General features: G+C 40.3%; 1 protein-coding gene and 1 long non-coding RNA gene across 2 annotated transcripts; one reads left to right on the top strand and one right to left on the bottom strand.

Annotated features, from left to right (window-relative positions):
* Positions 1 to 30,757: 30,757 nt before the first annotated feature.
* On the bottom strand, positions 30,758 to 45,151 carry SERTM1 (serine rich and transmembrane domain containing 1). Its single transcript, XM_018908558.3, has 3 exons — positions 44,623 to 45,151; positions 38,034 to 38,135; positions 30,758 to 33,422 (listed from the first exon to the last, which is right to left on the bottom strand). Exon 3 carries the CDS (start codon positions 33,236 to 33,238, stop codon positions 32,915 to 32,917), a length of 324 nt encoding a protein of 107 aa, XP_018764103.1. The 5' UTR covers positions 33,239 to 33,422; positions 38,034 to 38,135; positions 44,623 to 45,151; the 3' UTR covers positions 30,758 to 32,914.
* A 10,992-nt stretch (positions 45,152 to 56,143) lies between these two features.
* Positions 56,144 to 61,181, top strand: LOC127060070 (uncharacterized). Its single transcript, XR_007778619.1, has 3 exons — positions 56,144 to 56,332; positions 57,400 to 57,490; positions 60,926 to 61,181. It is a non-coding gene; the product is annotated as an uncharacterized LOC127060070 (long non-coding RNA).
* The last annotated feature ends 10,908 nt before the right edge of the window (positions 61,182 to 72,089 follow it).

Below are 72,089 nucleotides of genomic sequence, written 5' to 3'. Positions count from 1 at the left end.
TGCAGAGAATCTAGATGTTATGTTCTGCCCTTTTTTCTCTTTTAAATAGGCGCTGCTGATTTGATTGTTTTCAAAACGGAATGAATAAAGTGAGTATATGTCTACATATACTTGTTCACTGCCTAGTGTGAGGAATGGCTAATTGCAAAATCCAGCTCTGATTTAAAGCCTTAACAGCCACACTGAAATCAGTAAGAGCAAAGCCAACCCTGACAATTCCCACACAATTGTACAAATACCACTCAAAGCAGAATTTGGACCTAAAGCCCTTTAATTGTTGACAATTCTTCTACACCTCAAGCCTTACTCTCAGGGAAATCACAATACCTTTAATTACTCAGGCAATGTCTGGAAGATCCATCTTTCTTGTGGGAAAAAAAAAAAGTATAAAACAAAAATAAGTCACCACTCCTGACTGCAGTGGGATCCCCACAGGCTGACAGCTCATCTCACTTTGTTTAGGCCTCCTAGTTTCCCCATGACCTGGATCTCTTGTTACAAGGGTAGGTGTGTCAGATGTTTGCAATTACATGACCAATTGCAACTGAGTTTGGCCTATTTCCACGGGCAAGTCAAGTATCAGACTTGAGCTTGCATATCCTTAATTTCTTGGTAGCTTGCTGACAGGCCAGACAGCCAGCATGTCTTCGTGTATATTAATGTAATCCACGAGAACTGCTCTTTAACCCACATGTAGCCTTGTTGGTCTTATCTGCTTCTTTACTCCCACATAATAAAGTGATTGTACTCTAAGTAATGGTCTTTCAGGCATGTCCTAGTCAGGCAAATCAACACTTTTGATCTTTTAACAGTTTATAACAAATACATCGTCCTATTACATTAAAGGCATAGAATAGCAAGGGAAGGTTTAGACTGCCAGTGCTAAGGCATTATTACACCTTCTAACAATTAGATTTAATTTACTTACATGCAGGATGCTAAGTGACAGATTATGATAAAGAAAAATTAATCACAGAGTAGAAAATCAGGGAGCCAGTAATCAAGACTAATTGCAGTCACTGTGGAAAAAAAATCACCATAAACAGTAATTATAAAAACATATGCTACTCATAAGGATGCACATCACGGATATAGGAGTTAACTTTAAAACAGAAAATAATTGAGCAAAATAGTTTAGGAAAAAAATCAAAAATAGTCGATTTAAAAGAAAATTTTATTAGATGGCTAAAAGAATTCCAATCTATCAGAAGGGACATTTTTGTCTTAGAGCCAATCTTGGCCTGATGCCTCGGGTTTTAGGGTTTATATTTTTCAGGTTCTGTGCTGCTTTAGTGTGTGGGTCTGGCCCTCATATTAAAGGATAGTAAGCTCTTTTCACAGAGTAGGTAGACAAAACAATTCCTTCTCCAGCTGGTGAGCCAAGGACAGCCAGTGCAGATCTCAGGCCCAAGAGCATAAACAGCAGTGGACTGAAGAGAGAAAGACAAGAAGGATGAGACTTCATGGACTATAGCTGTAACTGGACAATTAAATCCAATATGCTAAAGGACCAGAACTTATAAAAGGGAGAGACCCAGTGACCGGTCGCGCGTTTTGTGACCATTTTGGGTTCACCTAGGGTGTGGCCCTGGCTGGGCTCTTGTGCTGCCCAAGGAGTATCCATTGAGTCCTCCTAATAAAAACCTGCTTTATTCTTTAGCTCCATCTAGTTAGTCTCTGTTCTAGGCCAGCCTTCACAAGGCATCAAGCCCAGTAATGATGCCAGGTCAGGCCTTGTGAATATTAAATTATACGTAATGAAAAATGGGTAAGGAGGCATATATGAACGTGAAATATAGAAAAATGTTGGCATCACACAGAACTAATGAAAAGCTGAAGATTTTTAGAAAATGTGTTCTTCCTAGGCCTCCTGTTAAATGGAGATGATAACATTTTTATGAAGGAAAAAAATAGAGGCTTGATAAATATTTCTGTTAATTCATTGAAAATATACCATGCTTTTTTCTATCATAAGAGAAAATTAAAAGTGTTTTCCAGTTCTCTAGCAACTTAGGGCAATATTGAATATCTGCAAACAAAAAATTAAAAAAAATTTGAAGTTCACTCAAAAACCCCCCAAAGACCTGACATGCGATACAATATCAATATAAGTAGGTTTTTGAAGAGAAAGTAATAGTAAATGAATTAATTAAGTTGAATTAAATAGGGAAAACCTCTGGAGGAAAAAAAACAAAACAAAACAAAAACCAATCAACCAACCAAAAAAACCCCTACCATTTTCTGGAAACTAAAGTCATACAGATTCAAATAGGACATAAGGTGCAAATTTTTAAGAGTGAATGTGATTAATGGCTCGATTAAGCTAATAAAACAGTGGTAGATACTCCAGCTTTCTGTGTTTTGGATTCACACCTAGCTAAATTGCTGGAAAATGTGTTTAGTCAAACACAAGGTAGCACAATAAAAGGGGAGCTGTGTGATACATCTGTGAAATGGCCTGTGAAATACTGGAGATTCAAATCACATGATCAAATACTCGCTTCTCATGGTAAACTCTGTAAACCTCTTTCCGTCAGCTATAGGCACCATCAATTTTACTTTTGATAGTGATGAAGTTATTAATATCAAAAGATTATAGATCTTAGTCATACTAGCTAGAACAGGTTATAAAACTGCTATTTAAATATGTTGGTCAAACCAAATCTAGTGGGAAAATGTCCTGCAGAGATTTCTTTTCCTTTCACTCCATTCTTGGAAAGAAACATTCCTCTCTTACGTAAAGTCATGTTTCCAGCAAAGAAGAAACTTATCTTCTTTTCCAACTCTTCCCTTATATTGCCTCTGTAGTTGTTCCCTGTACTCACTCACAGGAATTCCCTGCAGCAGGACAATGGTCAGCACCTCTACCTGTGCTGTGCTTGTTTCTAGAACATTGAGGGAAGCAGAGATGGGATGTTGACAGCTGGGTATTTCCTCAGCTGTAGAGACAGGCTCAGTGGCTTTGTGGCAGTCATTCTCTTCTGTACAACTACTGGGGCTTTCCACAAGGTTTTTAAATTTCTTAACATTGGACAGCAGTTTGGGAATTTGTATCTGCTCTTTTATGAATTAGATGGAGCAAAGCATGGCTCATGCAAAACTTCAATTCAGATAATGGTTCTACTTCACATTTCAAAATAGGCCCAGCAAAGAAAGACCTGGTAGCTTTGCATACAACCAATTATATATCTGAAATGGTCCAACCTGAACGATCTTACAAAGAGGAACATTTTCTTACAGAGAAGTTGCTGCTGTAGTGGCTGTCCAGCAGGCTGAGATCACAGCAATACAGTCAGATGAGAGACAGGTTTTGCAGATTATGTGGGAACAATAGAAGAAACAGGCAAGAATTTCTGTCTCCGTCTTTCCAAAGATCCAGGCAACCCCATGATGATGCTAGCTCTGGCAGTCCTCACCATGAAAGGACAAAGCAACCTTACAGCAAAGATCCCTGTCTGAAGCTTTTTGTACTTTGAGTTCCATTCTCTCCTAAAACTGCCTTTCTTCTTGCTCTTTCCATGTGTATGCCAATAGACAAACTTCCCAGCAGAAAGGCTTGGCTGAGGGGTTTATAGCTGGCAGAAATCAGGAAGTGTAATGTACATTGACACAATTCTCTGTACCATGCAGAGTGTCATTTCTACTTTTCTAGAGCCATTCTGTGACTTCTGGCCCAGGGAAAAGAAATTGGACAAAATTCTACTTCTGAATTTTCTTGTCCTGGGTTTTCCCATTAAAGGTTTTGTATGATAGCTAATTATTTTCTAGTCCCACTGTCTGAAAACAGTCCATACTGATATCCATCTAAAGAAATTAATATGTTCCAAAATTAAAGATTAAAAGCTTCTAGCTTGAGGAAAACTGGTTTTGCAGTTTGATCTGTGAATGTTTGAGGTTATTTGCAGAAAAGACACCTGTACTTCACAGAGAAGAGAGAGGGAGGAGTGGAGAGGGATGAGGTATGATCCATCAAGAAAAAATTCTTGAAAAGAAAATGTGTTAGGTTCCTATTCTCATGTGGGTATGGTATGTTTTACCTACTGGATCCTGTTCTGTCTGGTACGTACCCAGAAATTGCTGTGACACAGAGACTGTCTCTGCCATTTGCCATGCTGCGCCTACCAAAAGTCCCAGAATCATCAACTGACACTGCCAAGAATCATCACAAGAAAATGGCATGAGCTAAAATTGTCTCTGTAAGCTAAAAGCCTGTTAAACAGTCTAAATAAGTTAATACAGGTGAAAACCCCTTTGTTAAATGCCTGAATGAAAAAAAAAATCTAAGAAATCAACCCTTCTCACCGGTCTCAAAACACAATAATAAAAGAATCAATTAGATAAATGAAAATGTGATAATAAGAAGGAACCAGTGCTCTCCTGCTGAGTAGAGTTTGCTTCTCTCAGAGATTGTGGTGTCAGGAAGCAAACTACAGTGCACTAAGGAAGGAGGCAATTTCCGTCCCCCCCTCATTCTTGCAAAGTCTAGAGAGCTGTTACTGAAATAGCAAAATCTAATCTTGACTAGAAATTAACTTATCTTATTTATTCAAAGCTAAGGGATTTAGATTTGTCTTCAGACAACTTCATGGGATTCTCCAGTGAATGAAAATGTTCCAAATTTCCCAAGAAAGAGATGACTGATATTGTGAGTGCCACATGATTCTGGTGGAGCTGTGATAGGTTAGTTTGGTCAGTCTAAATGTAGAATGGTATGTGAACAAATGAATGTACTTTTAAACTTCTACTTTTCCATTTTCTGCACAACAGGTCTGCTCCATAGATAAGGCTCAAGAACTAGGAGTGTCCCTTTAGCATCAGCATCTCTGAATGGCTTCAGTAAATCAAGCTGAACCTGGTACTGAAAATGTTATGGATCACCCATACCTAGTTTTTTATTTAGTCCTCTCTCCTTTAGCATCTTTATCCTATTTTGGTCATTCTCAAAACCATTCTTTTTTTCAAATGAAAAAACTTTTCCTGGTTTTCTATGAGTGCTATAAAAGTCTCTCTAAATCTCGGATAGCACAACCATGGCACTTCTGGTTTTGCTGTCATTTAGTTGATGCTGTCTCTTTTCTTTACATATTCATTTTCTTGTTTTCCTGATTAAAATTCTGCCTGTCATTACTCAAATTTCAAACCCTAATTACTTGTCAAAACCATGAGAATGCTAAGAAGCCTCTTCACAGTGCAGTTCTCCAAATAGTGCCCTGTGTTTGTGTTGACTCCAACCAAATCTGTATGGATAACACTGAACTAAAAGAATTACTTTAGTATTCAAAACCTTTTGCTGAATCAAAATTAAATCCATCTTGATCATTGTAATTATAAATTGTGGAAGCATTTCCTCCCAAATAAAAAGCTTGGAATGGCTGGAGGCTCCTCCTTCTGGGGTGGTAGCTAGCAGTGTCAGGGAGCAGTGGCCTCAGAAGCCAGGTCATTAAAGCTCCTTAAGGGACAGTCCTCTGTGAGAACTGTGGAGTCTTAATCTAAATCTCCTTTTGGTACAGTGAGTCTTGAAACACTGCTCAAATGCTGGCTCCCTGGAAATGTCATAGCCCTTCCAGAGAGCTGCAAATGCTGTCAAGGAGGTAATGAGGTAAATCAAAACTTTACTTCTAATAAAACCTCTCATTTAAGACAGTTCCTCAGAGGTTAGTAAGAGACATGAGTTATGAGCATATGTGTTACTTCTTTGCACCTCTAGCATCTTTGCTGCTCTTGCATTTGTTATCCCAGCATCAGTTCATTGGTGCAAGGATATAACCTAGGCTATTTTCTTATTATTTTTCTAATATTTTTCTATTGTTTTTTCTGTTTGCAAGCAAAAAGCAGCTAGTGTATCAAAAACTATTAGCACAGCAATGGCAATCAAAACAGAAAATAATATACACAGTTTGCCTCTTGGACATGTTCAGTACCGTTCTGGTTCTGTCTCAAGGGTGATGACAAAACTGGAAGAGGTACAGAGACAAGGGATAAAGACTGTCAAAGGTATGGAACTGCTATATAACAAATAGACAAGTTGAATAGACTGGCTGAGAGATAACTGTAGAAAAGTCTGTGAAAAGAAGTGGCTGGAAAAGACAACTACAAATTTTTGTTATAACCTGTTTCATCCAATACGAAAGCAAAAGACCTTCAAATAAAAGAAGCAGATGACTAGATAAAAGCAAACAAAAGAAGTGAATTTTTATACAATATTCAATCAAGCTCTGAAAAGTTTCCCTGCAGAAAGTTGTGGTGGCTACAAGTTTACATAATTCAAAGAGTGACTGGACAGTTTCATGAAAGAGAACTTCAGCCAAAATAAAATGCAAACCTGTAATGTGCAGTGGTACTGTACATAAAGGTATACAACATATGTTTAGGATATCCATTGTGTACACCACAATTGCATTAAACAATTGCATAATACAGTTCTAATAGACATAGTGACATTATCTCTGGCTCAGGAAGTCCTCAACTGATTATTTGCTGGATGATTGCCATTAGAACATTTGGAGGAAGCACTACTGTGAGTGTACTGTTCTTATTGCCTTCATCAAGTATGCTAACCGCTGTTTTCCTGGGGATTGTTGTTTTCTTCCTTTTCTTCCTCTTATTTTTCCCTCTCAAGAGAAACCTAGCCTTACTGAATTCAGTGCCACAATCTGCTCTATAAAATGTTTCACCAAATATCCCTTAACTAGGGATATTACCATCTGTTCCTGGCACCTTTGAAGTTTGGCTGCGGTGGCAGGCACAGTATTGACTAAAATGCTTCACTCCACTGGATGGTGCTTTTGTCAGTGAATGAGAGAAAAGGGAATAAAGAAGTGAGGTACTGGGGTCTGCCAGGGCCTTGTCTATCACTGCCCTTGTATTCAGAGTCTGTGATTTCCAGAAGCACCAGTCCTATTACCAGTGGTTGGATATTGGCAATTACTTATGATCCATGCTGCTGGGAAAAGGACAGTTTTTGCCAAGAGGAACAAAGCTACACTGAGGCTGAATGTGCCTCATGTGCTACCTGTGACAAACAATATAGTAATGCCTTTGTAAGGCAGAATCTTGGGCTAGTTGGATCCTCCTGACCCTTCTGGCCAATTTCATATTCTTAAATAACACGAGGAAAATATTTTTCTTGATCCTACTACAATTTCGTCTTAAGCTGACTCTTTCATAGTAACATTTCTAGGAGAATTTGTTCAGACTAATAGCTGAATATCCTAGTGAATATGAGGTTTATGAGACAAGTGTCTTGAAAAGTCTCTTGTGTTGATTTGGAAAGGGCATTGTGGTTATTGTAGACAGCAGCTTGCAGCCTGTCTGGCCATGATTCCATATCCATTTACAGCTGGATCAGCAAGGAATTGGCTTCAGACTTATGTCTGTGAACTAGACTTGAGTCCACAGCTCCAGATCCACAGCAGGAGACCTGATTGAATCCCAGGGGTCCTGCATTAGCCACAATCAGAGTAATCAATGGAGTTCACTACAGTTAAAAAAAATATAAGAGAATGTCAGAACTTTTTTTTTATTTTTTCCCAGAAGCTGGAGAGGAATCGGAATAACAAAACAACTAATGCACGAGCTGTTATGAAAGTGGTACTGGGAAATTGTGCTAAAATCGGCACTTTTGGCTTCCTAATACCTCCATCTGATACATAAAATCTTAAGAGGGAAAAACTTCCTTGCAATATTTTGCAGTTTTTTGAAGCACGCAACTAGAACGAAATTGTCACTATAATTTCTTCCATCTGCTCCCTTTGGCTACAGGTACATAACTGTCAATTCATCATACACAAAAATAAACCTGGGGCCAAATTCTCTGTTGGCATAACTCCACATAAGTCTTGGACTTGATCTTCCAATGAAGAACTGATTTGGAAAAAATCAGTGGAAAAACAAGAGAAAAATGGAAATAGCAGTACTTGACCATCTTTTCTCATAGAGCATAGAATCAGAGAGAAGATCTCAGGATACTGTTTGTAACAGATTTCTGAGACAAATACCTTCAAGAGCCAAACACCAACAAAGTACTGAAGCAGTAGGCCATTCCTGTTTTTATATGCAATAATAAATGCATGGCATCGCATCAGTAGCAGATGCTGGATGCATTGTCATGGAATTTTAATGCTTGGCCATCCCTTTTTGCAGATTGCTGTTCTTGCTATCAGAAACACATTTCATCTCTATCTATTAATCAGTCTGTGAAATGTTTTGGAATAAAAGATGGACAAGTGGACCTGATGGGGGTCGTAGTTTTTTGATGCCATATCTAATATTGATAGGTTTTAGAAGAGGAAAATGGGACCTCTGTTTTCTGATGGTCTTGAAGTCTATTGTGTTTGCCTACTGTATTATGAGAAGATTTTCTTCCACTAAAACAATTTGAAAAAGAGGTTATCATTGTTTTCAGAAAGTCTGCAGAGATCTCCAAAGCAAAGACATAAATGGAATTTGAGGTGGGACACCAATGTCACATTCCACATGGGTTACCTTAAGACCTGAAGGTCTTGAGTAAAGTCAGGTCCAACTGTGTCCACAGTAGGCAAAAGATTTTAATTTATGGTCGGTGTTGTCTCACCTGAAAAACCTAAAACATAATAGTCTGAGAGAGTTGTGCCTGTTTAGCCTGAAGAAAGCTCTGGGGAGACCTTAACACAGCCTTCCAGTACCTAATGGGAGCCTATAAAAATGTGACTTTTTACACAAGCAGATTGATAGGACAAGGGGGAACATTTTTAAAGTAAAAGAGGAGACATTTACATTAGATGTTAGGAAGAAATTCTTTACTGTGAGGATAGTGAGGCACTGGAACAGGTTGCTCAGGGAGGTTGTGGATGGCCCAGCCCTGGAAGTGTTCAAGATCAGGCCTTGAGCAGCCTGATTTAGTGAGTGGCTTCCCTGCCCATGGGGAGAGGGGTGGAACTAAGTGATGTTTAAAGTCCCTTCCAACACAAGCCATTCTATGTTTCTCTAGAACTACATGGCAAATAATACTGGCATCCAAAAGAGCATTTCTATACACACCCTCTCCTATATCATTGACCTGTTATTATCAGTTACAGCAAGTATTAGCAGTCTCTAAGAGCCATTTGCAAGAAAGAGCAGAACATACAAAATTTCTAGAATAACCATTCTGTGTCCAACTCCTGGTATTGGAATTACAAGTGTATACAGTAAACTGCAGATTCCTGTTTGGCTTATACCACCTGATTCTCCTGCATGATAATGTGGATATGTACATATTTCTGAATGGCCTATGCTGGTTAGGCTCTGCCATCAAGTGAAAGGATGAGAGAAAATGACCTTAAGTTGTACCAGAGGAGGTTCATACAAAATATTAGAATTTTTTTTTCCACTGAAAGAGTGGTTGGGGATTGGAATAAGTTGACCAGGGAGGTGGTAGAGTCACTGTCTCTGGAAGTATTGCAAATGTGTCTGGATGGGGCACTTGGGGATCTGGTTTAGGGGTTATTATGATGGTATTAGATTGACTGTTGGACTCAGATGATCTTGAAGGTCTCTTCCAATCTTGATGATTCTGTGATTTTGTGATCTGACTGTGTCAATTCAGAAAACATGAGATAGATTCCAAGAATTGTAATTACTCATAAGTCACTGCAACCCTAACAGGATCAGCATCTCTAAAACTGTAAGTTGGCAATTAATTGTGCACAGCATTTGTTTTGTTATGACTCATGATTGACTCATAATTCTCTTGCAGATGCAGCTGGCACCAGCCCCAGGAGAGGTGACTGAGGGGGGAAAGTAAGAGTCTCATCATGGGATCATAATATTGGTAATGTATTCAAAAGCTGGGGAACAGGGAGTTTGAAGAACCCTATGATACAGGTCTCAGTAGCAGTTATATCTGTCTTATATTTAGTTTTCTGGAAATTAGGAACCTAACTACTACAGGGAGTTTGGACTGAAGTTGATTAGTGCTGTGACTGAAGCTAATGAGATTTCTGGGTTTAAGTTAATTTGAGAAAGATCCACGAAACCTGCTGATATGCCTCCAAGACAGGTATTACAGTAAGAAGTAGACCTCTAGCCTCAGCAAAGGAGTCAGAACATGTAAATTAGGAGCCAAGGAAGGTGGTGTGAAGAGTTAAGACATGGAGTTCATGAAGCAATGCAGGAATCTGCTAACACCATTGTTAGAGTGATGTGGTGGAATGCAAATGCAGGAGAGCATCCAGCACTTCATTCTGTTTTCTGCATGAAGCATAGATATATTCTGGGTAATTTCCAAAGAGCAATCTACAAAACACAGGAGTTGGTGTATGAGGAAAGATTGGTTGAGATCCAGTCCTTTTCCACCATTAGAGATAGGAACCCAGATTAAGTGCCTCCATCAACTTGAGTGCTACATACAAGTACTTCACAGAGCAGAGTTCACCTGTTCCATGAGTCTAAATCATCCAGAAAGTGTGCAAATTATTTTGAACACCCTCCTTGATCTCAGAGGAGGCAAGTCATCTACCCTTCCTTCCACCAGTGTATTGGCCTTAGTGCTGTGCCTGTGAGAGGGTCAGGGTATCCACTGCATCTCCCTCCAGGTGAAGCCTCTAAGCAGCCAGGAAGGCAAGCACAGGGTGTTCAAGAGATGAATCCTTGAAGAAGGCCTCGGTTCCCTCCTCTGAAGTGATCACTAGCTTACAGGGTCCTTTGGTAAAACCAGAAGTTACCCTCTGAACAGGAACTCTGACCTTCAGTTCCCCATGTTCAAGTGCAGGGTGCTGTGGAATTGGTGGGATAACAGATGTAGGGAACTGTGGATGAGGTTGCTGCTGGAGTTGTGGCTTTTGGATGACTCTTGTGATAGGACAAGAGGGAATGACTTTAAAAAAAAAGAGGAGAGATTTAGATTAGATATTAGGAAGAAAATCTGTCCTATGATGGGGGAGAGGCACTGGAACAAGTTGCCCAGAGAAGCTGTGCACTTGGAGCAACCTGATCTAGTGGAAGATGTCCCTTCCCAAGGCAGGGGGGTTGGAGCTGGATAATCTTAAAGGCCACTTCCAACCCAAACCATTCTAGGATTCTGTGATAAATTGCAAAGTCATTCACCTTTAGATTCAAACACAAGCAAGCACACGATCCAAGATATTTTTAAAAGTGATGCCATGGAGAATTTAAAGGGTTTTTAGTGGTCTATGTGGAGATGGAATTGCCATAGCCCTAGACCTCTTTTCTTGCTGTGTGTACTAACTATTTGAACAAAGAAAATAATGGATTTATTAGGAGTCTTTCATTCTTTCTTGCAAACATAACTAGTTCTTCTAAATTACGAAGGAAGTAGCTCAAAAAAGAAGTCTGTGTAAATGTGCAGTCATTTTGTTGTATCATTAATGCCTGATGACCTAGCTACTTATATAAGACCACACTTTCTTATTAAGAGGCAGAATGATGGCCCAGGGAGATGGCCAAGATCATGGTAAAGATTAATTAGCTGCAAAGTAATAACAACAGTCCATTTCAGAGGCAAATGAAGATAAGGAAAAAGCAATAGTTATTGCACTCCCTGTTCTACAACAAATACATGGATGCAGAGAGTTTGTGCTCAGCTTTCTGCTTGTCTGCCATAGCCACACCACCATGTGCTGTCAAAGGATCACCAAGAGCTACTCAGTGAATGGAGCCATCAGGGTTGCTCCTGTAACAGAGCTGCTGGTGTGTTCCCTGGCGGGTCACACACTCACAGAGCAGCACAAAGCTGGCCCACATCCAGACCCAAATCGTGACAATGATGTCAGGCAACAGTGAAGAGAGAGAAACAATGTCATCAAGTTCCTCATCATCTGAATGGAACTGTCACAGCTTTGATTCATGCCAAGGGTTCTGCTTGTACAGCAGTTTTCTGTGCCACCTAATAATGCATGTTGGAGGGATTTTATTGGAACTCTCTTTTAGGACGTGCCAGCTGCGTGATCAAGCACTCTGAAAAGTTCAGTGATTACATTGCTGCAGGCTTTCAAGAAACCAAGCCATCAGGAACAATTTATGGCCCAGCTCTCTCTTTGCTGCCATGTTTTGCTCCTGATGAGATGCAGAATCCCTGAGGGCCTGGTCTTATATCATGTGAATGAGTAAAGCTTTGAAAAATTGATATTTTATAAATTCCATTTAACTGATAACACTACCCAGTCACCTTCCAAGCTTCCTTGACTGTCCCACATCTCTCATTCTGATTTGAAATGGATTTTGTTCTTCAGAAGCACACAGTAATTCCCAGTGGTGATTTTTACTGATAGCTTATACTAGAGCTCAGCTGTGCTGCTCCTAAATTTCTAATCAGCTTAGCAATGACAGAACTGCTGTTAGGTAATTGCACTACACCTATTTTATATTCAAAACTAGACAAGCAAAAAAAAAAAACCAAAAACCAAAACCAAACAAAACCAAAAACAAACAAAAAACCAAACAAAACCACCAATAAAAATATTTTTCTATACTTGATCACAAAAAATAGGATAAAATAAAAAGTGGTGTACACTTTTCACCCATGGGGCATCTTCTGCTAATCCCTGGAAGTTAGAAGAAGGAATGACTGGCTGCATGAACAAGTTACTGCAGGGCAAGTCTATACCACAGCTCCTATTCTGCTGTGAGAGCCTGTCAGAATGTTTTCAACCCACAGCCAACGGGAGGTAGCTTAGCCTGTACTCATGAAGGTACAAAACCACTTGACACTCGACCACAATTTAAAGAACAGTCATTGCAGTTGCAAATCCACAGTTTGTGTCGCCTGTCAGTTGTTTGTGTTGCTGCATTCAAAGTATCAGAGAGGTTATCACTGGAGTGGTCTCCTCAGGATGCTTAAATGCTGTAAACAGAAATCAGAGATGGTGTTTGGCTGTAGTTTTGGGTGCATATTTATCATATTCCTAGTTTCTTTTCTGCACAGACTGGTCAAAGACTTCCGGATGACCTTTAGCAAACCACTTTGGCTCCAATCCTCAGAGATAATTAGTCCCACACTTCCACTGAATTAATGATTAATCAGCTTTGGTGGTCTAGGATTAATCCTTCATTTCCTCAATTGAGGAATAATAGCAGGAGGCAGTAACATCCTTGTTATCCTTTTTGTCTATACAGCCTGTAGCATGTTTGGGAATGAACCACAATTACTGCAGTGACCACAATGTAGTGTAGATCTGCCTAAATTTGAAGTAGGTGTTTTTGTGTTTTGGGTTTGTTTGTTTTTTTCCTCAGAGTGAGAGCTCCATGGTGGAAGACCGTGCTATGAGGTTTCATAGAGACGAAAAGCATTTGTCTCCTCTGATGGCTGTCACTTTGAAACCAAACCATCTCATTTAAAATGTGTAAAAATTGCCAGCTACTGATTGTTACATTCAAATGTCTATTCCTCTGTTTGCCCAAGAAGGGATATATGCCACATTTGCTTAGCAGTCAGTGAGGAATGAAGCTCTCTGTGACACTTATTTTGGATTTTGATGACTAAAAAAACTTACATCTTGTGAAATGGATGTAAACCTACTCTGAAAGAATCTAACCTTTTTTTCATTCCTGGCACATTCACACCATGGATGCCTCAAGATCATTTAACATTTTTAAATCAGTGAGAAGTGCCTGAAATGGATGCACTTTTTGTCTGTAATCTCTGTAATGAGCAAAAACTGCATTTCAACAGGACAAATTGGTTTGATTCTCAATAATTGTGTGTAAGAGGACTGAGGCATCCTTCTTTCTTCATGTTTCTCTGGAAAGCATCAACCCGTTGTGAAAGAGCAGAGAATACTGTGCAGAGTATTAGAGGGGACAAGTTCCTTTCTACTCCTCTGCCCTCAGTGAGCCTGTGTCAAGTCACACATCAAGTTAGCCTAATCACATCAAGCTGCAGAATTGTGCAGGGATGTAGAGAACAACAACACTGCAAGAGAAATAAAGAATTCCTGGCGCACCAGCCTGTGCTGAAGGTATGAGGATGATTAATCTTCTATTAGTGCCAAATACCAAATTCAGAGTAGTGCTACTACTAGAACACATTGATGGTATGTCAGCATTGTATGTGCCTTCTATGTCTTTTTGTGTGAACTAGCAGAGGGTTAACAAGCTTAGGAAAGTAGTCTGGCAGAGTATGAACCTACAATCTGCCAAGCTGCTGAGCCATCCCCTTAGTTTTTCAACTGTCCAGCACTCTGGGTAGATGTCATTTTTGGTTCTCAGTGACACAACACAGGATTGACCTTCCTGTAGTTTCAGAAATAATTGTCCCTTAAGAAAAGCCCCATGGACTTCAAAGGCAAAATTTAGGTGCTCCTGGATTTAGAAAGAGATTTATTGATTCAAGAAGACAAAATGAACATTGTGTCTTTAATTGAAGGCATCCAACAAAAAGGAATATGCAATTTGGTTTATCCCCACATTTAAAATTACTAATGTGAGAAAAACATGCTTTCTCAGCAGACAACTCATTCTTGGGTTAAAAACTAGCTAGAATAAATGTTCTTAAGTCTCTGTGAAGGAGACAAAATGACTGTGCATTCTTTGTGACTACCATCACACTGAAAACAACAGCTGGCATTTAAAGAAACTGCTCACAGTAAACAAATCAGTTTAGCAGGTGTACACATATTGATTCTTTAAACAGAATAATTTGTCTCTTTCTATAAAAGATAGAAAGAGACAAATTATTCTGCCATCTTGTATTACAAAGGAGCTCTAGTAGTTAGTTTTATTCATTTTTTAAATTTATGATTCATTAGGTCCCAAATAATTTTTTACCAAAGCCTTTGTCTGTACTAGCAGGAGAATGGAAAAATTCCTTAATTCTATAATTCTATAGTTCTTAATTCTATAATTAACTAATCACTGAGGATTTAACAGCAAATGCTCTTGCTCTACCTGCCATTGCTATGGCTTCATTAATTTTACAGAATATATCAGAGTGCATTAGTCTGATGTATTGTCAAAAATAATTATTGTATAGTCATACTCTGGAAAGCAGATATGTAAAAATGCCATCTTCTTACACACAGATCATTCCTGTGAGCATACTGTCAGATCTGCCTATTTTGTGGTAGAAAAAGTCTTTTATGTGTTTCAGTTCTTCAAGCACCTTGTTTACATAATATCAATAACACTGAATGTGTTGAATCCCTCAAGGACATTCTCATCACAGTGATCACCGAACCTTGGGTCATGGAGTTGTGCACGAATTTTAGAAAAGCACAGCTTGAGGATCTTATTGCTGATGAATCTTGAATGAATTCACAGCTTGATTTTCCATAGGCATCAAAGCAGACATAATGAGAAGATAATCTAGTCTGAGTTTTAGAAGGCAGGCAGAATTTCCAGGGCTAGCAGAGTACATCTCTATTGATAGAAGCAATGTGTTTGATCTGAAAGTAATTAAACTATAACAAATGTGGAACCCCAGAATGCCATTTTGAATGTCTTCCATTTTCAAATAACACTGTAAAATTAACCTCTAACTGTCTGATGTAACATTTTATTGTGCAAGAGCCTTGTTTCAGTGAGGCTGCTCTTAATCATGTTGCTTCATTTCTTTATTAATTCACATAACATAATATTGTAGGTTGTCCATCTTTGCTCATTGTTGACTTCATCCTTACGACCCTAAGTAACTTAGTTTCATCAGAAATATCACACCAGCCTATCACCCACCTACTCTTCCAGCTCTTTCCCCTTTTATGTCAAATATCAAAATGATCTCCCATAGGTCCCTCCAGTCTGAAAATCAAACAATTGCTCCTGTTTAGTTTTCTATCTCTTTGCCATTTACTCATCCACAAACGCACTCCTTGCTCTGTGGTTGCTTAGTTCCCTAAATGATCTTTGGCAATGGGCTTAGTTGAGTCTTTTGGAAATCCAAGCAGTTGGAATGACCTTGATAATCTCCTTCTGAACTCTTGTTCAATCACTTAAAGACCTTGTTCATAAGGTCTTTTATTTCTCCTCATAAAAGCCTTGATTATTCTGCTCAATTAGATAATTTTTATTCAAGTGTCCACTAATTCTAATCTTCATTATACTTTCATTTAATTTGCCTAGCAGAAGCATCAGGATTACAGACCTAGAGTTCCTCAAATCTCCTCCAGAGTCTCTTTCAAAGTTGGCATCACACCAATTTGCCATCCTCCAGGTTTCTGGTATGAAAAGAATCCAGCACAACGACTTCCCAGACTACTGTGATTTCTTTATTCATAGAAATGTAACAAGCAGAGAGAAAAAGATTGAAACAAGCAGAGCCTTTATCCTTTTCCTTCCTTCCTTCCTTCCTTCCTTCCTTCCTTCCTTCCTTCCTTCCTCCTTCCTTCCTGCCTTCCTTCCTTCCTTCCTTCCTTCCTTCCTTCCTTCCTTCCTCCTTCCTTCCTTCCTTCCTTCCTTCCTTCCTTCCTTCCTTCCTTCCTTCCTTCCTTCCTTCCTTCCTTCCTTCCTTCCTTCCTTCCTTCCTTCCTTCCTTCCTTCCTTCCTTCCTTCCTTCCTTCCTTCCTTCTCTCATTTATTTTATTTTAAAATTTAGGTTCCTCAAGACTTACCCAAGCAAGTCATCATATAACTTATTTTGTCAGTATCTCTGCCAGTCTTCCTGCAACCAGTTGCTGACAAGTCACCTCTTTTGATTTCTTCAGGAAACTGTATAACTATTTAATAACCTAGGAGAGCAAACTTTCAGTCTTTGTTACATCGTTATTTAACTTGGTTTGGAGCTTTGATATTCCCATTTTGCAGACAAGAGCTAAGTGCTTTTTCTCAGTTCCTTTTTTTTCCCCTCCCTCTTGGACTGATTCTCATTCAGACTGCTGCCCTTCCTACCTGCAGCCATCTGGTTACCAAAGCAAGGCAGTATTTGCTCTACTGTGCCATGGCTATAATGTGTAAATACCTAGGAAAATATCCATAATATTGCCTGTGCACTCTCCTTAGGTTCAGACCTGTTCCACAATGGAGATCTGCAAATGAACTTCAGGTGGCTCGAGTAGTCTGTGCTGGTTTCCCAGCATGGACCATGAAGCCAACAGGACAGGACCAGGAGACAAAATCTGCACATGGTTCAGAAGCCAGCCAGCAAAAAGGAAAGCATCCTGCTCTTAGGTCATGTAGTGGTAAAAAGGAGCTCAAGGCCCGGCTTAGGAGGGCAGAGGATCATGAGGCAGCAGAGTACAATGATCCCATGACATGGGCTAGTTCTGGAGTCACAGGTTTCTGGTAGGAAGCGTGAAAACATAGGTTTAAAAAGGCCAAGTGCAGCTGATGGTTCCCTGAAGTTGGAACACAACCCTCCACTGCTGTAAATGACTGTTCAAGATGCTGAAGAGATTTCAGTGGAGTTTGACAACCTGCACTGTCTCTGTGCTTGATTTATGTTGGAAACAAGGGCAAGTGTGGAAGCAAAGGATTCCTCAGCTCCCCACTCTTTGTGCAGCCCACTGGGGTGCAGCCAAGCTGATGGAAGGTAATAGGCAGCCGTGCCTTATGTCTTGCAGTTTAGCACCTCGATATGCTGGGCTTGGCCACAGGTGTTTATCTTTGTATAATTAGCAGAAGTGACAATATCAACCTTTAATTCAGTGGCTGCCATTAATTTTCCCTAAATGAGAAACAAATGTGCAGGTGAGCGCGGAGTTTCAAGCATTCCCCAAGACACCAACTAAATGGTAAACTACATTAAACAATAAAAAATTACCAGGGAAGAGATTAGTATTCACAGCACTTTTCAAACTAACTGTGTAGGTGCTTGCACAGCCCATGCTTGGCAAATGGCCTGAATAACAATACCTGATAGCACAACTGTGTGTGTGTGTGTGTGTGTGTGTGTGTAGAATACACAAAACTGTCTGGAGGACATTTGTCCATGTTAACTGATCATGTTCAAGCTGAAGACAACCATAAGCCCCAGTCCAATGCTATTAAAGAGGAAGAGTGACAATCAATGGATTAAACAATAGCCAGAGGACTGTGAAGAGAGCTTTGAAACAAAGGAGTCTGCCTGAAAAGAAGTATAAAAGAAGCTGAAAATTGATTTGGGGTTGGGGAAAATACCTTGAAGGGTAACCATCAGTAATCAAACCTGGTTTGACACAGCCAGAATCTGCCCTGTCAGCATTGCTACCACCACTTACCTCAAACAGGTCATCATCCTTATGGAATTCCTCATGGAGCTGGTGCTCAACATGGCATGGCTGGATGAGGCACAAGTAGGGGCCCACACGCAAGGTGCATATAAGGGGGCTTGTGGAGGGACCTTTCTTAGCCTATAGGAGACATGGTTTATCTCTGGTTTATTTATACCAATAATGCTATTATTGTTATTGATCTGGAATTGTACTGCAGGTGAGTTATATGTCATTAACAAATCAATACATTGCTTTAATCCTTATTTGGCTTGAATTATGAGAGCTGGGCAGTTTTCCCTTGCTTCATTATTTGGACAGTGGATGATAACACTAGAAAAATCTTTCCATTTCTTCTTTGCTAAAGAAGCTTTTTAACTATCTAGTGGCTTACTTTGTATAAAGTGGGTTGAACTTGCTTCATCACACACTGATGGGGAAGCTGCACTGTGAAAAAAAACAAACCGTAAGAGAGTGTTTAAACAAAGGAGAGTGCTTTAAAAAAACCTTTTTTTTCCTCTGCACTCTTTGCAGCTGTTGCACAAAGAAAAAGAAAAGTCTTTGGTCCTGATTGGTAGGGCTTATTTGTGCAAAGTAGGGAGATGCAAAGCTACTACATCTGCTCTGTGATAGTTTTGCAAGCAAAGCCTTCAGAGAGCAGAGGTTTGTTGAAGTCACCTGCCCCAGGGTAAACCTCTGCAGTGGCAATCTGAGCTGGTCAGTCTGGACTCCCCGACTGCCAGTTTGTCTCATCTTCAGTAGGAGATGCTTACCCTTAACTAGCAGTTAGTGACAAAAAACCCCACAAGCCCAAACCCCAAAGCCAACCAAAGAAAAAGAACCCTACCCTGAGGTAGTGGAAGTGCTTGAAACTCATTTAGATGCACAGTTGCACAGCTTGAAAAGATAAATTTTTTCACATTTTATCAGGTGATGTGTAAAAGAGATGGCTACTTAGCACTGAGTGTATGTGGCTTTTGTTTGCTGTGGGGACAGCAGTTAGAGGGCCTCTAATCAGAGGCTTAGAGACACAAAGAACATCTGTGCTCTAAAAGAATTTTCAAAGGAGAGCAATCCTGGATTTAAGGTAATGAGGTCCAATCCGAGGTTTGCTATATACCTCCAGTATGACCTTGGAAAAGACATTTAACATCCCACTTGAACGACCTAATCAGTTATCTGCAAAGAAGAAAAATAGCTGTGGGAGGGTTTTTTTTTCCCCTCTCATTTTGTTTAGATTGAGCATACTTTGGGATTGCCCTATGCACTGTTGCAATTTCATTTGAGGCTGCAAGTATAATAAACAAGTCCAAAAGACTGTTTCAGGAGTAGTGCTGGTGAACAAAATCTGAGGTGAGGATGTCTCCACTGGAACACACTGCAAAGGTATCCTGGTCTAGTACATCCCACAGTGAGGTCTCACTGTGACACCCAAAGTCAGTGATTTCCAATGCCTAGCACCAGAACTCAGCAGGCAGCAAGGGGTGGCTGCACAGCCTGATTGCAGCAGGAAGGACCTTCAACGCTGTGAAAAATTGTTGCTTTCTGAAATGGATGAGCAGGAAACAGAGTGCAAAAGTAATGCTTTGGCAAAGGTTTTCAGTCCATGCAGTAAGCCCAACATTTCTGTAGTGTTCAATGACCTTCCCACATTTCTTTTCTATTTATGCAAATGTATTCGTGCCTCAGATTCAGATCCACACTGAGACCCAGGCTGGATTGCAAAATGTTCCAAAAATCCTTTCAAGAAGATTTTCCTTTTATTACTCTCTCATAGAATTTGCTTCAATTAAAAATTATCTATTACTTGAAGAGGTAGTTTTGCAAGTCATTGCAAAAGATACTGTACTTGATAACTGAGACAAGCCACAGATCTGAAAACAGCACCTTGAGTGGTTTAAATAAAACTGAAGTGTTTTTTCCACCTTGAATAATGCAGTCAGGCTTGAAAGATGGTATCTGATGCTCTATTAACTTTTCCTTTAGAAAGACAATCACTTTTTTAGGTAGTCTTCTGTCAAATTCTTTGTGTTTAAAACAAAGGAAAGTAGAACATAATACTGCTGTACTCTGGTCACCTCATAGGACATGACGCCTTGTGGTAAGACAAATGCCTCTGATATGACAAAAGACCTTGAAGTATTTATTGTCACTCCTGAATTTAGCGTAGCAAATAATTCTAACACCTTGGAAGGACTGAGATAAGTTGAGTTTGTGATTCTGCAGAGAACAAAGCCCTTCTGTGATTTTCACTTTTTTTCCAGCTGCTTAATAGCAATTTCAGCAAGTAGTCTCTCTGAATAAAAGTGGAGGTGTGTGCTCAGAGGTTGCATGCCACTGGTTGGGAAGCCAAGTGCCTTCAGTGGTCAGGAGTGATTTTTCTCTCAGCATGGTTAAACAACTCATATGAGAAGGTGCTTGCAGTTTTATCAAGTGTTAGATTTTGTGATTTAGGCTGAGATCTCAGGAATGTTATTTGTTTTGCTTCTTCCCCATTACCCCCATTTTCAGGTTGAGACTAAGGAGCTAAACAGAGGAACTGAGATTAAAGAAAACCTACAGCCATAGAACAAAATAAAAAGAAAGAATTGGCTAAGGCTTTTAAGGAAAAATGTGTAAGTAGATAAAACCAGTAGAAATGTGGTTGGAAATGATTGAAGGACAAATGAAAAATACAACACATTTTAATGAAGGCCACGTCCTGCCTGAAAAAAGGCTGCCACTTAGGAAAACATCCAGAAATTGGTGAGGGGACTAAATTTCGCACAAGAGTTTTATCTGACTATAAAAAGGTTATGTCATAATGAGAAAGGAAAATGGGAGCATTTAGGAAGTAAAGGAGATCTAATAAAAGACCTGTTAATTGCCAAACCAGACATGGACTCCCGGAAAATATAAACATGAAAAAGACAGTCGGTTCAGGTCATATGGGGACTGTGGTATTTATGCAGCAAATGTAAGGTTTAATTGGGAGCAGTCACATTGCCAGTTCCTGCAGAGCCTGAGCCAGCTGAGATGGTGTCTGGGAGAAGCCATCAATCCCAAATAGCTTCAATGACACTCCCAGACTTGGATGTGCTCTCCAGACAAAGACTGTCTGCTGGACCACAGCAGAAAAGGAACAGTTTGCAAGACACTTCCAACAGTGGTTTAAGGGTTGGACCAGGAAGAAGTGGATGAAGAACAATGAAGAGACTGCCTGTTAGTTGGTGGTGTCGATCTCAGGGTGCAGGAAACTTCTCAATAAGGCAGCTGAAGCTCTAAGCTGTGTGTGAACAAGAAGAGAAAATCAGATGTAGTTTGGTTTCTCTGGAAGGGAGGAACGATCCTGACAGTTATATTTGGATGAGGATAAGCTCCCATCTCACTTTATGCAGTGGAGGGGATTCTGAGAAAAGAAAACCCCAGATATCTGTGAAATGAAAGCAGGAACCACTGAGAACAGTGCTATAGACATTTCCTGTCCAGTGCAGCAGTCTGTAACTCTCCCACAGTATCTATGGCTCCATACATGGGCTGCCCAGGCACCCTTCTTCCTCCCAGGCCCTTGTCTCTGCCACAAACAATCAAAATTAGGGAAAAGAAAAGCAGGGGATGTAACAGCAGCAGGTCTTCTTTGAATGTAACATGCCTAATTCTGTTGACAGCTCTGACACTTTACACCAATATAATTACATTTCTGTAATGCACTAGATAGAGTCAGTTATGAAATATTACTCAGATAATTGTCTTGATAGTTACTTTGACTGGGATAAAACCTCCCTGAATTGTAAACAAAGGGCAATGATAAACAATAATGTGTTGGGTTGGAGCTTGGTGGTTTGCTGCTGAGACTGCTATTACATGCAGGCTTGTTTAATGATCTCAATGAAGGTGCTAATAGAGTATTAAAAGAAATCCTGAGGGTGAGCTGAAATGGAACAAGATGAGCACGGTGGGGCAAAGCACTGATGAAAGAATTTTAAAAGAAAAGACTGTTTGGGATTTGGATTTAGAGTGGACCAGTGTCTAGTTTTCTGACTATACTATGCACAACATTCCTCTGCCCAGGTTTTCAATGGTACTGATTGATTCCAGACACGCACAGGTGATTTGGAGTTAAAATATTATTAAATGTGAAGTTACTATGAGATATGGCCAGTTTGGGTCTCTGTATGCAGAAACATCCCCTTGCAAAGTGGGAATCCTGCAAATACTCTCTGTGACTCTGGGGTGGCAGGAGCTGCAACACTGAGTGGGAGGCTGAGCATCTTCCTAGAAGAGATTGGAGAATTCAGAGAAGAGTGACAGAAGTGGCTGGGAGGATTGAGGAGTTTGGTGGTGTACACACAAGCACACAAAAATAGATGTGTATGTGAGAGTGACAGAAAGTAGAATGAACTAATTTCTCGTTGTCAACAAACATTTGCAGGATGTCAGGCAAATTTGTGCTTCATCCGTATGTACTGAAAAACATTATTGGGAAACTTGTTTTGGTCCACAGCTTTGTGAAATCATAGCCTTGGCAAATCAAAAAACCTGCACTGAAAGTGTTTCTTTAATGTTTTTAATCCTGACTTTACTACTGGATTTTGCAGGGCAGCAAAATTATCCCTAAATTATAAAGATGACTTGTTACTTGAAATTTGGTAATTCAACCCTCTAAATCCAAAAATCTTTGGGCATTTCCAGAAAACCAGGATGCAGTGGTGAAGAGGTTTAACTATTCAGATGGGGGGAGGGAAGGGGCAGGGGGGCAGGAAGAATGAAAAAAAAATGTATCTGGAAAATAAAATGTATCTGAAATAATGTGTTCAGAATGGATATTTTAGGGTAACACAAGCAAGAAAGAGAAGGAAAGAATTCTTTCAGAGGTGATCCCATCCCATAAAGCCTAGGTTTCTAGAAGTTCACTTAACAATTCCTTCACTGTGCATACACAGCAATGAGTAGTTTTATTTGCAGCACCCACCCTGGGACGTCTATCTATCTATCTATCTATCTATCTATCTATCTATCTATCTATCTATCTATCTATCTATCTATCTATCTATCTATCTATCTATCTACTTATCTTTAAAACTAATTAATACCAAACGGAAGAAATTAAATAGTCCCAGTGAATGGCAATAGAGTATGTAATAGTGGTAAGGGCATTTTGGTAAAAATGCTCATAACTGTGGCAGCACCACCTTTAAAGGTTGTAACTAATTGATCTAACCTATCAAACATACTGCCCAAAATGGTATTTACAGCATTTCCTGATTAAACTGTAGAGACTTTCCCATAGCATGCTCATCAGGTAGGCTCACTGAATTTTCCAGGACTCAGGAGATGCTTGGAGAATGGTTGCTGATAGAAATTCAAAATCCAAATGAGCTTCTGTATGTTGATATCCAGATGAGAGGTATGTAGCTAAAAATACCCCTTGTCAACTGAGGTTTTTGTTATGCACCAACTCCACTTGAAATATGCTACAGACAACCAAGATGAGCAGAGTGTGCTTGCAAGAAATATTTTCCCTCCCCTTTTGATCTAAAGCAGATGTTTCAGATTATCAGCAGAAGGCCTGTGTTGCCTGCTAAGAAAGTCAGTACTGCTCAGTAAAGGGTAAAGATTACGTGAGAGGGGATAGGCCATGTATTACTGCTGTCAAATTACCCAACTGTTCCACTGCAGTTTTTGTTGCAGAGGTTTTCTAGGCTTAGCATAAAATATCATGTACCTAGGACAGGCAGTAATTTCAGGAAAAACACAGGAACTAGGAAAATCCAAAGAAAATAGGAAATGGGGGGGTACCTCCATACCAGAGGAGGCAGTTGAAGTCACTGTCATGTTTCACCTGAATAAAACCCAACATACTTTAGGTTGTTGCTGATGCTTTTGAGTCCCTTCTTTCCCCCCATGGAGGCTGAATTATTGTATAATGTGATTAGATCCATCCTGTGGACAACTCACCAATACCTATCCCATAATGGAAATTATCTACTCTTCCTCTGCACCACTCTGAGGGTCTCTGCATGGCAGTGCACACAGTTCAGCTACTGACTCTCAGCTTCTCAAAGCAGATGTTTTACACATTTTCAGAGATGTGGTTTTCTGAATACAAATTAGCAGAAGTGGCAACGGAAATGGCAATCGGTGGTATTTGTAACTCAAATGAAAACATTCACATTTACCAACTGCTCTGTTTCTGGAGCTCTAATATAATGTTAGCTATTTTTCTTGTCTGATTACATTCTCATTTCAGCATATATTTCTTTTTCTGTTTAAAAGTCAGTAACTTGGTCTCTAAACAGCGGAAAAATTAAACACCAATTAGAGCAATTAGAAAATCACTAATTTTGTCTGCTGAGTCTGGTTCTGCATTCCCTTTAGATGCATAACTTCCAAGGAGGTCAACAGGAGGTCTGTGTGCAAACATGCATTAGGATCTAGTCATAAAGGAAAATTTGATTAAGGTTTTATAAATAAATGACTTTTTTTTTTCTTGATTGATTAAATAATTGAAAAAAATTAATCACAGGTCTATTTGAAGTAAATTTTCCTCACAAAAAAATTATTCTGTTTTTGAAAAAAGAATTTAAAATCTACTTTTTAAACAGGATTGTTTTAAAAGGTTAACCAAGATTGTTTCATTTAATCTTTAGAGACATGCTTTGAATACTTCATTTTATAATAGATATGTCTGAGTCACCTTTAAATATAGTGCAAAACAATCTGAGAACAGTGCTTGTTTCCAAAATGTTGTAATAAAACATTTCAACTAATAATGGTGTTTATTTAATTCAAATAATTAGATGAGACAGAAGTGCATCAAGCTCATGACAATGAACTGTGACCTGTGTTTTCCAGTGAGCACAGAAGACAGGAAATATCTGCATAGGACTCTGCTGCAGGTTTGGCTGCTTGGAGGCTAATTCCAGTAGGATTACTGCCCAGTGCCTGCACATTATTTGTTTCAGAAACAGGACAGGTATCTACTTTTTTTTTCCGCTGAAAACCATGCCTCCTACCCTGGTTTCCAAGCTGCTGCATTGTTTTAAGCATAGAAATTATCTTTAAAGTTATCTTTAGATTTAATGGAGTAGTAGAAGGACTGGGGGGAACAAGTGGGTTTCTTCACTGTAAATCCTGTGATCTTCGAGGATGATGTATGGCAAAGTCAGTCCCTCCCTTCTGTACTCTGCCTTACTCTCATTCTCCTTCTGTTCCTTTATTCTCTTTGCCACAGCCCTCATAGCAGCAGACATTTCCAGTCTAACGCGAGTCACCATCTTCAGATACAAGTGAGTGATATAAACCTCAGTTCTTGTATTCCTGCCAGGCAGAGAAAGGTTAGAGAACCAGTTCAGGTGCTCACGAAGCTGTCCTAAGGTATTTATAGCTGGTCACTGTGCAGATGTTCACAGGGGTCACACTGTCTCCAGCAGCTCCTACAGCATCCTGGCTGCTGGGAAGAGGGAAGGCAGTGGATGGTACCCACTGGCCCTGGGCATGTGAGGATGCTAGGACAGTCCCTGAGGCTGTCTGCAGGGGGTGTATGTGGAAACAGATGAGGAGCAGATCCTGCTTGCTCAAATTCCCCTCAGAGCTCATGGATCCCAGTGTCACCAAAGGCAGAGTCCACCTGCCCATTATTCCTTGTTTGCAGAGATGGCTCTGTTTCTCCATCTCTGGTGCATTTCCTGCAGCAGCTGAACACACATGGGCAGAGAAGGTACCATGCTCCCCAAATATTTAATCATATCCATTTTCCTAATTACCCTTCCATTTATCTATTTTGCATGGCAGGTTTCTAGTTGTAAATAGGAAGCAATTGGTGGGTGGTTTGCCTCAAAGCATAACTATTTTTTTCCTCTTGTTTTTCTGCAAGCTTTTTTTTCCCCTAAGATAGAAAGACAGAAGAGGTGCAAATTCAATTCAGTTCCAGCTACACAATTTTCAACTAATTTTGCTTATTCTGTTTATTTATTTGTATACTTATTGATTTATATATGTATTTCTATTCTCATTAAAGCTTTCTTGGTTTTTGCTCTTCACATTTTCCTCTCCAGGGATCTCTCTTTGAGGAAGGAAACCAAAGAGCATCCCAGAAGGCCATCCCAGCAGGATTACTTTAAGAGGAGAGCTACTCAGATGGACTAGGGCGCAGGAGGGAGCAACTGCAGAGTTCTGCCTTTTTGATAACTACTGAACAAATCCAGATGACAAACGATAGGAGCACCCAAGCTGAGCAAAGGTCAGTCTTTCTTCCTGATTTTTCCACTTTTTTTCCCTCTGCAACAACCCTTTTATTACAGCATTATAATCCAGCATTAAAATTATAATTTTCTGTAATGCAAAATCATGCAGGTTTTTTTTTTTTTGCTGCTTTCTCTTCCACTTCAGCTGAAAGCACTCTGATTTGTAGTACCCAACTAATTGCTTTTGATCTTGCCAAAGTTCAAGTTACAGTATCTGATTTTTTTTCCTCACAGCACGCTCTGTTTCCACTGAATGAATACTAATGAGTTAGACACTAGAAAGTGCCTTTGGTCAAACAACATGCCTTGTTCTGAATTCTCAGTAGATCTAAGCAATTATAAATCTGCTAGCACAATCTTCTTTACTTTCAAAATTAACTACAATGTTTTGTAATAAATTTCTAAAACTTTTATCAAGAGTTTTTTTTTTCCTGGAGGTTTTTCTTTGTGTAGCATTGGGCTGCAGGGTTCCTTTTCAATGTCCACATTTATCTGGGCATGGTCCTTCCCGATCCTCCCTGGGCCACCAGCCCATGCAAGAGCAGAAGAAGAGGGACAATGTGGCAATGTGGCAGGGAATCTGTGTACTCAGTACCCTTTCTGGGGCAGGATGGGACCACAGGATCTCACTTCACCCACTGTGAAGCTCAGACTTGCCCCTCACTTGACATCAGCAGGACTGACAGTCTCTTACAACAAACACCATGGAATCTGGACCACCTGGGTTTAATAGAATTGTCTGGCAGATCTAACTCAGCCTTTAACTCACTGTTAGGAGCTTAGGGTTGCCCTTTTCCCCTACAGGCACTTGTTGTCATAGTGATGGCTGAAATGGCAAATTTAGACATTTCTTCCAGAATATAACATAGGACCATAATCTGAAATAGAGTATTTGCGAGGTTCTCAAATACAGAAAAGTTAGTGAAGGAAAATTATTCCTGCAGAAATACAGTGACATGTTCACTCAGAAGTTAACTTATGAATAAAACCAACCTCAAAGCATGAATGGAAGCTGAAAACCATGAAGCAGATTCTGTTTTAGGAAACTACTAAAAATGTGCATTACTTGTTTTTCAGGCTTCTTACTGCAGAAACTGGGCACACTCCTATGGGTTTTCCAGCAATGTTACAACACCATGCAAAATTAAATGTGAGGATAGAGGCATTTGTCATTGAAAAGCCCTCTCTGGACATGTAAAGAACAGTTTTTGAAGAGCATCCAGGGAGCAGGAGCAGGATTTGCCCTGAATGAACTACACAGGGAATCTCCATCCTAAATGTGTCCTTTACACCAATTTCTTACCTGTCAGCAGCTGCTGAGCCCAAGCTCAAGAAAAAGCCACACAAATGATTTATGGGTTTTGGCTAATATTCTAAACCAAATGACAAACTGATCCCTGTGCTGAAGGAGCAGTGAGGGCACAACTCATTAACTAGAAGCTTAGTCTCTTATATTTAACCAATAATACTCTGTAACAAACAAATAAAAAAGAGAGATGTAACTGTACTCTGGGACCAGGTCTATATGACCAGATCAGCATTCAGTGTTAGAAGTACAGCTTCATAAGTAAATATGTGTGGCAAAAATGCCCTGACAGACACCTAGAAATTTTTACTGAGGATAGAAAATTTGGATAGAGTAATTTTTTGTCCCCTTAAATAGTAGAATGTCTTACCTAGAAAAATCTGTGGACAAAAATAAATATGTCAGCATAGCTGGCATAAAATGCTCAATTTTTAACAATTCAATCCTATAGCTTTTTGCTTTAGAAATAGACATTTTGGCAAAAAATATAAATTTACAAGGAAAAATTCTTTGTTTGTAAAAAGCTATATATTAGATTATATGTTTAAAATGTTTAATTTTCTGCTTCTGATTTTTTTAACTGAAACTGTTTTAAGATATTTATTGTATTAAAACTGCATCTTTTGGTGCAGTCACTCTGCTGCTGTCTATAAAGGACAGAAGGCGAAGTGAAACTATGCCAAGGAGCCAGTCCAATTTTCAGAAGGCACCTGGAGATTCCATAAACATTGATATCCTACTAGCCACCAGCCCTTTTCAAACTTTCAGGGGGTGATCAGCTCCCACTGATCTAAACCAAAGAAAACAGAAGTGAAAAATAGCTCAGCTCACCTGGTCCTTGAATGTCACCTTGAATGTGATTGTCATGATTACACGAGTGGGCTTACCTGCCCTTGGAGGGGGATTCACAGGAGGCTGATGCTGCTTTTATCTGCAAAGCACAGTGCTGGGAGGAGCTGGGAGAACACCTGTGTCTGGCACCAGGAAAGGGACCTTGGCCAGTTTGGGTGGTGTGAGCGAGCCAGGAGCTTTGTGGAGCAGAGGTGCGAGCACAGGGCTGTGCGCATCAAACTGCCCGGCGTCACTCAGGTGTGAAGCAGCTTGAGCGCTGCTCCCGGCAAGAGCAAGCCCACTTTTCTTGGAGAGAAAACAAAAAAGGGCTCCTTCAGGCTACTTTTGCGCCCTGCATTCGGGGCATGTAATTGTCGGCTGTAGCCACAGAGTGGGGCCCTTGTCTTTGGAGCCTGCGGAGGGCAGCGGAGGCGGAAAGGTCACTGAGCCGGGAGCAGCCGGGCTGGAACTCACCAGGTCTCCTGGGACAGCCGGAGCAGATGCAGCGCAAACAGGACTAGCAACAAGAATGGGAGGTACATGGAGCTCGTACATAATCTTCCCACGAAGGTGTCCTTGCTAGGGCTCTCACCGAAAAATAAAAAACCCTGAAGGGAAAAAGCTCAAGTACAGCAGGACATGATGTTCCTTGGGGATTCAGCCTTGCTGGAGTGCCACGGGGTTAGACAGTGAGAGGAAGGCAAACACGCTGCACAGAAGAGGAGTAACCCTTGTTCCCAGGGTAAAAGACTTTTGCTGGAAATCCAGACAAGACTTTCAGCTTACAGAGACAATCCTTTCAGGTGAGCTTGCAGAGAAGGGCTGAACACTGAAAATAATTTCAGTGGAATAAACTCTACACAGAGCTGAAGAGTTGCTAAGTGAAAAGCATGACATTGTTTCAGGATGGGAATAATGTGGTAATCTTCAGGGAGATAAATATAATGGGTTGACTTGACAGTAGGGCTAAGGTGACAGTGCCAGAGTGTCTTAGATATAGAGGCTGCTACAGCTTTCAGCAGGTACTCTGATTAAATAAGCTTGAATGGGCCATATTTGGTGAACTAAAGCCAGAAGACTCTGAGTTTTGCTGCCTGAGGATTGTTTGATCCAGTCCTCTTGCCCAAAGCAGGGTCAGCTGCAAGCAGGTCAACACGAGAAAGCACCACAGCCTCTCTGGACAACTTGGGCCTGTGTTTGATTGCCCCCTCAATAATCCATTTTCTTGTGGAATTTCATGTGTTTCAGTCTGGCCTCTTGTTCTGTTGTGGGCACCACTGGGAAGGCCCAGACTCCCTCTTTTTCCTTCTTCCCATAAGGTATTTATAGACATTGATGAGATCCTTCAGAGCCTTCTATAGACCAAACAGTCCCAGCTCTCTCAGCCTCTCCTCCTGTGGGAGATGCTCCAATCCCTTAATGATCTCAGCAGCCCTGAGCTGGCCTCAGTGCAGTATCTCCACATCTCTCTCTCTTCAACTGGGAACCCAGAACTGGACACAGCAAAAAATATCCCTGTAATTCTAGTTGGAATAGAATTATAGTTTACAGCTGGAGGGTATATACAGTGATCATCATATCTGTCTGACCATCCTGGGGCTGACCAAAAGCTAAAGCATATTGCAAACAGCATTTTCCAAGTGCTTTTTAAACACTGACAGGCTTGGGGTATCCACCACCTCTCTAGGAAGCCCGTTCCAGTGTTCTCAAGTTAACTTGGATTCTCAGGTGGATTTCTTTTCTTCTTCCTCTTTTCTTTTTTTCTTGAAGAACTGGTACTTAGCAATCCCCAAAAATGCCATTGTGCTTTTCGCCTGTGGCTTCTCCTGCTGGTATTTTGTTGGAACCTACTTGTTTCTACTCTGTCCTGAAGAGAACAGACGCAACTCAGCTGAAATTGTGATGACTATATGGTCCTGTATGTCACTGCTGAGTGGAAAAAAAGTTAATAGCATCTAGTAAACTACAAAGCAAAATAAAAAGTGTGGTTTCAGTTATCTTTGCTATTTTCTGCAGTTGGAAAAATACTTTCTGTTCTGGTGAAGTTTGACACCAGCTCACTGAACACAGCCGATGGGGCTTCAACAGTTTGTATTTTAATATTAAATGTCTCTATATCTGCAAGTATAAACACACTGCTGGGAGCAAACACCCATTTTGACCTGTGGTCTCATCTCTGGTTTTGATTAAATTCCTCCATTTGCAGCAAAGGAAGCAACAAACTTACAACTTTGTCAGTAAGGGAAGATAGTCAAACAGTTGCTCTGTCTTGATTCACAGCTCGTTTATTTCTATCTGCCAGTGAACATACAAATACAGTCTGTAACAGGTTTGGGATTTCAAAGAGCTTTCAGAAGAGAAGTAATGTTTCCTGATCACTTTTAAACAACTACCTCTTTTTTCAAGGCCATTTGTCAAATACAGTGAAAAGTGACATACAAAAAACTTTTGTCTAGATGAATAGAACATTCCAAGCTGTAAATATATCCATCAAACCAGTTTGGCTCAGGGAATCTGCAGGTTTACATTCTTTATTAGTCAGCAAGTTCTTTGGCCTCTGTAAGGAACTAATCACCACCATAAATCATTACCATTTACCATACTGCATGTCTACTTTTAAAATCTGAAAACACCAACTCCAGCATCATTTGTATTGTTTGGCAACAGCAGCTACATTTCTAATGATTATATTTACACCAGACTTTATAAATTTGTATTTTAAAGCCTGTGTAGTTAATGGCAGAGTCTGTCTTGTTAACAAATGCATGGACAGCTTGGCAAGAGGTATAAATGTGTTTGGGAAGTGTTCCCTAACCCCTCGGCCTGCTGGGCAGCAGTGCCACGTGAGGGGAGGGCAGCTGCTCTTGCTGAGATAATCCCATCTCCCAGAGTTACACCTGTGTTATGTCAGTGACAATGCCATTCCTTTCTTAGGTCTCTCTTGTGACTTGGATCCAGCCATGAGAACAAAATTTGCATGGGCTTGGGTGGCAGGAGGGAGCTCTGCTCACACAATGCAGTAAGGACAACAAGGCAATTGCACCAGTCTGGAGTTGTAGTTCTAATCACACTTGGCACTTCAAATCATAAATTTGAATGTTTGGCTTGATTTAAAGCCCAGCTGACCACAGGATTCAGTTCACAAAGCTGCTCATTATTTTACTGCAGAAATGGAGTGACATGTTACACTTTGAGCAGGGGAAATGATAACCCAGAAAATGACATGACAAAGAGGACTGAGATTGTGAATCCATTTCTCTTCCCCTCTTGCTGGCCTTCCCTTATTCTGATGGGGAAAAGTGGCAGAGCCACTGCCATTTATCCTGCCCATCCCTTCCTACCCTCTGCAGGTACACCTTGCACTTCCTGCAGGTCAGAGCTCAGGTCTTCCTGGACATTGTGCAGATCCCTGTGTGCCCCCCTCCACCCAATGCACATTTCTGAAATCACAGGACAAAGGCTGGCCCAGAAGGCCCTCACAAGTACAAGGAATTTCTGTCCCTGCTGGCCCTGCTCACGTGAGTACAGTCATGTTTCTAAAGGACACTTTAGGAGCTCTTCGCTTGCTGCCTGTATTTGGTAAATGCAGGTCTTTCACAAGAAACCACTACTTGGTCCTGGTATCCAGTAAGAATAAGCTGCAGTATCGGTGAAGAATGAAAAGGAGTTGTGTGGTATTTATGATTCAGCAGCAAAAGCTGCCCCCTGGAGGAACATGTTATTAGGCAAATAAGAAAATGAGATGCAACGGGGTCCAAAAATACCTCCACACATTCAACCGTGAGCATCATTATTGTAGTCGCTTTACTAGGTTAACCAAAGAGACCCAAAAACTGAAATACAGACTTTATACAGAACGAGTCAGGAGTACAAATAAACAAAAGCAACATTCTTCAAGAATTAGTTCTGTTTTATAAACATCAATAAACACTGAAAAACATGGGAAAACTAAAAAGAAAAAAAAAAGGAAACAATATCAACAACTTTAAATTGTCCCAGTATTTATCATTTAAGCAGTTTTTTTTGTACTTTTGCAATAGGGATTTAATCCAGAAGTCCTTATATAATTAAAACAGGAAAATAAAAACAGTGAGAATATTGCTGACACAAGACCAGGGAAGGGGTCACAATTAAAGCAGAAAAATGACACATTCAGTTAGAAGTGCATTACCATTTGGCAGGAATACTCTTAATGAACACTGTCTATGTGTGAGAAAGAGACAGCATCACTATTACAGGAAAGAAATGATGATCAGGTATCATTCATTATCCATTGTCCAAAATTAAAATTAGTTAAAGGGGAAATGAAAACTAGAAAAGGAGAGGGGGGGAAAAATAAGGAAACTTTTAAAAAAACCTCTTGATAATAGTCTTCTAAGGCAAATGTTACATGCACTACCTCCCCAAGAAGCTAGACAAAGCTCTTCCATTCCCCGTGTGTTTCCTTTCATTTGTTTTCATGAAGAAAGGTTTGAGAGAGCAGAGCGCTGGGAAGAAATACTGCAAACCTCTAAATTAGTGAACGAACTTCCAGCATCACTATTGTACTCAGGGTAGGAGGAACTGGAAGAAATTATGTTTTTCAGCCTCTGAAGTGCAATGATCAGTAGCAAAAGGAGAAAAGCTAAGAGACTAAGGAATATAGAAACATAGACATAGACGTTGGATAAACGGCCAGGCGATGAATCCACTGAAGTTGAAAGGGATGTGGGATACAGCTCCAGGAAAGTCCCATTTTCCATGTTTCCCACAAATCCAGATGAAGGGTCGGGTTCTGACATTACTGAGTTTGTGTTTTAAAAATCACAACAGATCTTGTATTAGAAGGCAGCTTTAGTGGCATAAAAAGGATTTATATTAAGCGAACATTTTTCCATCACAACGGTGAGATGACAAGTCAGCCAGTGAATGAATTTATCCTTTACTGCTCAAGCCTAGGACAATTTAAGATTTTATCCTTCAGAACTGCAAGAAAAAAAAATAAAAAAAGAAGCAAGGTTACTTTAGTAGCAGATAATGTGCACCTGATATAATTTAGGTCTTAAGAGTTACATTTCTTAGCTGGAAGATGCAATTCTTAAAGAAATAACTAGCAATTATCTTTATATCTCAATTTTCCAAAATGCAGGGATTAAGGGAAATCCTACTGAATCCTAATGGATTGACTCTTCCCAACCATGAGCTGATTAATTGCAGAACAGCACAATCAAAAATGTTCTTTATATGGGACAGAGGTACTGGAATCCAATTTATCTTGTGATAAAAAACCTAGTCAAGTAATGAAACTCCCTCTCAAGACTTCAGCTCCTCAACCTAGATGAGCAAAGTCACTCAACATCACAGCTGACAATGAATCCATTAGCTACTTACTCCACAGTGTCTTGCCAGAGGTACCCAGAATTAAAAAATCTGCCAGATTTGCTTTCTTGCTGTATTTATGAAATGTTTTGAATGGTTTCAAACATCAAAATGTACTTCGCTGTAATTCTGCCATGGAGATCTCAATGGCAGGCATGTTTCAGTGGAGTGATGCAGTTTCTGACCCCAGCAAGGAAAATCTCAAGGAATTTTGGGCAGCCCTGCCAGCCTAGCAAGCATGAAAGGACTATCTAAGGGCTATGGACAAGAGGTTACATACTAGATGTTGTTTTATTGTTTATTTATTGTGTTTGCTGTTTTATAGTGGAGCTTTTGGTGGTCTTAAGCATACCAACAGCCTGCAAGATATGCAGGAGTACAAAACTGCATCTGCAAATACCAGATAAAAAGATTCTTACCATTGTGGTATATAACTCACAGTGATGCATAAAATATACTAAACTAAAACCATTTTATCACCCTAATAGTATTTTGCCCCGTAGGAAACCGTATTTGTTGTACCTCCTGAAATAAGTCACAACAGACTGAGCAAAGAGAGATCCTTATGAGATTATACTCCTTTTGAACTGTCTTTAATGTGGTGATATAAAATTACTAATGGAACAATATGTGTTCATTTCATGTTCTGGAAATAGTCAAGTGTGTTATACCCTTTTTAAAAGATAGGCTTTGATATAGAAGATGTTTATTCTTAATTACGTGTCATAATGAAAATTAGATCCATTATTAATTTAATTGCTCTATAATAACTTAAAGAATTACTTCACATGAATTCTTTAACATGGCAGAAGTTGAAAGCCTTTAAATTTTTCACAAATTTGAAATCTACTACATTCTGCTTTTACTGCTAGCACTTGACCCTGGTACAAGGAATAACTTTGGTTTTTTTGAGGACTTTTTTTGAAGATAGTGGAAATTTTAGAGTATTAAATAGGACTAATCAGAACCTCAGTTAAGCAGAGATGTGTTTTGCTAAATCAGAGCTTTTATAGGTCTTACAACATCACCCAGGCTATTTTTAAATGAGTACTTTGTAGTGATGTAAACTCTGATTCCAAATGAAGCTATGAGTAGTTTATTCAGTGCACCACAGCCACCACTTCAGCTCAGGTTCCTGTTTCTACTGGGAGGGGAAGGTAAGTGCCATGAACTGTCTGTCTGTCTCTCTGACCCTGATCCTCCTGAAGAAATAACCCCCAGAGAGTCAGATGGCAGCTTCACTTTCTTGTTAGGTAATTAGGGGATTTTTTTTTGCAATTCTGAAAGCTATATACAACAACATCATAAGATTTAGCCCATACCTAGTCCCCAGAAATGATTTGGAATTTTGCCATTGACATCAAAGCATAATGGCAAAGCTGGTAAACTGCAATAAACCTGTTGTCTTTCTGAGAGCTGTAAACTGACCCACGAAATGAACAACAGAGGCAAAGTTTTCACATTCTGTAGTGGTCCCTGCCTTTTCCTCATCTGTTTTTGGAAAGCTGAGTTGGTTTAAGGCAAAGAATGAACTGCAAATATTGTTCCTGAATGACTGCAGACGGAGAACTCTATCTGACAGGAGCCATCTTTCCAATTAACCACTCTTGAAAACTGCTGGGACAGCAGAACTGGCACCTGTCAGCAGGGGGACTCAGGTTTTGTGGTGTAGCTGGATCTGGATTACTTTGTCAGAGGCACCTCTGCAATGCCAGGACAGGGCTGTGTGACTTGAGGAGGCTCCCCGAGTCTTCCAGCACAGCCTCACTGCTGAAAGCCCCAGATCATACTCTGCCTTTCTGACTATGGCTGAGTTTTCCTGCTGCTGGTTGCTCCTTTGAGACACAGCCTTGCTGCTCCAATGGACAATGTGCCTAGAAGATTCACACATTTCCGTAAGGTCCAAGAAGGCACAGACTTTACCTCCACACTCCTCTGGTTTTGGATGTACAAGAGAGCCAAACCTTGTTCTGCCACTCAATTATGGTCCTCACTTATGAGCATTGGCACAAAAGGAAAGGCTCTCCTAGATACAAGGTGTCATTTGTACATCCTGGCTTTTCAACCAGAGCCACTATTTAGTTATATTCTCCCAGCTGTGCATTGTTTCTTCATTCATGTCCTTGGGATAAATACCTCTCACAGGTGAGGACAATCACTCTTACTCCAGAGGTAAGCCAACTTGGCAGATACTGTAGGCAGGCTCAGCTGGAGTTTTTAATATTTCTTTTTATCCTGTGATAAGAAGGAGATGGGCAAGGTGGCATTCACCAGAAGAAGGGCAAACTGAGCAGGTGAGGGATCAGGCAAGGCACTGTGTATCACTGTGCAGGTACCAGCAGTTCCATGCCTGAGCAGCCATGCCAAAGCTAGCCACTATTGCATATCTGATGGGACCTGCTAGAAAATCCATTTTCTAAGGAAATGCAAATGTGGTCAGGAGCAGAGGCCTCACAATTAGCATATGCCCTGAGTGCCAACTTATATATAACATGTAATTTAATCTTTAGCATTGATAAGATGGTAGCCATCTCCCAGTTCAGACCAAAGTGAATATTGAATGAGACTGCAACACTCTGCAGGATAGCATAACCAGAGCTTTTTCATAGTTCCAGTGTTGTAAATTTTCTTTACTGCCTGTATTGTATTTCTTCATATATCTTGATGCAACAACTCTACTTCTCCAGGCTCAGTCAGATATAATTTAATGGCCTGCACTCACGTTACTGAAACCCTAAAAACTGAGGAACAGGCAGCAAAGATTGGTCTGGTAGACTCAATTTCTTGTGAGTTTATCAGCCACAGAAAAGCACTTCATTTTCTTGGCTCTTCCTGTATTTTTGTGACTACAAGCTGAAAAACATCTCGGTTGTTTCAGTGTCTTCAAAACATTTAAGCAGAGACTAACTGACATCAAAGAAAATCAACGTTCGTGTATTACATAAACTGACACTTTTGTCACAATCTCCTGTGAGCTGTTTCTTTACAGGTAGAAGATATCCTAGAAAGCCCTTATGGTAAACATTTTACAGATGAGATCTTAATTTGCCTTTAGCATAGTTACAGCAGAGAGGTCCCTCATCTGGCCAAACTTCAATATGCTGTAACTGGGCAGGAAGAGCAGGAGGAAGATTGTACAGGTTCCCAGGTGATATGGTGATGCCAGTTCTAAGACTTATCCCTAGAGATGTGTTGCTCCTCCCCCAATTTCTGCTATCACAGTGATTGGTCCCAAAAGCTGGCAGCAAGTCTTCACTAGATTGATATATGTATGAACGCCAGGGAGCTCCTGGTTTAATTCTTTAATCTTCCCACTCTTGTTTTTTACATTTATTTCCTTCCTAGGTTACCAATATTTCCCTTCCAGCAAACATGTAACACAAAATATTTAATGCCAATAAAATTACATTTGCATGCTCATACTAAAGAGCTGAATGAATTTTACATACCAGGAGCCCTTCAGCCTTGAAAGGCAATATGCTCTAGACTGGAAAAGTGTAGCAGTTTAACACCATGCAACTAAATAAGACAGTAGCTCTAGACAGGAAAAAAGATGTGAGCAACATTTTATTCCATTGAAAATATAGGTAGGAAAGGCAAAGAATGACTTCTAGCCTCCAGTTTAACAAGAATGTGATCCTTAATGCTTCTTCTCAGATACATGCCTTTGGCAATTAAAGACCACAAGTAAGTAGGATCCTTCCTTTTTCCATTACAGATGGGCCTTCCAGGAGCAGAGAATCCCTTTTCCACTCTGCCTGGGAAACAGGATCAATTGCCAACTGACTCAATAAAATAGAGCACAAAAGGAAAAGAAAAACTATTTCCTGCCACAAGCAAAGTTTTCCTTTTAATTTATTGTCTAATTTCATTTTTTATTACGATTTAATATGATTTAAATTTATGTCTTTGAAAATCTAAGAAGGAAAATGCCCAGATGGCTTGGTTGCAGGTTAAAATCAAATTATATTTTGTTTGGGGGTTTGTGTGGGGCTGTAAAAAGGAAACCCTCTGAGCCATAAGGACACTTAGATTAATTCATATAGGCTCCAGTGATTCTCTAACTTACATTTCCCATGGATCTGCAGATTATAAAGTCATTTATATCAATGTAAATCAAAAACATTGTGACCTGGGATCAGACCCAGAACCCGTGAGTTTAATCTGGTTTTTAAAAGTAAAAGAAAAATGAGCAGGGAGAAGGAATAAAATACTTACAAGCAGGAAGAAGACATGGAAAAAGAAGCTAAATGTCCAATGCAGAGGATGTGGTTGGTGATCACGCCCAAATCTAAAGGGACTGCATGCTGAGAAAAGCCCCTATAAAAAAGCAAATAAAAGTGGGAGAGTTTAGTAATAACTACAATAATAATAAAATAAATGAAGGGTGAGTGCTGAATTTTGACTGCTCTATTGGCAGAAATTTCAGGGAAAAAAGCCCAATCAACTGGAATCCTGGCTTGTGTTTTATTCCTGCTAACAACATCCTTCTGCTGCCCAGTTACAGCACGGCATGTACAGCATCAAACCCATGATCCTGAACTCTGCTTTACAGACAGGCTTTGATAACACCTTACTCTTGTTCTGCAGTGGGCTCCAGGACCAAGACAGACATTTGTCCTCTGGCACATTTTGAAGCACTAGAGCACTGTATCTGCTCTCCAATTCATTTCACATTATACCCTAAAGACTCCTGCCAGGAATCAGGTCTTTTGGATTACACACTATTATTTATTCATCCTCTTTATTTCTGACTATCTGCAGTTTAAATTTTCACATACTTGAATTATCCAAACTGAATATGTTATGTGCACAAGAAAAGCTAAAAGAATTTTGTGTGCTACATGCATTCAATGCCTAAAATTAAAACATAGCCCCTGAATTGTTTTTAATAAAGTAAATTAAATTTCTTGTTATGAAGAAATGATACAGATTAAAGCAAAAGAGGGCCACTCTCAAACAGATTTTCCCCTCTGGGAGACAAAAGACACTTTCACAATCATTAGAGCTCTGCCCCTTCAGCACATTTGGTTTGAGTGTGCTAGAGAAGCAGATCTCTGGGGATGGATGTTGATGCATTGTTGTGCTGCTTTCATCCCTTCAGTCACTGAATCACTTCTGGTTTAAGCCTCTCCAAGTTCAATAAAGAAAATTGTCTAGTGCAGCTGTTAAAAGACAGTATTGTTGAAATCCAAATGTTTTGATAACACTGACTATACTAATGTTCTGTGAAAGGCAGTCAGACAGCTTCCTGACCATCTCTTTGTGAAGGAGAGGTAGGAGGCTGCAGTGAGCCCTAAAGTCAGCCGCCCCAGAGATGGACCCAGCATATGCACTGGATGTGAGGGTGTGCACCCGTGTCACCTCACCCAGCACTGCTTCTGAGGCTGGGGCAGGTGTGGTGCAGGATGGAGAGGGGGTACAGCAGCCCCCATATGCATTTCCTCTGGCAAATATGCCTCACATGGCCAAGAGCTCTACCTTATGCCCCTCAGTTTTGTCGGCTTGTAGCAGAGATCCTTTTCCTCCCCTTTCTTTCTTTCCTGGGGAACAGAGGAATAGATCTCTCCAACAGGGCTGTATCTTCAACCAAAGCAAATACAAAGTATTTTGCTCATTTTTCTTGGGAGAATCTTTGTTAGTCCATCTCCCCGCAGATACACAGAGCACTGCTTTAGCCCACTCAGCCCCTCAGTCAATACAACAGTGCCACAATCTCCAGCAAGGCAAGGGGACCAGAGCCTACCAAATCTTGGGCTGATAAAACACAAAGTGAAAAACACAAGAGATCCTCGAGGCTTCCTAAGTGCAGGCATTCATATTCAAGTGCAAAGTGTACACAGTGAGGCGGGGAGGGCAGAACTTTCAATTATCTCTGAAGAACAGAGAAATACTTGGACCAGAACATCAACAAGCTTATCTTCAGAACACCCCTGGCCATACAGAGTTGTATCTCAAAGACCTTCATCCTCTTAACCACTCTAATGCTTCTCACAGCTATTTTCTATTTCAGCTGTAGTAGTAGCCTATAGAAGGATTTGGCCCAAACAGTGTATTCATTCTCTCTGCCAGTAAGATATGCAAGGAGTAGGGATCTATCTGTTCCCTGTAACTCTCAGGATGTGGAGGGGGCAATGACTCTCACTGCTGTGCCTCTGAGAACTTAGATAGAGAAATGGGGCCCTACTGGTCTAGCATCCTATGAGACCATTACCCAAAGGATACAGTCACCAAGGGAATCAGTCTCCTTCCTGTGCTGGTTTGTTAAAAAATATTTATTTCTCTTTTGAAAATTTCCTGTGGAAAAATACGGGTCACTGAAAAAACCCACCCAAAACTCAACAGCCTACTCTTTGCTGACAATAGTGATGGGTAATATTTGATTTCTTGGTGTCCAGTCCCAAATTTATTCCCCTTATTGCCATTCTGAGTAACTTTTGTTGCCACTCTCAGCCAAATTCAACCCAGGCAGAAACCTCAAACAGATTTGAGCCCCTGAAGTCTAATGACAGTGGGTGATCAGGAAGAGAAGGCATGAAGGTTCACACAGCCATTTGGTTGCCCATAACAGCTTTAAATCTTAGTAATTGACTTCTACAGTCAAAAACAGCCACTAAGGTGTCACTGTCAAAGTGACAGATCCCAGCTGGAAAGGAAGTCCACGGCAAGGTTAGCCAGGGAAGAGGAGAAACCAGCAAGTTGTCAGGAATCCTTAATTTCTGCATTTTGTGTAATGACTTCTTCTTTGATTTCTTGCAACATCTGATTTGGAAGTTTTGTTTGAACAGAAAATTTAGTGTAGTGTGGAATGGCTGCTTGATGAGAAATTAAATTCCATTAAAACCTATTTTCCTCAGTGGAACAAGTATATGAAAGTTTCAACTGCTTCTGCCTTTTTGCCTTCTTCGTGGTTGAGTTTCCCATTCCTGCTACCCCTTCTTTCCAAAGGCTGTGTGGAGCATCCCACCAAATGATAAGCCTCTCAGGAGACTCCATCCAGAATACGTCAGTGGGGCATAGCAGTGATGCAATTAATCTCAGAACAAACTAAAGTTAATTAAGCTTTGCCACTTCACACCTGACTCTTAACATGGGCTCCCACCTCTTTTATTTGACACAGGCAGAGAGCACTGGACTCCACAACTGAGACCAAGTGGCCAGTGCAGTGGAGGGCTGTGCACTGTCTTCACACTTCCTGAAGCCACCACACTTCTCATGGGGCAGTGCTTCAGCTCCTGCACATTGTTCATTCAGACCAAAACCAGATGTATCATACCAAATATATCTTACCAGATAAAATACAAGCTCCAGGGCAAGCAGACCTTGTTATCTGAGCTTGCTTTCATTTTCCAGTCACACTCATGTGTGACACCAAAAACTTGCAGCAATAAGTCCCTCAGGTTCACCTCCAGGTAGAAGGGGAAAACCCCTCAAAAGTGTCATACCCATCACCCTGATCTACAAGGAATGCAGTTTTAGGACAAAGTGTGGCTAAATCTGGAACTGAATGGACTTCAGCTCTCTATTGTCTCTGCCAGTGCTGCAGCACTTCCTCCTGCCCGATGCCGATGCCGCGGCTGCAGGCACGAGCATACCTGAGAGCCCTCATCTCTCTCCATGTGGCCACATCCACTCCTGTCTCGGGAGAATTCCGGGCAGACTGCAGCAAGGAGCAACAGGCTTTGCTGAACAGTAAGAGCCCTTTAACTTTGCAAGTCAATGGGGTTATTGAGTATCTTAAGTAGCAAAGATGTGACTCAGGAAGTAGAGTCTGGAATGATAGGAAAACACCTTTCTTTTGCAAAATTCAGCTGATATGGTGATTTCCATATATTTTATAAAAACAACAGGAATAAATCCCACATTTTTATAAATCACAAATTTTATAAATCCATATCACACCCAAAAATGTCAAGCAGATTTCATTTCAACCTTGTTAGGAACTTTGTCACAATATAAAGCTAGGACATAATTTTTTACACTGGGTGTAAAATGATGCATTAACAGAAATTTCTGTTAATGCATCTTTTTCAGATTTTTTTTTCTCTCCAAAAAAGTGCAGATTCAATATCAACTACACTTAAATGTCTGTACACTTAAATGTCAAGGGAGTTTTAGGCACAGATGTGCTATCACAGTAACTCCATTCACTGTAACTCTGCTTCCTGACTTGGGTACCTTATGCTTTACTAAGAAAAGTAAGAAAACACCCTTTCTTTTTTGATTCTCTGTTTCCCCTCACTGTAACAGAAGATCCCTATCCTCACCATTCCTTATTTTACCAACACAGGCTGCATGCATGCCCTCCCCTGATGAAGACGCCATGGCATGTTTGTGTGCCTAATATTCACATATAGTCCCTGTTTGCAAAACAGCCTGCAACGACTCAGGCAAAGAGTCAATACGATTGCAAAGGGAGCTGCAGCGAGCCACGCTGTGCTGTGCAAACATAAGGGGGCAGGGTTGCACCTGAAATGCCAAAAAAGAGCAAGTGATGATAACGTAGGCTACGGAAGGAGAGTTTCTGCTGGTGCTGGATAGAGTGATCTGTTCAACAACTGCCTCTCAGATGTCCTAGCTTTAGAGGATACTGTTGTGCTCCAGTCCAGAGCAAGTGTAATTACAGTGGCAGGGATGATGACAGATACCTGGTGAGGGCTCGTCTTAGCATCTCACCAGATGGCTGCTGAAGGCATCAAACCAAAGCAAATGTGCTGGGACATTTCAAGGAAATTAAAGGAATGATGGACAAAGTGCCTATATGAAGTTACAAGTAAGCACAAGGTGGAGCTGGGAGAAATGCAGAGATGATGGCTTGAGGGGGAAAGGTGCTGAGAGCACAGGCTGATCAAAGCCCAGGGGTACATCCTGGGAAAACAGGAGACTTGGTACCTCATGTACAGGGCGACTGTCAAGGACACTTGAAGCCTCAGACTTCCATGTCAGATGCAGGGGGAAAGAGGGAGCAGCAGAAGGACTGACAAAGAGGGGAGATGCAGACAAGGTGGCAGGCTAAGAGGTGGGTTCTGCAGCAGCGCCATGGATCGACTCTGTCGTAACAGGATTTCCTCTGCGCAAGCCAGGAAAAGGAGGCAACCGCAGTCATGAAGACACAGGGGAAGGACTGCTTGCAAAAGAGTGCAGGAGGTAGAGGTGAAAATATACTGACTTTTTAGTATTTAGATTCCAAGTCTCAGACCTGTAAGAAACATCAGATTTTTCAGCAACTTCTGAATGTACTCTTGTTGTTGAGATAATTCCTCTTCTGCTTCTGTGTAGATAGGGTGCAAGAAGGAAAGGCTCTGTTGCTTCCTGCCTCTGATGGGGAATTTACAGAATACAATTTACAATTTGCACTGCACCAGTAAAACGCAATTATGAACAAAGACACTTGGCAGAGGCGAGTTATCCCAGTTCAGCCTATTACATCTGAAAAGGTTAGCAAAATGCCCATGACAACAACTTCCTTTGCCAAATAAATTCACATATGTACATATATGGTGATAGTACAAGGTTAGACCTGGATGCTGAAATCACCCAAGACCCCTTCTCCAGCAGTTCCCGGTCCTGCAGCATATATCCCGTTGACAGCAAAGAACACGTACTGGATACAGCAAGTAGCAGCCTGCAGACAGGCCAGCCTGTGTAGCAGAGCTCAGGAAAGCTGGGGAAACATGAGGGAGGCAGGGGAGACATGCCTGCCTTTTCTTTCCCCACCTTGGTGATAGGGGTGACCCTGTCTGAGGAAGAGGTGGGAAAGGAAGGCAGCCAGTAAACAGCTACAACCAGCAACCATCCCTAAGGGGAACAAGCCCTTCTAGGCATAAGAGCAGAGAGAAGGCAGCTGGTGGTTTCAGATTGCCTTTTGTTTCAGTCTGTTCAGGCACAGGAAAGTTAGAGTGGGTTCAAAATGACTGTAAAAAGCAAAATCATAAGGAAACAGACGCGACATTCCAGCTGGATCCCTTGTCATAATAAAACTGCCAGCACTATATGCATCTTATATGGTCCAGATTTTATACATTTCTCCTATTAAGCTTTCTCCCATTCTGCCATAATTAGCTGAGAATTAATTAAATAATAGCTACTATGCATTCCTAATTGTCTTTGCTTATATAAATGTTAATCAGTGTGGCAAATTGTCAGCCCTTTACCACTATTTTCACAATCTTCCTCTAACTGTTTAGCATTTGCAAGGCTATGAAGAGTTTGCGTCACTTGATTTCTGTTCCAAACTTTATTGCATCTAGCAAGATGATGTTGAAACCATCTTGCATTGCAAGCGTTCAGGCAGCCATAAAATGCTTGCAAAGGGCATATTTTGTGCATCCATCCTGTGTTTTTCACATGCTGTGCTGTCTAAGCTCAGCTCTTCTCCCACTACATTGGATACACATGTTACAATTTATTTGCAGAGGGAGCAATGCTTTCCCCGTCATCTTTCTGCAAGCATTGTGGAAGGGCACACGGGTGGCAGCCTGTGCTTACGCCCGCTGAGCCAAGAATTTGCTTGCACAGTGATGACCCAATGGTCTGCGCTATCACACCCCTGGGCTGCAGCATCTTTCAGCAAGAGAAACCAGCCCGTGCCTCCCTTCTCTCCGCATCCCTCCTTCCAGAAGATGTGCAGCCCCGTGCTGTCACCACGCTCCCCCAGAGCGTTCCCCTTTTTTGCCTCCGCCGAAAGCAGTTTCTCCAAACCCAAGAAGAGTTCGTTCAATTCAAGCATTCGCCAACCCGCCAAGTGAGTTAGGTTCTTTCCGAAAGACGTTTGTGAACGATCAAGCGCAGGCCACAGAACACATACCTCAGTTAAACGCTTGTGAAAATCAAATGTCCTTGGTTACAGCACAGGACAAGCAAACCGCTAAAGATGCTCCCTCGGAGCAGCAGCACGGGCGAGGCGCAGCGGGAGCTGTTCCGGGGCGCACAGCAGCTTCCCAAACCCGCCGGGGACCCGCCGGGACCGTCCTCAGCCGCCGCGGCACCGCTCGGCGCCGGACAGCGGGAGCGAGCGGCCCCGGCGCTGCGGGAACGTGCGAGCAACAGCGCTCGGCCGCCGGGCAGCCGCGCTCGCCGAGGCTCCGCCGGCAGACAGAGCACGAACAAGCACCGGGTGAGGGCAGAGGCAGGAAAAAACACCCCACACCCGGAGTGTCGACCTCCCTCGAAAAGCAGACGGCTGACGCCGCCGGGATGCTCCGGCTCGGGATGCTCCGGCTCTGGATGCTCCGGCTCAGGCGCAAGCGGCAGCGCGGCCCCTTCCCTCCCGCAGCCGCCCCGCTGGGGCAGCTCCGCTCCTCGCTCCTCTCTCCCTGCTCCCCTGCGCGGCTCCAGCCGCGGCTCCAGCCCCGGCCCCGCTCCCGCTGCCGTCCCGCGCGGCCGCGGAGGCGGTGCCGCCCCCGGCCCGCCCCTCGCCCGTCCCCGCCGCCCCCCGCCCCGCTGCCGGGAGGGGCGGCCGCTGCCCCAGCGCCCGGACGGGGCGGGCTGTGCAGGGGCAGGGGCTGGGGTCGGCTGTGCGAGAGCTTGGGCGAGGCGCTGCGCTCAGCTGGAAGTGGGGCGGGCCCCCCACCTCACCGGCGTTAGGGGATGGAAAGCACCGGGCATCGTAAAAACCCACATCGACACCTGGCTCTTACCGTCCCGGGGCTGTCGCACAGCATACATCCCTGAAAAGAGCCGGGGCTGGTCCCTTAAAAAAAAAAAAAAATCCCATATTAAGCCCGTATTCCACCGGGCAGAGCGGCCCATGGGAAATGCGAGATCCTTCGGAGCAGAGCGTCTGCAGAGGGGGTCAGATCGTGGAACCATAATGGGAACTGGACCTAGCGAAGGAGTGGGTTAGAAAAGAGGTTTCCTGGAAAGTGAAAACTTGCAGATGACTTTTGAAAATTCTGCCAGGTTTTCGGCTGGCTGCTGAGACCTTCAGGGATACTTTGATATCATGTACACTGGAGTGAATTAATAGTTGTGCTAAGATCAACTGATATAATAAGGTAGTGTAAATGAAAACAAAACCCAACTTTCCTAGTTCATTTGGAGAATGACTTACAGATATCACATGCTCTGGAATGAAATATTGAGAAAGTGTTGGCTGGATCAGACACATTTCCTTCCATGGACACTGAGGAAGGAAAGGTTTATCTGGCCTCTGGTACGCTTGTCTCATCCACGCTTTTTTTTGGCCAAATGACTTTACTGTTGGTTAGATATCAGTGATGATGAGCGCTGTGAAGAGCAGATGCATCCTCTGCAGCTCAGTCTTGTGTCTGGCTAATGTCCATGTGCATTTCTGAAAGGATGTTGGAAAAGGTTGTTCTTCATTTTAAATTGCTCTTAGGGAGACGTGCAGTTCATAATGTGCTGCGGAGGCACTTCTGAGAGATGTGCTTTCTTTGATACAGTCTACACAGTTTCAGTAGAAGAGTAGCTTGGAATGCCATGAAACACTTCTTGGAGGAACAAGACATATGAATAGATAGGAAAAAGACAAAACTTAAAGGAAAAATAATTCCCAAGTATGAGCCTTATTTCTCCTTGATAATAACCAGTGAATGCAGTGGCATATAGGAGATGGGTTTGACTTTCAAATGGCAAAAAATGCTCCATATTTCACCTATGAAAAAGTAAATCAATGTTTTTGTGGGCTTTTGTGGGTTTTTGTGGGGTGGTTTTTTGTTTAGTTTTGGCTTTTCAGAGTGGAAAGTCACATGCATGGCATATGAACAAAAAAAAAGAATACTGTATCAGTTAGTACTGTGATATTCCTAACTTGGAAGCAAACCACTGGCTCACTTCAACTTGCAGCCACTGCAGAAAAGGGCACATTTGACAGTGAACTTGCTGATTGCATTAATTTCTGTGGAAATAGCAAACAAAGCCTGTTGAAACTGTGGGGAAAGAAATGTTGTAGACACCTATTGCAGTACTGGCAATGGTTAGATTAGAGGTGATAATCCTAATGGAACCATTTAAAACAATGTAGAGAATTTGCTCTATCCTTTTTTATTTGTATACTCAGAATAGAGGTAGAGACTTTCTGGTACAAGCCCTGTGTCTGGGATGTCACTGGATATAAACAGAGACAGATGGTGCATTGAAGTTCTCAGCATTGATTTTGCATATAGATAAGTTCCCAGGTACAAAATTCTATGGAGATAAGAGAACCAAAAGCAGTAAAGCAAAATGTTTGAATCTTGAAAATAAGAAAGAAGTCAATGGAAGGGTTTCTGTTATATCTCAATTATTCCAGCAGTGGAATTGCAACCTGGGACAGGCAGAAAGAATTTTCCCAAGGTCAAGAAGGAAGATGAATAGAAGGAAAGGCAAATGCAACAGAGCTGAGGTGGCTGCTAAGACAGATATGCTGTTGCTAGGACTGGCGAGAAAAAAACCCAGTGCTTTCTAAAGGAAACAAACTATGATTTTGTGGATTTTTGCTCAAAGCCTAATCCACTGAAGAATGAGAAAATTCTCAAGTGCTTCCTACTGATGAATGTTCTTACCCCAGAGCATCAGGCATAGTCACTAGTAATCCTTGGCTTTGGAAGCAACTGAGAAGTCAGATCCAGATCTATCCACTGTGTCTCACCGTCTCAGCACATGCAATGCAGGCTAGGTCATATCATCCTAGCATGTTCAGGTACAAAAAATACGAGTACTTAGGCCACAAGTGAGAATTGGTTTTTGCAGCTGTGCTCTGATTTTTCATTCTTTTCCTGGATAAAGCACCTCTCAAGGGGAGGTGAATAGCACTGCTAGAAGAGGATATGATTTGTTCAACAGAGGAGAGAGAACAGGGCAGAAAGACTTTTGTGCTTTTTGGAGGTCACTGCTGTTTCTGTAAGTTTTTTATCCTGGGCTACGTCACTGATGTCCTGCCACTTTTTGTGGCTCATTCATTTGCTGTGAGCTGCTCAGTGACTTTGGGTAAAGCTGCACCAGAGGAGTTGTCAGTGAGATCAGGCCTCTCTCACCAAGGCTGGTGTCTGCATCGGGACCTCATGCAGAGGCTGTGGCAGCAGCAAGCACCATGGCTCCAAAGTAATTAAGTTGCTCTTTTACTGCTCTTCCTCCTTCAGGCTCTCTATGCAAACGACACAGTGTGAGTTGGCCCTTCCTCAGGACAGTGTCTTTCATGCAAAATGTGTTTCAAAATGTTTTGAAATTATAAAATATGCCAAGAGTATTAAACAGAGAAATGGGAAGACAGTTATTTTCAGAGAAGGTTTGAAAGAAAGATGACAGTAAAGAAGAAAAAAATGCATGGAATCTTGAGATGGTGAGCATTTAAAAAAAAAAAGTAACAAATAGAACCTTTTCTTTTTATTTATTTATTTTTTTTTTAATGCATTTGCAGTCAGATAGGTACTGACTTTTCCTTGGAGTCAGAGCAACAGGTTGAGGGTCTGGAAGGGTCTGGAAAGAGCACATCAAGGAGATGTAGCTTGACTGATGCTTAGTGTGATTGGACCTCCAGAGCTCAGTGTCATTCCTGCTGCTACTAGGCTGTCTATGAGACAGCATGGCTGTAGTGGATAGCTTTTAATAGCTTTTCTTAGAATACGGAAAAACATGGAAAATTAAATGTTATTATTGTTATTATGACTGATTTGATGGTTCTTGATATTATTTCCTGTTCCTTTTCAGAATCATTAGATGGTGGAATAAGCAAACATTGACTTTAAAAACTTCCAGAGGGAGTTCTTACTCATCCAAGTTTGAGTACAGGAATTAGGTGTACATAACCTTCTCTGGTGGCCTTAAAGCAATTTCTCTTCCTCATTTTGACTATCTCAGGAACTTAGGAATTTCCTCAGAAAGGTCTTCTTCATTGCACTCCCAAGATACAGGAACATAGCAGTTAAATGAACTAAATCTCTCCCAAGTAAATCAGATCCTCATCTGCTCAGCTGAGCTCTCCACTTTAAACATTTACATCTAGAGAATGCAGCTCTACTGAGACCCAGGTTGAAAATAAAACCTTCTGCTATTTGGACATCAAGTGAATACTGTCTCTCCCCTCATTCTTTACCAAGATCCCAGGAGAAGGCAGTGAATAATAAAGCCTTCCTGAACCTGACCATGTCCTCTTAGTGCCTGGATTTGTACTCAGCTTGTAGTGCTGCCTTGAGAAAACACCCGTTTTGTCTTGTACTTCTTTGTGGACATGGTGGCTGAAAGTTAATGAGTTTTGAGGGTAACATTTTCCAATATTGAAAAAGCTTTGGCACTATAATTTGCATAAACATTACTGTTTAATAATGGCCCACACAGAAAATAGGAAACATCTTTGAAATCTTACTGAGACAATATATGACTTCTAATTCCTCCATCACATAAAAGCTACTTGTTAATGCAAGGACATGCTAAATGAATTCTAAAGCTCAATTAACTCCATCATTAGATGTTTTTAAAATACTGTTAGACCACTATTAGACTTAGAATTCTCCAGATACCTCTGGTCTTTTTAATTACCTGGAGTCATTATAAGGAGCAGTCACTGAAGTTCATTCATTCTCTCCATGCTTCCCACTAATCCACTTACAAACTTTGCCATCGAGCAATCTCAGGAGAAGCTATCTTTAATGAGACCCCTATGGAATAATGGGCTATTCATTTTCCTAAATGTCACTTGGATCATATTAATAGATTCACATTCTAATAAGAGGACAAGTCCCTCATACACTGCTTATCTGTGATATAAAACCTTGGCATGGATGAGCTCTGTCTGTTAGTAGTCAGCATTTTTCATAGAATCTTTTTATTTTTTATAAGTTGGCTCTTTGTTTAGGACATATCTGCAGTGAGGTACATTAAGTACACGGATAATGTCCAAGGTCAGTTGGTGGTGTCATCTCATGTCTAGGGACTGCTGCTTCTTCTGGGAATCAGGATTCATTAACAGTCAACAGCAAATCCTATATGGAGCCAGATGAGAAAGTTGCACTTGATTTTTAAAGGCAATGAAATTCATACATAACTTATGATGAATAAATAGTTCTGCAGGTATTGCAACTGCAGAAGTTTTCTTGGAGATTTGTGTCTTGTGGCTAATTACTTCTTGTCTTCTCAAAGACACAAACTCCACTTGAAGTTTTGCTAGGCAGAGAAGTTATAAGGTGGCATGTATGTATATGTAGTTTTTCTGATGGTCTGTCTCTCTGTGAGAAGGACGAAGATGTTTCTTGCCCTAAGTTCATAAGGTCTAATTACCCTATTTCAATGAAATTGATTCTGGTTTATTTACATGTTGGTAACATCAGATTATACCTATTAAACAGGGGCATCTTGCCCACAGATACCATCCATGACATTTTAGATGTCATAGGGTACCAGAGACATTGTGGAGTGCTGGTAGATATGAGCAGGGCCTATAGGAAGCATTCAGATTTCTTACTTGGTAACTGGGATGCAGGCAGGATGCAGGCAGGATGCAGGCAGTATGCCTTAGGCCATCTCAAGTGGCACTGAGCTGAGCCCCAGTTCTTCAGTATCTGTATTGGAGTCTTGGGCACTCATCTCCAAATGTAAACATATAATTAAGTATTTTAAGGAAAATCCAACCAGCCAAGTCCCACCCTTTTTTTTATTTTTTTAAATATATAGATACAGTTTATTTTATTACTTAAGTAAGGGGGGGTGGGCAGTTACTGACATCTGGAAAGAGTTTTCTGTTCACACAGGTCTCACTGTGGAGCCAGAAAAGCTTTAAGTGCCAAGCCAGGATTTCCAAATTCTAGTGTTCTTCTGTGCTTTTGCAACCCACAAGCTCTCCCAAAAGCACATCACTGCATCAGGCAGTACAACCACTGTTTTCAGTAACATGCCATTTGAGGAATAATTCTGTATTTCATCTGTTCACATGCACACTCTTGGCGGCTATTGCACCTGTATTAGGTGATCTGCTTACAAATACTGGATACAGCAAGGCAGAACTACCCTGCTACCCTTATCTGTGACATCTCAATGTTCATGTCATTTTCAGAAGATAGTTACATACCTGTCAGTTAATCAAACCATTACAAATCTGATACCCATGTACTCAGCAATCATCTAATACCATTCTGTCAGAGCAGAACTGCTTTAAAGGGGGTACAAATTTGATCTGAGATGATTCTAAAGACCCATTACACTGCCAGAGTGCTTCAAAGTGGCCTAAGTATAATTGAAAATCAGGACCTCCATCACAAAGATAAATGATCTCGCCAAAAGAACAATCTCGTCTCCACAAAATAGCAGAAGCAACAACAGTAGAGACAAATCTCTTCAGGGGCCTCCTGTTTGAAGTCTACCGAGCCAGCTGCAGAGCCCACAGCAAGAAGGGAAAATAAACCCAAAGTGCAAGACAGATCTCACGTGGGGCTGCCTTTTACCCAGGGGATGAAGCACAGCTACTGCAGCTCATCTATTTATGTTGGATGAAATATTCCCAAATGAGTCCTCCCTCTCTTTAGGATGCATCTTTTTTTTTTTTTTTTTTTTTTTTTTTTAATACAGTAATAAATTCTGAGCTGAGGAAAAAAAGCAGTGTAAGGAAAGGTTGTTCATTGGAATTCTGAGAAATGTGAGGTTTTTTGATAATTTTAACATCTCAGAGGTCAGTGGCTGCTGCTTCTTTGTTCCTGAGGTAATATTGCCTTTTTCTGTTGTGTCTCTTTTTCATCAAAGTCAGAGAAAATCTATGAACTGTGTGATAACCTTAGGTAATTTTTCGGAGTGGTAGCATAAAGTGCTGTGATATCAGCACTGAGATAGAATAATTTTGATAACATATCAGCTCCTGAGTGCGTCTGCACGTACCAGCCCAGGAACATATACACTGAGAAGATCAGCTTTTCATCCCAACCCTATAATAAAATGCAAGTTCTGTCACCAACCAAGAGTGAAGAAATAGCAGCTGTTCCTGCCTCTTTCTGTGATCTATTCACATTTGAAGCACTAGTGAAAAAATAAGTGGATTCCCTGCTGGTTTAGAGTCTTATAATATCAAAGGCAAATAATCACAGGTTATCTGTGGACAGAAATGCCAAACATACACAAAAGGGACTTCAGTTCTTTTTCTTCTCAAAACTCAGCCATGTTAATAGAAAGTGCAATTTTCATAAGCTTTTCAACTGAGACAGTGTTTCAATAAGTTGGATCTGATTCTGAGGAGTACTAAACATGTGCTTAGCAATACATGAGGAGAGTCCTCTTTTGGCACTGATATCAGATCCTTTGCCTTTGGAATCTCTTGACTGAAGTCAAGGATGCTAAAGCATAACAGAGGCAAATAAATCTTCTCTGGACTTGCTTATCTCCTTGTTGAATGTGGAGTTTTGCAATTTTCTATGCTCTCACCCTAAAGCAAGCACATAATATATCCTATGTTATGCAGCTGTACTTCAGGCCTCTTATAAACTACAATTCATTTATTACTACCTCCCTAGGTTTTTTCTTTTATAGTCTCCCTTCAAATTTTAAAAATAAAACTCATGACTGGAGTTGTTACACTTTCTCATCCAGTTTCATGTGTACCTAAAAAAAGACAATTCTTTTTTGCTATTCCTTTCTGACTGTGTTTCAGATCAGAGGAAACCTAGCAGACAAGCTCTTCCTGTGTTGTACCTTTGAGGCTTGGAAGCTCAAAGCTCTGCTAAGGTGTAAACCAGAGCAGTAAGGTAAGATGCCTGACCCAGCCATTTGTAGGGATGGGTTTGTTTGTGAAAGGCAGATCAACAAGGTCATGTTAGATTTTTACATTGTGATCTCCAGCCAAGGTTCACACCAACTACAAACAATTACCCAGGACCAGCCAACACAGGGAGGGTAATGCAACACTTGGACATATGCAGGTTGTGTCATGAATGCAATGTCCTGTATTTTGTCGGTCTGATTAATTCTAATGTTAATTTTTTCTTTTTCCTGATTTTCAGTTTTTGTAGGTAAGGTTGAAAAACCTTACTTTTCTTTTCAAAAACCACTCAAGGTGTATGAAAGGCCAGGTCTGTAGTGGGAGAGACAGGCAGCATGTGAGAAATAGGACCTGACTCGGTGTGTCTGATGAGCCTTCTTCATGGCCTTTCCCAATGTCCTTTCTTTTGTGGTAGGCTATGTAAGAGCTCTTTCAATGGAAGATGCTATAAAAACATTTTATTTCCTAATGATACATAATTACCCAATGAAATGGGGCAAGGCTAAATGCATCACTGTTGAAAGCTCAAGGGATGACTGAGAAAGATGGTTTAGCAGTTTCAGGATGGTGGGCTAATAGCTGCATGCTGGGGATGATTCACTTCTCATATTATTTTGTGTGCAGTTCCATGGGCAGCAGTGATTCACATGAGTGGCAGAAGAAGGCCCTATAAGGAGAAGTGTGCCACAAACTGATTGATTTATTCCCATTGCTTAGTGTGGAAGACAAATTTCTTGAGCCAGGTTTCTAATACTGAAATCCATGAAAGTATTCTGTTTGGCAGCTATTTCTGATTGTTAGCAGAAGAGCTGTGTAAGATGAATTTTTGATTTGGTTTATTTATAATCTCTGTTCCAAGTTGTCCTTCATAATTAATTAAAACTGGCTGGTGCCAGTTTTTCACCCCCTGCCATTGCAACAAATTCATCACTGCTTAAAATCTGTTTTTCATGAAACGAAATGAAAGATTCCACCAGCTTTTTCAGATACAACCCATTGTTGCTTTCTCATAATTTACACATCTATTTATGAATGCATTTTAGTAAATTGCTGGGTTTCTTGGTCTGTAGCCCTGATTGTCAGAAAAAGGTAAACTTGTCCCTGGCTCTGGTCACATGAACTGTGAAGTACTTGACATTTGGAAGCATGAAAACACCAAAGAGTGCTATTTAGTCAACTTTTAAAGTTTTGGACAAGCTGTAGTGTAATGAGTGCAAAGTCCTCAGGAAATAGCACCACTAATGAAAGAAGGATTTGATTTACTATTTCTGTTGCCCTTAAACTGAAGTAATTGTTTTTAATACACACAAAATAATTAACAATAATAAATGAGTTATTACTACACAGCAGTAATAAATTGCCAGGCAATAAGTTGAATATAGGAGTTTGATTTTTACCTTTTTTCCACCTAGTAAAGAGAAAAGTATCAGAATTAGTTTTAAAAATTCACCAGTTTTCAATGTGAGGCATATATTCGAGCCTTTATCCCAGGGTAATTTACTTCCATTAAGACCAAAGTCAGTAATGACCAAAGTCTTCAGTTTTACCCTTTTCTATTTATTTGCTAGTCTCTCTGAAAGAGGACTGATTGTTTCAAACCATCACCCATGCCAAACTGAACGGATTAGCACAGCTCTTTTCATGTCAAATCACCTCACAAAGGGAACAGTACTGAATGTGTATTATAGCTCTAAATTGTACCAGTGTACTTTCTGTAGGCTTTAACAATAACCCCATGGAGACTTGGAGCCTATGCTTGTGTTTTATTGCTTTGATATGTTCTTTGTACAAGTACCAGAGACACAAAAAGTCAAAGTTGTCACTTGAATTAAAACAAAGGCATCACACTTTCCTCCAAAATAAATTTTTATCAAACTATTGTGCAGGTTTTCTATCATGCAAGTGGTGACATTATGCCTCCTGCCTTCCTATTCATTGAGGTGTACTAAATTATAAGCTGATAGAGGATAATAGTTTTTCTTTGCCTTAATAATTCTGTACATTGATTTATCTCTGAAATATCACCTTTGTGCATGATGGAGGGACAGAGGTCTAAAAGCAGGAAAAGCAGTATAAGATTCAAGTACAAAAAATTAGCTGTGCTAGTGAAAGACACATTTCAAATTAATTCTGTTACTGCCTTATGGAACAGTCATATTTTCCTCTATTTCTCACCCTTCTGTGGGCTGCAGAGATACAGGTGGACATAGAGCAACTGCAGCAGAGACAGCCTGCACATTGCCACAGGTCTCAAGAGGCATTAAAACTACTTCCATCCTCTGAATTTTTTTTTGCACATTATATCCTATGGTAGGATTATAAGGCCAGAATTTATCCCTTAAAACTTTACAGGGTATACCAGTTTCTGTAGTAGATCACTATTCTGAATTTGGGAAATATTTACAGTACTTTAAACTCCCATCTCCATTTAAGACAGTCATCAGCCTGGAGTACACATGTATTTGCTTCTATAGGATGCCAACAGTCTTGTGTGAATATGCTTCAGCTCTTCATTTATCCCTCCTAGCTGTCCTATTTTATATGTTGAGAATATTCTTTCATTCATTTAATCTTATCCTGGAAGACACTGAAGCATTTCTAAGAGGTCGCTTAATTTCATTAGCTACAAAAGCACAGCACTAACAAACACCTAAGTAGAAAAATTAAATTACTAGGTAGAAGTCAGAAGAGGGAAATGCCCCTATACCAGCTTTAAAGGCCATAGACTATTTCTAAACTCATCACTGTAGTAACTAAAATCATTGCCACGGCCCTGGAGATCAAACTTGCTGCAAGGAGGAACAAGATGGGGTGACCTAATCCTGCTCTTTGTGCGTCAGGACAACAAGGCTATGTCTGAAATGGAAAGTTGTCAAAGCAGTCTCATGTGATCCTGGTCTCTTAATCAGATAGTTTTACTATAATATTGAACATTGTTCCTCTCTGAGCTACATTTTGTCTCCTTTTAGTTAGTTTCTTAAAGCTATACAGAGAACAGTAATTAATAGCATTTTTAATCTCAGGTGTCACTCTGTAGGCAGAAAGGGATGTAGGATGCAAAAAAGTAAAACAGCTTATATTGGCTGTAGGCTTTTGTGAGTATTTCCAAGTCTGGAGACAATAAAAAGCCTGATTGTAGGGCCGCTCACTGTTATTTTACTTAGGAGTTAAGCAGAATTGTAGCTGATGGTAAAATTACTGGTTATATGGCAGTCACTCAGACATTAATTTAAAGGAAGTTGAATTCACCCCACCCATTCAAAGCAAATCAAAGGAAAGATATTCAGTTTTACTCAAGTGGTCCAACTTCCACATTTCAGTGAAAATTTTAATGCAAAAGCATACTGGATTTTTTGCCTTCTTTCTAGTTTTTGGGACAGAGATTTTGTCACTTCGGATCCTCAAAAATTCCAGTCAGGGAAGAGTCAGCAGCAATGACAATGGGAACAGCAGTGGTTAAACATGAGCTGGTGACAGAATTTCTTCTCTTATACTATGAAATCTAATTAGCATTAATATATTCTTCAAGCTGAATTGCACCCAGTGTTTTGCATACATAAGTACAGGCAAATATAATTTAATAGCTTGGTAGATCAAAGTGCTCCATGTAAGACCTGAGTATCTGCTACACACAGAAGCAGCAGCACCGGTTGGGATTTGTGGCCTCTCTTGCAAGTGAGCAGCATGATGGCATGGAGGAGGAGGGACTGGGAGGATGGCAGTGGAACCTAAGGATGTGGAAGTGAATCCCAGATACCTTATGGATCTACACGTTTTAAAGAGCAGAAATGTCCGAGTCCAGATGCCTCACACACATTAATTCTACCTTTGAGCGAAACAGGTAAGCCAAAGAGGCTACAGATGAGGTTGGCTTTTGAGAGATTTTGTTCAGAATAGACACTAAAAATAGAAGAGATGCAGTAACAGTCTTAGAACCATAGCCACAGATTGGTTTGGATTGTAAGAGACCTTAAAAATCACCCAGTTCCAACCCCCCTGCCATGGGTAGGGAGCACCTTCCAGTAGACCAGGTTGTTCAAAGCCCCATCCAACCTGGCCTGGAACTCTTCCAGAAATGGGGCATCTACAACTTTTCTGGGCAACCTGTTACAATGCCTCACTACTGCCAGAGTAAAGAATTTCTTCCTAATTTCTTCTTATCTAATCTAAACCCAACCTCTTCCCATTTGAAGACATTCCCTCTTGTACTATCACTACACGTCCTTGCAAAAAGTCCCTCTCCAACTTTCTTGAAAGCCCCCTCTGGAGCATTCTCTTCTCCAGGCTGGACAGTCCCAACTCTCTCAGCCTGTCTTCACAGAAGAGGTTCTCCAGCCCTCTGATCATTTTTGTGGCCTTCCTTGAAGCCACTCCTTTCTGGATGCTTGTTTTCAAGCATCATATTATCCCTATTCTGTATGCCATATTCCAGCTGAAAGAATAGCTAGTTTTATCTCTTTGTTGCAAGGAGTTTAATATATACCATATAATTAATATCATGCAATGCTTACAAAGTATTTTGAGAAAAGAACGTGCGAAGGGCTGTTCGTGTAATGGATGTCTTAATTTTTTTCACTAAAGTCATGTAGCAGACAGTTTTAAAGCAATATCATGAAAGACTAGGAGCACTTATTAGTTTGATGGTATGAAATAAATAATGGATATCCATTCCTGGGAGCTTTTGCTTCTTTGGGTAATACTATTTGTTCCTTAATTTATTACATCTTTATCCCAAGACATATGTGGCTCTTTGAATGCCTTAGTGAGATAGATTAGAGCAAGAGGAAGAGAGAAGGGGAAGAGCTGGAAAAAGAGGCTGAAGAGTAGCACCACCACTATGAATATTTAAGTGGTTAAAGATGAAAGTGTCAGCTCTTTCCATTAATTTTTAGTGTTTTCCCTGTGCAGTTTAGTCCATGCCCTGGGGAAGGAAACACAACGCATTGATGCAGCAGGATACTCCATTGGTGGAGTTGTTCCAGGAGGAGAGAAAGAGCAGGTAAGGTGCCAAGTGTGGGCAGGTGGAGTTATCCATAAATCCTTTCAGGATGTATTGGTAGGAAGAGGTGGGGCTGACATGATTTAGGAGTCTGAGGTTCTTATTTAGAGTACAATCAAATTTGAATGGAAACCATAATTTTTTTTTTTTCTGCAGAGTTGTTCAGGCATTGATTTTCATGAGGGATCCCCATTAGATCATTTGTATAGGAATATTTGGCATCCAGGAAAAAATACATGCTGACCATGAAGAGGGAGAGTAGCTTTCACCCCTGGAGCAGAGAGAGCACTACCAGAAGGTTGCCATTCTGGGTAAATTGTTCTTGGAGTGGTGTCAAGACATGAGGAAATGCCCAGAGAAACCAGAGGGTATCTCTCAGGCACTTAACAATGTGCTTCACATCTTGGGGTCAGTCAGAATTGCTGGCAACCTCAGGTTGGAGGCAACTAAAAGTCAAGCTAAAATCTATTGAGAACAAATATAAAAATGTTTCTTCCAATTGTTTGGGACCTGATGTAGGTAAACTGAATTTTAAATCCTTTTAGAGGCTGGTTCTTCTATTCCAAAGTGAACCTTTCCCTTTCTTCCCAGTGGTGGTTTTTTTTCTGCTGTGAAAACTGAAGTATTTTCATTTGAGGGTATGTACGGACCTTTGGAGTAACCCAGTTAAATCAGATATTAATGTTTAAATTTTTGCAATTTTCCTGCTTTTAAAAGTGTTTAATTATTACTTATCTGATAGAAGGAAATCTGTTGTGAAATAATCCTCAAGCACAAGTTTGCATTGCTTTTAAATTCAAAAAGAAACTATTTCTTCTGTCATTTCCCAGAGCTTGCAATCAATGTTCCACTAATTAACACACTGAGATACACATTAGCTCCTATTCTTGCTGCCATATAGCATACTGACTGATCCACACTTCAGCTTTTTCCTTTCAGCATTCAGCCCTGGGAACCAGGCTGAGGTTTTTAGGTGCTACCACGGGGTACCAATGAGGTGAAAGACCCTCTGTTTTCACTGTTTCCAGCTCCATTTGAACAACTGTGGCAAAAACAATCAGTTTGTGCAAGGGCCATTTGTTTACACCTCTGTTTTTTGGGTTTTCTTGTTTTCTCTTAGGCTAAAAACCAGTCTGTTAGTAGTAGTGTTCTTGGGTAGGATGGTTTGTGCCATTCTCTGGTTGTAGTTAAGAAAAATTTCAAGTCATAGTCAAAAAGAGTCTGAAAAATCTGATAAACACAGATCAGAGAAAGGAAGCAAGGGGGAAGAGGCGTGTCTATGCCCATTCTGCAAGGATGCAAATACCAGCTGATCCTATATCTGCTTCTTCCAGAGTCTTAATGATCTCATCAACTTTTTGTGGGCACCACATATTCCCCATCTCTTGCAGGTAACACTATCAGCACCCTCCAGAAATAAATCTGAGACAGCAGCAGATTGCATGTCAAAGGTGTGTGGTAACCCAGCCCTGCAAAGGTGTCAGATATTAACCAGACATTCAGAAGCACTTAAAGCTCTTTCATCTTTTTCCTGCTGATTTACAATGTAGTTTGTATTTGGACAACTGGGCTGTTCTGTCTTCACAAAAAAAAAAAAAAAAAATTATATATATATATATATATATGTATATATAGTATCCCGGCTAGTATAATAACATCTGATTTATAAATGTTTGCATTTATGGGTTCCAGTGTACATACATGACAGGTACATTGATGTTTGTACATGTATAGTGCTTAAAGAGCATTATACAGAGAATTATTAAAATATATGCATAAGTGAATATACCATTCCAGCCTGTACTAACATATTGTTCTGTTTTTTGGTTTGGGTTTTTTTTTTTTTTTCAATCCAGAAATTAATTCTTTGCAACTAGAAAAAGAGGTTTCATACTGAAAATTTTTTGCATGGCTCCATTTGTATGTACATGCATACACAAAGCAAGTGAAGATTTGTGAAGTGCTGAAGTATTCTTAATATTGAATTATGTGAAACAAATTCATGTTTATCTTTATTAATGTGTAAAAAAATTATATTCTTTCATATTTCCTGCTCACTCTCATAGTTTTTTGGTTGATTTTCAATCTCAAGATGGACTCTCTGCTTGTGTCTTCATTCAACTGAATATGGAAAAGTGACATTATATTTGCTGAAATCCAGAACAATTTCATAATCCATCTTGTACATCTTCTTAATGTTGACGGAGGAAATTGTGCCAAAAAATTTCAACTAGTGTATGATTTTCTCCAGACCTTCAGCAAATTTTGTTCTCTGAATTCCCTGTAGCCCCAGTGCAGAGCAGCAAACAAGTCTTCCACTTGCTTTTTTGTGTATGCTCTGACAAATCTTCTAACCTGAAACTCTCTTCTTAGCAGAACCTTTTTATAATGTTCCCTCTCCTCTTGACTACAGCAATTTCAGATTATTTTATCTTCAGGCACTTTTTGTTCCCTCTTCTAATCCTTATCAACAGCATGGCTTGGATTCTTTAATTTTACAGATCATTATAACCGATGATAAAAAGACTAGACTAGACATGGGTAAATGCCAAATCTTGGCATGCATTTGTTGCAAAGGTGTAGCTTACATGAAACCTGTAAGAACATGATACTAGTTATTTGCCAGTCTGGGGTCTAAAGTGTCAGCATTTTTGTGCCCCAACAGGACAGATACTGGCCCAGTGGCTGCCTCTTTCCTAAACCTTCAGTTCAGGTTTGAATGAGAAAATGAAACAATTGCTTTCACATCTGTGGTTCCCTGCCCCGTGGGTTCTCCAATGTTTGATAATGTGACTGAGGTCAGTGAGCAGGCTTTCCCTCCATCCATTAACTGATTTAAATCTGTTCCCTTCCCCACATCGCTGGTTTGCATTAAATTAGTGGGATTTAGTAATTTTGAGATTTTTTCACTGAAGTTGGCCAACACTGAAAAGGTCTAAAGAGACAGGAAATTATATGCAGGTGAGACAGACAAGATTGTGTCAGCTCTACTTCCATAGGAAATCAGGAATGCAATCTGTAAAATTTACCTTCTTGTTCTGCAAGAAACATTGCTCCTATAACTCTCAATGTAAGTATTAAAGAACCATTTTTGTGGCTGGTACAGGACTATATTTCTGTCAAATAATGGGGCAGATTTCTAGTAGGATTATAACTACATACAGGTAGGAAATGTCTGATGCAAAGAATTTCCAGTTCAGCAAGAAAAATGGTTTCATAAATCAGAAAATTGATGTCACTGTCATTTAATGGTTTTTAGTAGCTGCAAAATGGTCCCTATGTTACCATCTGGAGAGATAATTTACACATTATTATGAATTTATTCATTTCTTAAAACTATCAGTTCTGTTTATTTGTTTTCATCAGATATTTCTTCACAGTCTCATGAATCTCACCCACCTTTTTGTCATCTTTTTTTTGTTCCTAACATCTCAGATTTTAGCAAATTTTCAAAGGACCTTGTGCTAATTCTGCCTCCCAAGGCCTCACAGGAAGCTCCATCTTGTGTCTGCTGGACCTCTATGTGCAAAGAACTGAGATCACAAAGTTCAACTCTATATTAGTTTCAGAAGTGTAATGCTTAGCATAAAAGACAGGAATCAATGAAGTATAGCTGTGGTTTTGCACTATGGTTTATGTAGAATCTTACCTGGGATTAAATTGCAGAAATACGAATAAATAGATATTTGAAGTGGAACGTCATTGTTTAAAGACTAAATGCAACATCTCGTTGTTTTTATTCACTAGAAATAAATAATGTGAATAGTGAATAAATTATTTGATTCACTAGAAATAAAAACTTTTGTTGGAGTTACCACAATAAACTGTGTATATCATTATTTGAGTTTGCTGTTCTTTCTAAATTTACTCAAGCACCTAAGGACTTTGAATTGTAAAGTTCAGTTGCACGTCTGGATAACACAGTTTTGCCCTTACTCCATGGTGCAGAAATACAGACTTTCCCTAGTCCTTGTGGTGGTGCAGCTTCAGTGTTTTGGTGTGCAGAGTATTATGGTGTGTGAAGAACTCTACAGTTAATTTTTGTGCAAATCTTAGAGACATGTTTCTAAATCAACATCCCATACAATATAATTTTGAGTTGGTTTTTTTTTTCTCCTTTGTGCATTGCCTGTTTTACCATCATTGTAATAAAATAATACTGTATGTTTTAAGGCAAGTGGGTCCATACATTATGTCAAAAGCTTACTTATTTATATACCATGTCAACTTCATTCTCACAGTGGGGTTCTTTTTGGATAATGGCTGCACTTCAGAGATTGGAAAAGGCATAATTATAGCTCATCCCACACTGACTCATATATAGGGAGTGAAAATGAAATCTAGAGTAAGGATATTTTAACATAGAATACCTGCATCTTCTAAAATAACAGCTAATAAGCTACTTTTCCTTTAGTAAAATTCTCATACCTGCAGGGCTGAAGAATAAATTCTAGATAATTAAAGTTCCCTGTTGATTATGTGTTATTTATTTGTTAATACTGTAGTTTTCTTTTTCTCTATAACACCAAGCAGATTTTTGTGTTGCAATTCTCTATATAATCTAGAGCTAATTAAGCCAATTTTTTAGATGCATATCCCAATATCTATTCCTGTTTAGTGAAACTTGCATCCACCAGTGGAAACTTGCTTCCACCAGTGGAAACTTGCTTCCATTATCAAAAATCCTGTTCCCAAAAAACTAATTGCAGGTAGTGCTGTGTGAAGAGGATATCCTGATCAGGTATTTGCTGACAGTTCCATTTAGCATCAAACAGCTCATGGCTTCAGCCACAGGATCACAGAGTGGCTTGGGTTGGAAGAGGATGTAAAGATCATTTCATTCCAACTCCCCTGCCACAGGCAGGGACGCCTTCCACTAGACCAGGTTACTCAAAGCCCCATCCAACCTGGCCATCCAACGTTTCCACAGACGTGGCATCACAACTTCTCTGAGAAATCTGCTGCAGTCTCACATTACAAAAATACTTCTTCATTTCTTTAAATGTTACTATTACTTTTGATTCCCTTATTTCTAAAAAAAAACAAGTGCAATTTGCCTAAAATAGAAAATAGGAACTCAGCCTTTCTATTACAGAAATTATGTTTGCAATGCAGAGCACTAGTGAAGAGCTGGTCTCCTATTTTAAATTATTCTGCACAAAATACAAACACACACATTTTTTGTATAAAAACCTCCATGTATTTCTCGTTAGCAGGTGGTTTCCTTCCCCCCAGGTGATGGAGAATTTTTGTTTCTTCACCCTCTTATCACTTTGATGGAAGTGTTATTTGTCACAGTCACTGGCTCTGATTCTCATAAGGCTTCAGGGACTTGCACATTTCCAGTCCTTCACATTCACAATAAGAAATCTTTTCAACAAAAACTTGATGGTGCAGATCAGCCTTTCTACTTACTATGATGACTGAGGAGAGAAAAAGATATTAAACATGTTCTATTTCATGGATTAACTGTTTTCAGTTTTCCTGGAAAATGTGTTCTGTGGTTCAATTTCGATAGATCAAGTCCCCTGAACCCATTAATCACATGAAAAATGTGAGGCAACTGGATTTTGTATAGAAAAATGACTCTACTTCAACCAACACTTACAACACTGGCTTAGATTTCTGGGGAAAAAAAAAAAAGCCTGTCTTCAGAAGGTAAGGTTTTCTCTGTCCAGAATTTTCTCTCACTTCAGCGAGGAAGATATCACATGTGGCATATTTTAGCTTATTACCATCAAAGTTAGCTCTGTCAGTTCCAGTGGTTAACCACGAGGTGCAGATGAATCCTATAAGCCTCCTGAAATTCATTCTAAAATTTTGGGTTGGATTGTAAGTGTTTTGAAATTCTGTGCATTTGCCTAAATTAAATACTGCTTTATTTTATTCAAATAATTATGAGTGTGCTTTCTCATATGAGGGATTTTCTTTAACCAGAACTAAGCTTGGTTGCAAGTGATTTGAAGTCTTCTTAAGCCAGCTGGCAGAGCAGACTGTGTTCTGTTGTTTGATGAAATGCAAAAAAGAGCACTACTTTCCTGCTTGTAGGCTTAATTAGTGCATATATTCCATTATTTTCACAGGTTTTTCCCCATCCAGACTTGAATAAAAAGCCTTCTATTTGCAAGAAGCTCTCTTGCCCTGTCCTGCTTTGATTAGCCTGAGAGAGTATTCACACTGCATGCTCAGTTTTACCTAACATGGATATTAGTAAGGTGCTCCTTATTTGCCTTGTCCTGTTTTTGTGGCTTTTGCATTCATTCTCGTTTATGTAGCTTGAGAAAATTCCTCTTCCTTTCTTTCATTTTCCCAATATTTGTGCTAAGATTTTTATGGACCTGAGCTACATTTACTGCTCATTACTATTATTTGTATTTAATAGTTGTTTGCCTATTCTCTTAATTTAAGTTTCCATGCCACTTCCATGTCTCTGTTCTTTATTTGTGTTCTTTGGATACCAAGAGTTACAAAAGACGTCCCTGAGCCAGCCACCACCTTCTCTTTTGTTTCTGATTTTTCCATGCTTAGTGAAGGGTTTGGGAAGACCAAATGGGTTTCCAGGGCTTATTTTTGCTAACTGTGCCCAGTTCTGACTGCTGTGTCCTGTGGCCACATTAGAAAATGAAGAGCCAGCACATGTCCTTTCTCCGTGTTCCTGCAGCTTGGCTCTTGGTGTGTTGGGGTGGCATTTTAGCAATACATTAATACAGAACTATATTAAGTCAATTAGTTATCAAAGCATATTGTTCTAGCTAATATTTTTTCCCTAGCTGTTCAGTGTCCATGGCAGCAAGATTATGTTAGGTATGTGATGTAGGCTGGCTTGCAGCAAGAGTCCTCTCACTACCTTTTAGGGTTAAGCTGCAATCCCTGTTTTTCAGGGTGGTGGATAGGAGCTCCCAAAGGTGATAATCATATTAGATGGTTTACCAACTCCTGTAGCTCAAAAATGAGTGGGTTTATCTCTCAATAACTAAGTCAAATCAATTACTGCTCATTAATATTCAACATCAACATTAAATCTCCATACATTACCTAAAGGGATTTGTGCTTGCAGCACTCACGTCCCCACTTTTTCCAAAAGAATTGCTCCTATTTATATGCCATTTGTTTATGGCACCTGAAACATTTAATTTCCCTGCTGCAGATCTCTCCCACGCCTGCCTTGACTTGATGTTTTAAGTCAGTTGCTGACAAGCTTTCAAAGACCATCATACTGCCTGTACCTTGCATAGGTGCAGTTCTGCTGTGCTTCATCAGCCGCAGCAGAACATGTGTCTCGTACCCGATCACATGCAAACCCAGAAATTACAGTAGTCAGCTGCTGGCTGCCTTCCCCACCAGAGCCTTGTACGAATACAAATGATCCTGAGAGGAGGTTCATGGTTAGGTAACTTACCCCGTGTACTGTGCAGTCTGTACGTGTTTTGTACGAGATGACTGAAAAATGAAATTTGGCCCATGCTTAGAATTGTTTAGGTTGGAAAGGACCTGTAAAATCATCCAGTCCAATATTAAAACCTGTTCTTAAAGTCAGATGGACTCCACCTAGTAATATTTAAACAAATCTTGCTCTTGGCATCCTTTCTATGGCCTAGGAATGGATGAAAGTTGTTCTTATTTGACAAACTTTAAAAAAAATTAAACAAACATTTCTCTAGTACAGTCCGAGGATGTCTGATTCTCAGTGTGATGGGATAATAGCCCTTCTGCTTGACATTTATATAATTCTACTAAAATCCTAAGTCCCAAAATAGACCCCAAAACCTGCATTTAAAGGAATCTGTTTTCGCTTGCGCCCCAAAAGCAACGTTTCTGTGTATTATTGCCATTTTTAACAAGAGGAGGAAAACATGTAAGGTGAATGAATTGCCTTGTCTTTCCCTATTATCCATTAAGATACAGGATCTATTTCCTCTCCATTTAAATACCAGTTATTTTAGTACTGTAAGTTAATAAGGACTTAATTTCTGAAATGGGATTTTAATAGGTGTAATAGAAGAGGTTGGAACGTGAATAATTTTACCTTCAGGATGAAAACAAAAGGAGCTTCTTTCTGTTCATTGGATAATAGAGAACAAACCCTCTGATGTGCTGATGTGTTAAAGGCAGAACGTGTTTAGACTAAGGTGCTGAAACAACTTAATTGGTGGCAACTGGTAAGGCAGTTGGGAGTGTTTGGTTGTTTGTCCTGACATTCACTGAAAGGTGAGCAGGGGTGGCATTATTGCCCATAACAGCAGTGTGATGTGAGTGCAAACCAAACTGTGGTTAGCTAACACCACAGGGTATCCCGATGTGCACTACAGGACTCACATGAGGTGCTAACTGCTACACTAGTTAAGTAACTCATGGGTTGATGTGTGTGATTGCAGCTCAAGAAGATTGTGGTTTACACGATTTGGTTTCAGATTCAGTGATAAAAGTTACTGTGTTAACAAAGAAGCAGCACCTTCCTTGAGATACAAAATCACAACTACTTTATGCCTGCTTTAGATTTCTATCTATTGGGGCACAGTCTTTTTATGTGACTTGTACTGGAAAAAGAAATTGTCAACAAAAATTGTATTTCCAGGTGTCACCTACCACTTAATAATCAGGAACAATCTTCTTCTTTTTTTCCCCCAAATGAAGTTTCTAGCCAATAAGGTGTGCTCAGATACCAACATATAATATAAGCTTTTGTGTAAACTATTAGGGTATATTTTGAAATTAGTTTAAAAACAGGCCATGACAGACCAGTTATCACTTACCCAGTTACAAAGGCAGGTGTTGTCAGAGGATGAGCATGGTCCTCAATGTACCTGTAGCATTTTTATGTAAATCAACGTAGAGAAATGAAAGCACCTCATGAAAAGCAGGGTAGAAGCTAATCTTTCTTCACCATATAGTTATTGGAAGACAGAGATGAACTGGTGAATGAGAATTCAGAACAAATTCACTGGATGTTATGCTTTATGGAGACACACAGCTCACTGGCAGGCAGTAGCCAATCTATGATGAGCTGTGAGAACTGTGTGATCAAGGCCAGGTTGGAAGGGGCTTTGAGCAGCCTGGTCTAGCGTGTGACATCCCTGCCCATGGCAGGGGAGCTGGAACAAGTCAATCTTTAAGGTGCCTTCCAACCCAAACCATTCTACGTGTCAATTAAAAAAAAAAAAAGTAATTTTGAGTGATTTCCTGAACTGTGGCTCAGGTGATGCTGCTCAGCAAGAGAATGATTCTTGTATCCCAACACAAAATACACAAGACCATGTAAATTGTCATTGTCCTTCCTATTACCAGGGTATACATATTTTCCTTTGTCTGGTGTTGACATTTGAGATTAAAGGAGAGGCAACGAGGCTGTTTAGGTTTAACCCAACGTTATGTATAGAATATATATAAAAGATACTCAGGGAAAATGTAATAGGAAGAGCTCACCACAAAAATAGGTAATTTCATGGCCAGTGCACTGCATTAAATTTGTTTCTCTTTTAACTAGCCATATCTACAGTTAAATATGTCTTTTATCAACACAAATGAGAGATCACAGATGCTCCAGTATTTGTAGATTGTTGGGAACCAAGAGCTGTAAGTGAAGAGCAAAGATGAAATTAGTTCAGCATAGTAAAATGTCTAAGAATAAAGAGAGCCAGCTCCTGTCCCCAGGCAGCTGGTTGGTAGCTGTAAAAGTGTGTGAAGGACCCAGATCCCTGACGCTGGGTGGGTTAGGAATACACTGCATAACAGAAGTAGGAGAAAGGCTTTTTTAACAGAGAAGAAAATTCCCTTTGCTTGAGGTGTCTGTGCTAATCAGGTGAGAGGGTGATAAAATCATAACTGTTAGGACAGGATGTGCTTAACCTGAACCAATGTGGTTATTTGGGAGCTGGGGTGGTGCATTATATACTTGTGAGTTTACCAGGACCCAAGTAACTTTTTATAGTAGAAATGCCTAAATATAAATAAATCCATCTTTAATCAGAGAAATGAGGTTCCCCAAATGCACTGTGGAATACATGACAGGAGAGAAATATATATTTAGGTTACATCATCTAGGTTGTAAAAGAATAAGTGCCTGGAGCAATTCTTTGGCATTTCCCCAAATACAATACCTTTAAAATATGACAGATGTTGTTCTGCTAGGTCAAGAAAATTGCAGATTGAGAAGGGATGACAAGCTGCTGCATAAGGTTTGCTTTATGAAAGAATTGTTTCAAATGTCAATGATCAAGAGTGCTATTTTTATCTCCTGGGGTTTTGTGGTAAGTTCAGAGTTAATGGCCAAAACTTGAAACCTTGCAAAACAAAAGTGATAACTGGCTTCCATAATCTCAGTCCAGTCTGAAGCAGACAGGCAAAGTGGTCTGGGCTTTAGTTAAAATCCTAACATACTTTTTTTTTACTACCTGTTTCACAGGTTTTTTCTTAGATAAAATACCTGTAAAAGTCTCTGAGTATGAATAGAGATCATGTTTATTTTTGTAAGAATCACACAGTTCTTAATGTCTAGAACAAGACAAAGGCTGCTGTGTGGGAAGAGTGGGAAGAGCGTGGTACAATAAATGCACTTAATCAGCTGCCAATTATCTAATTAGCCAATGTAAAAATGGAAGGAGAGATTTAGAGAATGTAGGGGCGGTTGCCATTCACCTACCAGCATTTATTTGTGGAAGAAGGTCAAGATGCTCCTGTTTCTTTCCACAATAAATGTCCTTTTGCACTCTCAGATTAAATTATACATTTCAGAGAAGAATAGGGCAGATGTGAACAGAATAGAGCTGGTGCAGCACTGTGAGTGAGGATCTCTCTTACTTTTAGTCATCCGAAGACCAGGAGCTGCTTCAGTGGTACAGCAGGAGAAAGGCTCTCCAGGTCCTCCCACCCTTGGCTAAACAGACAAACCAGATTTTGGAGGCACATGAGTGTCTCCTCTAACTTGAGAAAGCCCAGACAGTTTTCTTTGACTAGAAATAACCTCTTAGAAAGCTCAGTTAAATAAGAAAGAAGCCTGCTGATACCCTTTGACAACTCAAGGTGGCTGAGAAAAATCCCATTTTTTGTCTATAGATTTCTTTCTTTTTTTTAAGGGTTATGTAACTATTTGCTACCCTCCTTATCCTTATCTACATGTATCTGACATATGCTGAAAGCTAGAATTTTGCTCCTACATGTGCATAGCTAGAAAACCATTAAGCATTACTCAGTCAATATTGAGCCTGCTGACAGCTGAATTAGCACAGCCAAAAAGGCCTTAGAGCTTCCTTCCTCGTGTGGATGAGCTTCTATGTCCTTACCATAACTCAGAAGAGCAACAGGAAAAAAAATGAAAACCTTAAATACACACCTATCTAGATTGTTTCTTGCATGGAAAGGTCTGAGTGAAACACACGAGGTCAAAATTTTGACACATTTTAGAAAGACTACAGAAACCATCCTAGAAGCCTGGTGAAGTCAGTAGATATTGACTTAGGTTATTATAATGTTAGATTATTATGATGTTAAATCAATATCTTGTATTTATGCATCAATGTTTTTTAAGTAACATGAACAGGGGATTTATCTTCTTTCCTGAGTATTCATTTCATGCTCTAGCAGAACTTACAGGCTTGAACAGGACAGGACTCATACAAGTATTTATAACTTACTTTAAAAAGTGTAGAAGGACTGTAATTTTCCAATACATTCTCTCAGACCTTTTTCTGTGTGTATTTTATCCAGAAAGCATTTTGCCTCTTGTTAGCAGAAAGTCTCTGGAAACAAATTTATAACTAAATTTCTCCAGTTCAGTTGTCAAAACCCTTGAAATAGCTTTCTTTGTTTTACCATCCTGCTCTCCTGCTTTCCACAAACAAAGTAGTCTTCTATGGCATAAAGAAGGTAAAGATTTGTAGAGACTTTCAGAAAAAATGTTAGTGACCCCAAATAATTTCAGTCAATAGTTTATGTGCTTAAGCACTTTGACTGTTGCCTTTTTTGTTTGTTCATTAGTTTGTTTGTTTTCCCTAAATGAATGAAATTCCAGACTAGGTAAGAGTTTCAAAGCTCCCACACCAGAGCTTTTAGTCTTCCTTTTTTACACCGTGTTTTCATGTTTGGAGGGAGACATGGTAACCTGTGTTTATATTTCTGCATTTCATATTTTAATATTTGCTTCTAGCACTATTTGAAGATGCAAGTTTTTTCCCATTATTTTGAAATGGAGCAGGTATTTACAGCTCCTCACATGTTTAAAAAATTCAGTGTAGTTAAAAAAACAGATGGGAGACTTCCTAAAAAATGAAGGAAAATAAGGAAAGTATGAACCACTCCTAGAGAAAAGGAATAACAGGAGCTGAAGAAGCCAGGGCAGGTAAATATTTGGGGTGCTCAGTGCTGCCAGTGTGTTGCTGGGGGAAGGTTCTGATTCTTTATGAACAGGCCCAGAAATGAGTCTTTGCACAGTGCACAGTGGTGAGGCTGCTGCCCTCCTTGTACCTGGGAAATGAGTAATTGGTGTGCCTGCCTTCCTTGAGAATGTTTGTCTTCTCAAAAGCGTGTCTTCTTCTGAGGTTGGGCAGGGGTCAGAGATGTTTGTGCTTGAAAATCCTGCAGTGTGTTCCCACCAAGTTCTCTCTTAACAAGTGATTTTTGTCGCTTTTCCCTTTTGGTTCCTCCTCAGTTGCACACCAAACTAGTTTGCCATTTGCCAGCTCTGCTGACCTGCAGGTGCTGCTTTCCAGCACTAAGAGAAACAAAAATGCTTGGTGTCTGCCACTCTCAGTGCTGGAGGCTGCTCAGTTTTTATTTTTGTTTCCTGGCATGATTTGCCCTAGGAGTCTTTTAGTGGTGGCTGGGGCTCTCATTCTCCTTCTGGGTCTAAGCATGCACCTACCCTCATGCAGCTCTTCATCCAATGCACTGCTCACAGAGGAGCTATGAAAACAAAGAAGGAAAAGGATATTTCATAGGCACTAATTACACCTGCACACGATTCTTTCCTGGCTTTCATCCTCTGCCCACTGTTAAAATCAACAATCTCTGTATTATTATTTCAAAGCAGTGACTACCCCAGGAGGGAGTGTGCTAAAACTTTCACACTCCTAATTCTAATTAAAAGCAAGAGCTCATTTCTTTGCAAGCAAAACAGGTAAGTAATATAGAAAAAGGAATGGAAATACTATAATCTCTTCTCCTACTTCCCCAAGTCAAGGTTTTGTTTCCACCTGAGTTCTTGACTTTTTCTGGTTTTCAGAAGCAAAAAAGGCAGAGTTTCAGTCACTTACACCCCTGAAAGGAAGAACTGTCATGTTCCATGGCAGTGACTGGAGCTGCCAAGAGGGGTCTGGCTACCCCAGCAAGGAAGAACCACATTGCAGCAGCTGGGAGGTGACAGGTTTTTTCCTGCTGAAATTCACCCTCATCAGCAGGCTGTCACATCCCCAGCTTTTAAGCTTTATGCAGACCATATTTCTTTGGACAGGGTTTCCTGATATAACCTGGATGGCTGGCTGACCATCTCCTGTGCTTTCAGAAAGTCTTATGCAACACAGACACTGTGCCTTGAAGGAGAAAACTTTTTTTCTTTGGTCATTAAATATAAAAACACTGCTTGGATGTGATAGTGATAAAAGCCTTTAGAAAAAACCAACACAATCTCCCTGGTGGCATTTTGGGATGATTTTTCTGTTGTGTATACAGCTCTAATCCCTATCCAAATAATTCTATCTGGCTTCTTCCAAGCTATTTCATCAGAAATAAGCATAAAAGAAAAAGACAAAAGACAAATGCTGCAGTCAGTTGTTATAGGGAATAGCAATTTTGTGAATTTTAAGATAAATTGAATGTTTTACACAGTAAAGAAGAGTGACATTCAACTCTTTGTTCCTTGAGTAAATATGAGGACACCACAAAGAAGATATTAATACCACCATAAGTGAAAAATACATACATTGATTTTAAATAAAGAAAAAGGTTCATAAGTGTAAGCCCAATATAAGAAAGCACACGTCATGCTGAGGTAAAATGAGATAGTGGATATGAGGAAGAAAGCAGTAGTTGTGAAAACACATAATTTCCTTTTTGTGTTACGTGTGGGAGGTAAAATTGTACCACCTTTCTATGGCAATTGCATCTGCTACTGAACATCTGTTTCCATCCATAGGATTAGTCTCTGAATCCTACTAGCACCTCTCCTTCTCTTTTACACAAAAAAAAGGAAAGACATATGCAGGTATGTTTGCACTTCTCTTTGGAATATCTCCATGCTCTGGGGTGTTGGGATTGTGCTCCCACCACACTGAGATTCTTGGACACTCTAGCAATAGCAATCACCCTGTGCTGCTTTCTCCCAGACTGATGCTAGCAGTTTTGGATAATATTTTTCCTACTTGAAGTGGTTGTCTGTATGTGTGGACAGAGCAGTAGGATCAGCACAGACAGTCTGGACTGGGGTGGAGCCAGACACTGATGCTTTCCCCCTGGGGGCCACAATTGACCCTGAACCTTGCAGGGCTCAGAGCCACTGCCATCAAGACTCATAGAAAGAAAGATGAGTGTGTGAAGCTATAAAGCACACCTGGGAGAAAATGTGTCCTGGAGATATCCAACTGGAAACAATTAGAGAGAGACAGAGAGA

The sequence above is a fragment of the Serinus canaria genome, chromosome 1, assembly GCF_022539315.1.
Source record: "Serinus canaria isolate serCan28SL12 chromosome 1, serCan2020, whole genome shotgun sequence".
Taxonomy (NCBI): Eukaryota; Metazoa; Chordata; class Aves; order Passeriformes; family Fringillidae; genus Serinus; species Serinus canaria.
Note: the sequence above shows the minus strand (reverse complement) of the source record. Positions and strands in the feature narration are given on the sequence as shown.

What these genes read in the sequence shown, in the direction of transcription:
- SERTM1 (XM_018908558.3), bottom strand. Translation starts at nt 33,238, where the DNA reads ATGTCAGAACCCGACCCTTCATCTGGATTTGTGGGAAACATGGAAAAT.